This window comes from Beta vulgaris, chromosome 5, assembly GCF_026745355.1.
Source record: "Beta vulgaris subsp. vulgaris cultivar EL10 chromosome 5, EL10.2, whole genome shotgun sequence".
In the NCBI taxonomy this organism is placed as follows: Eukaryota; Viridiplantae; Streptophyta; class Magnoliopsida; order Caryophyllales; family Amaranthaceae; genus Beta; species Beta vulgaris.
In genome coordinates this window covers 57,756,017-57,828,105 of record NC_079206.1, presented here as the reverse complement: position 1 = coordinate 57,828,105, position 72,089 = coordinate 57,756,017, and the positions used below count along the sequence as shown (strand labels likewise).

Below are 72,089 nucleotides of genomic sequence, written 5' to 3'. Positions count from 1 at the left end.
GCACGAGCCCCTCTGCCATTTTCAGACAATGGAGACCGAAGACCAAGAAAAAGGGGCACTTGCATTTACTCTTCAACAACCAAAGAGGAAATGCTTTCTACTGGCAATAAGTTTAAAGAGGAGTTGGGAGAGTTAAGGCGGGAGAAGGAGAAACGACGGAGGATAAATGCTAGAGAAGTGCCCAACCACCTGCATGGAGAAATGAGCCTCATCCCTACAGGTAAGTTTTTCTCCCTAGCAGTATGCATTATGATTTTAGGAAATTACAATAATACCCACTACTCTCATGCAAAGGGTACTAGAGTAATTTCCTATAGTAAGTTTTCGAAAAATTGCCCAGAGTTTTACTTCCAGACTGCTCTTAGAGTTTTTCTCCTGGCATGCTGGGCTAGAAAGAGAAACTGGACTGCAAATTCCCTCGCGTCAGTGCACTTAAACTCTGCTCTCTCTTCCTATTTATACCTCATCTACCTCAAATATCTTGTACTTCAGAATCTCCTCTCAAACCTCCCAAGCGAGCACCCAAAAATGGCAAACAAATCACAAATATACCCTACTCCGCCTTCACCTACTACAAACAACCTTAACCCTTTCCACCCCCATGAAGAAGTTAATCTAGCAGAACTCTTCCTCAATGTCCAAATTTCGGATAATGACCGTCTGCAGTTTCCTACTATCCTTTCAATGACTTCTTCATACCTTTTGGCTCAATACCCTACTTCGAAACCCACAACCCCTCATCTTCTACTAATTTTCATGATGAACCTATGTTCGAGGAAGCTCTACGCTTCAAAAACCCCCCAAATTCTCCCTCTCTAAATGCTGCTCTACCAAGTTCCGACTCGTTTGATCCTCTTCTGCTAAACACTTTTACCTTTTCTTCTCCTAAGACCACACAAATTTCGAAAGATATGCTCAAGGAAAAAACTGCTGTTCACGAGACTCAAGGTCTGTCATCTCTCACCACTTCGAAATCTCCTTTACACACTCGTGCGGATTTTGATCCCACGAGTGCATCCTCGTCACAAAAAAGAAAGAGAAGGACCACTTCTCTCTCCTTTTCGGATTGGGATGAGAAGGGCAAGTTGGTCAAACTGGACCCCCATGTTCCTTTTGACCAAAGTCTCTCGACCCAACAAGCTGTGACACACCCAGGCCCATAACATCAACTATAAAAGCTTTGATACCACCAATCTGTCCACAAACTCTTCTTCTGATTCACACTCCTTATTAATACTCCTCCGAATACTCCAACTTCACAAGGTTCTTTTAATTCAGCCACTTCCGATTTCCCTGTGGAAGATTGGGATCTTTCCATAGAAACCATGGATCTTAATGCCTTGATGGAGTTGGAGGAAATAAAGGATTCTCACAAAGAAGTTGACCCACGCCCACCCCTTTCATCAAAAGAAGGAAAAGAAAGGTTTGGCAGCATAAAGGCCTTATAGCCCAATATCTGAAATCTTTCGAAGCTAAGGCCAAAAAATCTTCTGCTGCGCAACTCTTTGATCTCAACTCTCCACCTTCTGATGACCAAACTCCTTCTGAACCTCCAAGGGTTAAGCGCCTCAAAGTCCAGAAAAAAACGAAAGGAAAGGCTACTCTCAAATTTGGACTGAGTGACGAGGACTTTTCAGATGGGAAACCTACAGACGGAGAAGGCTCCTACACTCCGAAGCGCAAAAGTTTCAAGGCTATTAAGAAAACTATGCTGAAGAAGAAGACATCAGGTGCGGCTGACCAACAGTCTTGCTTCAAGATATGAGTCTTCTTAGTTGGAATTGCAGGGGGCTTAAAAATTTAGTTCCCAAAATTTAGGTTTTATTTCCAGCATAGCTAGTACTAATAGTATTGATTGTATTTTCTTGTCTGAAACCAAGTGTAAGGTTTCTGTTTTAGAGCCTATTTTCAGTAAGCTTGGCTTTCATGGTTGTAAGGGGTTTGATGCGGAGGGCACGAAAGGGGGGTTATTTCTTTGCTGGTGTAAGAGTGTGGTAGTTTCTTCAGTTAGTATCTCACAAAACTATGTATGCTGTAATATCCAGGATTTAACTGGTTTGAATTATTATGTTGCCTTTGTTTACGGTTCGCCTGTTTTTGATGATCGTTCGCAAATTTGGACAAATCTCACAACTATCATGGAAAATAACAAAGGAAAATGGTTATTGATAGGAGATTTCAACCAAGTGGAGAATAAAAGTCAAAAGTTTGGAGGGTCTACAAATATGGGGAGCAACACAATTCATAGATTGGAAGTTTACAAACCATCTGTTGGACATTCCTTATCATGGAGTAAACTTCACTTGGACAAACAATAGGTCTAAATCAGAAGTCATTTATGAAAGATTAGACAAAGCCTTTTGTAACTCAGAGTGGATGGATAAGTTTCTAGAGGCTGAGGTTTGGAACCTACCTATCCTGTTATCGGATCATAGCCCGCTTATTCTCCAAATGCACAAGCAAAGCACTGAAAAAAGAAAGAGACCTTATAGGCTTGATGCCTGGAGTTTACACCACCCAGAAGTTTGCGACCTTGTTAAGAAAGATTGGGAGAAAACTTATGAAGGATCGCCTGCCTTTGTGCTCCAAAGGAAGATTCAAAATTCACTAAGAAGCATCAGAGGGTGGTGTCTTAGTTTTAAGAAGGCACACAACATTAACTGGGTCGACATCAATAAAACTCACAGAACAACAAGAAGGTCTTGGATCTTTTGATCAAGCTCAAACAGAAAAGGAGTATAGATCAAATACTTTGAACACTGTTGAGTTAAAGGCTGATTATTGGAGACAAAGAGCTAAGTCCAGATGGGATGAATTGGAGATAGATCTACAGCTTTTTTCTACAAAAGTGTCAAGGGTAGAGCTGCGCGAAACGAAATCAAGGCGATTAAGGATGAAACTGGGAAATCGGATCTCGAATCAAGCACAAATAAAAGATCTTTTCTTGGAAAGTTTTAAACAAACCTATCAATGTGGTAGGAATTGTGGAGATTCTCTCCAGCTTAATGACCCTTTCTTCTTGCCGGTTGCTACATTGTCTCAAGCCCATATTAACTTGATTAGTAAGCCTTTCTCAAATGAGGAAATTAAAGCAGCGTGCTTCAGTCCTAAACCTCTCAAGTCTCCAGGCCCGGATGGTACTCCACCGGCTTTCTTCCAACAAAACTGGGAAACTGTGGGATCAGATGTCATAAAAAGTGTCAACTCTTTCCTTTCATCAGGTTTCTTGCTTAAGGAGCAAAATCGAACTTTCATCACTCTCATCCCAAAGAAAGACCGACCGCAAGATACGAAAGACTTCAGACCTATAAGTCTTTGTAATTCTTCGTACAAAATTATAGCCAAAACTCTTTCAAATAGGCTTAAGTTGATTATGGGAGATATTGTCGATGAATTCCAGAATGCCTTTGTCCCAGGCAGACAAATGGCGGATAACTGCTTCATCTCGCATGAGATCATTAATTGGGTTAGAAAAAAGAAGAAAGGTAAAAACTTCGCAGGGATCCTTAAAGTGGACCTGAGCAAGGCTTACGATAGGTTGGGAGTTTGTGGAAATTATGCTGCGAAGGATGAACTTTCCAGAGATTTGGGTAACATGGATCATGCAATGTATAACCACAGTGTCCTACTCAATATTGGTCAATGGAGAACCGTCAAAAGTTTTTCGACCATCAGTTGGCCTCAGACAAGGTGATCCTCTCTCTTCATATATATTCATCCTTTATATGGAAGTTCTTTCGCGAAATCTTTCCCAGATGCAGAGAAACAAGGAGCTCAATGGGTTACAAATAGCTAGAAATGGGCCTAAAATTTCACACTTATTCTTTGCTGATGACGCCTTGTTCTTCTTCAAAGCAAACCCCAAAAACTGTTGGGCAATAAAAAATGTTCTCAATACCTTTTGTGAAAAATCAGGGGAGAAGATTAACTTCGACAATCGCATGTCATCTTTAGCCCTAATACTCCTCCGAGATTCAGAAGGCTACTCAGGAAACCTCTAGGAGTTAAGGACAAGAAAGAGATAGGATCCTACTTAGGTTGCCCGATGGAGGTAGATGGAAGAACCACCTCAGTTTTCGATGATATTACTTCAAAAACGGCCAACAAAATCCTGACGTGGAAATTCAGCAATCTCTCCCCAGCGGGAAAGCTTATCCTTATCAATTCAATCCTCGCTGCTCTAGCCTCGAACATCATCTCTATCTATCTTCTTCCAGTTAAAACCACGAGAAATATTACCTCATTGCTACTAAAGTTCTGGTGGTCGTCTTCCATGGACAAGAAACCGATTTATTGGAGGAAACGAGAGCTTCTAGAAAAACACAAATTTCTAGGGGGTTTGAGTTTTAGGAATATAACCCATGTGAACAAAGCCTTACTCTTCAGCCAAGCTTGGCGAATTCACAAAAACAAAGATTCTCTCATCCACAAGCTGTACGCGGCAAAGTACAAAAAAGACCCAATCAAAATGGTCATGGACAATGAAGAGCCGAAGCAAGGGTCATATGCTTTTCGCAGCCTTTTCCATGCTAGCAAAGCTTTCAAAGATGGTCTGTACAAGAAGCTCGGGAATGGGAAGTCGATAAGAATAGACAGTGATAGGTGGCATGTGAACTTTACGCCAAAACCTAAGGTCCCGGAATCTCATGATTCACGTGACCAAGTTACCTGGGTCTCTGACCTTATTGATCAAAACAAAAAGTGGAAACCGTCGGTTATATGGGATCTCTTTAATGCTAGTGATGCAAGAGAAATCTTTGCTACCCACATTCCCATCAGGAGATAGAGGATGAGATAGGGTGGACGCAAACAAAATCAGGGAGATATACAGCTAAATCCGGGTATTGGTTTCTCAACAAGGGACAAGAAGAACTAGTGCCCCCATCGAACGCTTGGACAAGATTATGGAAATCAGATATTTTTCCAAAATGGAAGCTTTTTCTATGGAAAATTTTCCATAAACCTCTTCCAACTGCTGAAAATCTTGAGAAGAGGAATATAAAAGGTATCAGCAACCTTTGTTGTTTTGTAAAAAGCAACCTGAGTCTCTCGAACATCTGTTCAGGGACTGTCCTCTCTCACAAAGAATCTGGAGTTGCAATTTGGGAATTGTAGCAACGAATGGAAATCATCTAAAGCTACAAGAATGGATCAAAAACTTTTTGAATCTGTTCAAAAAGAGGAAGGTGGAGGAAGATGGATGTGCCGAAATTAATTTTATTGCAACCTTGTGGGGTATTTGGATACACCGGAATGAAGTGATCTTTAAGGGAGACAACGCAAATCCGATGAGAATAATGACTATAGTCAGGGATCATACGTTACGAGCCAGGATTTCGAAGAAAGGAAATAACTCAAATCACTTTGTAATTCAGAGGAATACAAGTAAAGGGGAGGAAGGCGCAAAAAATCTAGAATGGACGATAGGAGATAGAGAAAGATACAAAATGTTCAAACGTTAGTCGTAGATGGAGCTTGGAAGAAGAAAGCCGCCTCCAATGAATGGCAAGCAGCAATTGCCTGGAAGAATACAAATAATGATCCGGTAGAAGAATCAGCGCATAAGATTTTCGCTAACTCTCCAGCTCAAGCGGAAGCTTACGCTATTCTTCAGGCACTCTCGGATATGGCGTGGAGAACAGCGGGGTTAATTATACACTCGGATAGCCATGAAGTCATTCTTGCGTTAAGAAGCAAGGAAATTTCAAATCAAAACATAGATGCCATTATTAGCGATATTAGGAGAATAGCGGAAGGATACCTTTTTGTTTCATGTATAAAGGTTGCTAGATCAGAAGTTTCATTAGCTCATAAGCTTGCTACGCAAGCAAGAAAAAGCTAATTCTATTTTTGTTTTTTTTACCTTTTGTCAAAAAAAAAAAAAAAAAAAAAAAAAAAAAAAAAAGAGAATACTATTGTCCGTGTAAATTGTATCTCAGAGCAGCAAGTGATAGTTTAGTGGTGTTGATATTACCTCCTATTCCAAATTTCCTCCCTACTTACATGGGACTTCATCTTACCATATAAAAAAAATGTAAATTACATTTCGAAATGAAAAATGAGAAAGGCATATATAATTTTGTGATCATATTCTTTTACTTCAACATTGATTTATCGATATTGTATAAGTTATAGTAATCTGCAAGACTTATTATTGAGTAAATTATTTAAATAAAATATATAAATTATAATCATCAGTATTAATAAATTTAACAATCAACTCAAATAGGGTTTTTTTGGTTGGACAAATTTTCAACCAAAACAATAAAAGGAACATTATGGTATCTTTCTGGTAGCTAGTGACCATCCAATACATAAATGTTCATAAGTCATAATATACCCATCGATAGACATCTGTAACTTGGGAAGCTACATAATCATAGTTAAATTGTTCTTATTATGTAACCACATAATAATTAGTGCTATGTTATAAACATAGGTTCTCTTATACATTGCATGTACACTTGATTGATCATTTGTTTCTCCTAAATTAGGGAATTTGGTGAAGTAATAGCCTTTAACTCTTTAATAAAGAATTTCATTGAGTTTTCTAATAAGACCTGGCCCACAATTACTGTGGGACATGGAGTGTACAGTAGTGAAACACATGGTCCCACTTCCAAAACCTTGCTCCCGTGGACAAAATTTTGTGTCAATGTCATTATCTAATCACTAAGTTTCATAGCTTTATTTCTCCCTTTATAAACACTTTGGCTCCAAATTAGTCATCAAGATCTTACTTCGTAGCAAATAAGACTACAAGTGCATTCCTTAGCACCAACAAGCAGCAAGAAGCAAACACAAACAATAGTTAAGTGGTAGCAATAATGTCGTCGAGCAGCAGATTAATAGCATCAAGATATGCAAATGGAGGAGAGATTAGTGAAGAAATCTTCAAACTACAAGCATTGCTACCTGAGAGAAACCGTAGGCACCTAAGAAGGGTACGTAAAAAAACCTAAACTTCATTTCTAAATTTGTTGTCTTAAGTTACAACTTACAATGACAAGAAAATTTTGCTTACATTAATGCCAACAACAGATATCAACTTCCAAAAAAATCTTAGCAGCAAAAAATGCTTAAATCAAGATTAATCAGAGTCAATTAGGAATTCAAATACCAAACGGTTATAAAAAAAAAATCACTCTTTCTTTTATCATACCTTTGAATATTATTTCTTAGAAGTAGGACCAACTTTCATATTGATTATCTTCTTTGACAAAGATACAATCTATGTTTACCATACCATCTCAAGAGAATTATCCTACAATAGCACTAGAACTAGGTTTTTTTTTGGCTTGTATCTACCAAGAGACGATCATATATCCTCATGCAAGCAAGAGCATGGGAAAGAGGGACAACTATAACAATTACCATTAAAGTATTAAAGTACTAGTAATTTGAATAGACTCCATAGAATTAGTAAAACACGTGTAATAATTTGTGTATGAAGCCACACAGCAAAATAAACAAGTCCAACTTTTCTACTACTAATTATGCTCATTGAACATTTAGGTAAATAGTGTAGAGTAAAAGCTTACTATTTCTACGTATGCGATCCAAATGATTAATATGCTTCATTCTTGTAATTAATAATGAGGTATTCATAATATTGAAGTTTATTTATTAAGGTCTCAAGAAATGAAGATATTCTAAAAGAAGTATGCAGTTACATCAAGAAGCTTCACAAAGAAGTAAATGGCATGAGTGAAACACTTTCTCAGCTGTTGGCTTCTCTAGACCACAACAACGTTGTTGAAGCAGATGTTCTTACAGCCCTCTTGCAGCATTAGATTTGGTGGTCATATTCAAGATATAACTATGAACATTCTACTTTTTATGTAGTCTATATTTAAAAAGCACATAATTATGTTAAAGTCAACAAGGATGGACTTAAAATTTGTCTTGTTCTCAGTTAACATAATGTATTAATCTAAATGTTCAAAATATAGTTTGATTAGTAGGTTAAGTATTTAATTTTCCAATCTAGTGATTGTCTACAAAGGGCATGTTGAACTCTCTAAGAAAATAAGAAAATAGTAAATAAATTAATAAATAGTCAAAATAGTAACAAATTAATAAATAGTCACGAACTCACAATAGTAATAAATTAATACGTGAATTGATGAATAAAGTCTCATGTTACTGTGCATTTCCAATACCTCGTTTATTTCATAAATTCTAATTACCACTCTACATGTTGTATTCAGTGCTAATGAGAATTTATAGGGAAAAAAAAACATGTTTGAGCATGAAGTTCCATCATATCATGAGCATTCACATAGGACTTCTCTTTAAAAGAAATTACATACAAAATCCATTATCATCAATTATTGATTACCAAATAGGTCGTTAAAACTTAAAAGTAAATCGTTATTACTTATTTAAAACAATAACCCCTTAGCTTCCACAACTCTTATAATCGCCAAACAAGACGAGATCCCGCATCTAATCACAAAATTTTAATCAAGTGCTATTGGGATCATCCATTATGTCCTCAATCCTGATCACTGTATTTCATTAATTTGATTAATATATATATATATATATATATATAATATAATATATATATATATAATATTATATATATATATATATGCAAATAGCGGAATTTCAGGAAATAATTTCCTAACATCTGTCATAAGATCGCAAATATAATCAAACACATACATGAATCATTCAATGGGGATTAAATATCAAAACTTTATAGCGTGATTTCCCTATTGTATGCAAGCTTTGAAGATTCGAAAGCCCCAAGTGTTGCTCCTCTAATCAGTCCACGAGCACCAGTTTAACACCAACGTTTGCTAGAATGGAAGAGTACAAATTCTCTTGCTTTAGATGGTGTTGTAGGCGCCGGTTTAGAGGGAATAGTTTTTTTTTTTTTGATAAGTTGGTGTGAGAACTAATTGCCTTTTCTTGCTTTTGTAGCAAGATTGTGCGCTTTAGTTACTTCACTTCTACTTACATAGGTACAAGAAATAAAATCGAAGTTATTGCTAAATTTTTTATCTTGAAGACTAAGTTTTTGATGTCGATAAAAGTTCCTTCCTCTGAACGCAGTTTTTTGACCAGCTCTCTACAGTCCGTTTTGATCGATATGGCTCTCGTTTTCTGGGACCAGTGTTGTATACATTCGTATAGTGCTCTGGCTTCTGTTTGAATGGCTGAAGAAGCCAGGACCTTATAAGCTTCAAAATTGGAGTGGTTTCCTTCTTCTATCCATGCTATTGCGGCTTCCCAGGAATTCTTTGATTTTTGTTGTTTCCAAGCTCCGTCAACTTGTACACAACTGATTTCTTTGTCTTTGATGCGTCCTTTTGTCCATGAGATATTCTTGTTGCCAGTGGATTTTGTTTTTTCTAGTATGTTAGTGGACTGGAATACCTGCAATCTGCTCATTGACTCCTGGAAAATTTGCATTATTCTGTCAGGAGATGGATTGGAACCCCTAAACACAATTTCATTTCTGTGCAGCCAAATAGCCCATAGTGTGGAGATGAATGTGGTTGCTCTTGAATCATTATTATGTGGCTCTTCGTGACTGTCTCTATCTTTTAGTACCTTCATGAAATTTTTTATCCACTTGTCTAAAGGAATCATAGGCTGAGTTGAAGGTCGGATACCCATTGTTGTCATCCATATTTTGATGGAGAATTGACAATCTCTGAAGAGATGCTCCATCGTCTCGTATTGAGTTCCACAGAAGTGGCATTCTATAGGGACTAGAATTTTTCTCTTTGCTAGGTTTTCTGCTGTTGGAATTGCTTTGTTTGTTAACTTCCACATGAAGATTTGCCATTTTGGAAGGATGTTTAGGTGCCAAACGTGGTATGAGAAACTTATGCTTTCTGTTTTTGGGTGTTGAGGAGAAACTTCTTTGATGAGAGCCCAGTACCCTGATTTGGCCGTGTTAATACCATTGGAGTTTAGGCTCCAAGAGAATGAATCTTCATTCTGAGGGGAGGGAAGGTTGATGGCTAGAATATCCCTGGTTGTTTCCCTTTTGAAGTTTTTCCATATCATTGGGGCATTCCACTTACCATTTGAAATTAGATCTTGTACTTTTGATAATTGGGAAAGGCTTGAGTTTGGTTGAATTTGGTTAAAGACTTTCCCTCTTCCAACCCACCAGTCTTGAGTGATACTTGTGCTAGATCGGTCTCCTATATGGTGTTTGGAGTGCTCTTTTACCTTTATAGTTGCTTTACTCATACTTCTGAAGGCATAGGAAGCACCTATCGGAATCTTGTTTTTGATACCTGCTGTTAAGGGGTCCGTTTTGTATTTGGCTTGGTATAGACGATATATCACAGAGTTTTTTTATGAATGAATTCTCCAGGCCTGTTTGACTAACAGGGAGTCATTAGCGGCTTCCATGTTTCTAAGGCTAAGACCTCCCTCACACTTATGTTTCTCCAAGACTGATCTTTTCCTCCAATAAATTGGTTTTCTGTCTTTATCTGATTTCCACCAAAATCTCAAGAGGGTTGAGTTAATCTTGTTGGTAATTGTTTTTGGTATTTTGTAAATGGAAATGATATGTGTGGAGAGAGCAGACAATATAGCATTGATGAGGATAAGCTTGCCTGGGGCTGAAAGGTGAATGAACTTCCAAGTATCGATCCTGTTTTGGATTTTCGTTACTAAATTAGCAAATTTCCTAGTTTTTGCTCCATTAACATCCAGGTCACACCCTAGATAAGATCCCAGATTTTGAGTTGTTTTCATGCCTAGGGGTTTTCTCATTAACGAACTGAATCTTCTTGGGGTATTTGGGCTGAATAGGAGTGTTGATTTTTTATAATTGATGAGTTCGCCAGATTTTTCACAAAAATCCTCCAGAATAGATTTCAGATTCCAACAGACTCTTGGGATACCCTTGAAGAAGAAAAGAGTGTCATCTTGTCTTAGGCCTGCTTTGGGGTTAAAGAATTGGGTTGGTTCTCCATTAATAAGGATTGAGTAGGAGACCGTCGTTATGCACTACATGATCCACCTTATCCAACTTTCTGGGAACTTCATTTTTTGTTAAGACTGCCTCCACAAAATCTCATCTGATCCGGTCGTAGGCTTTGCTCAGGTCTATTTTCATGATACCTGTGCATATGGTTCCTTTTTTCTGCTTCTTAACCCAGTTGAGAATTTCATGTGCTATAAGACAATTGTCTGCTAGTTGTCTTCCGGGAACGAAAGCATTCTGAAAATTTCCCACTAGATCTCCTATTATCAGTTTTAGGCGGTTTACCAACGTTTTCAAAATGATTTTATAAGAAGAGTTGCACAGGCTGATTGGTCTGAAGTGTGAGGGGGAGGTTGGGTTTTTAATTTTTGGAACTAGGCAAATAAAGGTTTTGTTTGTTTCTTTTAGAAGGTGGTTTGAGGTGGTGAAGTTGTGCATCACTTCTATAAAAGTTTTTCTCGACTGAGCTCCATTCCTTTTGGAAGAAAGCTGGGGGGAAGCCATCTGGGCCTGGAGATTTGAAAGGTTTGGGGGAGAAAGCTGCCATTTTTATTTCATCCTTTGTGAAGGGAGCATTCAGAATGTTGCAGTGGGCTTCTGAAAGAATAGAGAGGTTAGCTAGGAGTCCATCAGAAGTATCAATAGGCTCTCTTTGATCCGAAGGAATGAAGATATCTTTGAAGTATCTTAGGAACTCCTGTTTCAGGTTGGATTGTTCCGTGATCCAATTACCCTCTTCATCTTGGATCATACGGATTTCGTTCTTAATGCTTCTGCTTTTGACGCTTTTGAAGAAAAAGATGTAGATGAGTCTCCTTGTGCGTCCCACTTGGATTTAGACCTCTGTCTCCAATACTCCCACTTGATGAGAAGTTGGTCCTTAATTAGAGAATTTGCTCTCATGGCTTGTGAACCTTGGGGGTAGTCTTGGATATTATTTTGAAGAGATTTAGAATGGTTTTGGATAGTTTGCCAGTCCAGCATATTCTTGTTTTTGTAGTCAAGACAGAAATGTTTTGCTTCATAAAGAAGTGGTTCCAGTTTTCTTTGCACGACAAATGCTGAAGAACCTTGAATTTGCATAGCCTATATGCGCTTAAAAATGTTTGATTTCTTCCATTTTGAGACACCAACCTTCTAATTTGTAGGGTCTCATTCTCTTGCAAGGATAATGATGGGCTTGAAGTAGTATAGGGCTGTGATCTGATAAAAGTATGGGGAGGTTGATGATCATTGAGTTGGGGAAATTTTCTTTCCAATTTGAGGTACAGAAGCCCCTATCAATTCTTTCCAGGATTAGATCCTCCCCTTGTCTGTTGTTGGTCCAAGTATAGTTAACTCCTTTGAATGGGATATCCATAAGGCTATTTCTGAGCTTCCAATTGTTAAAGTCCTTAACTTCTAGCATTTTATTGTTTCCCCCTAGTTTTTGGTGTTTGTTGTCAATTTGATTGAAGTCCCCTATCATGACCCAATCCTCTGGATGTGTGTTCATCGGAGTTTGGATTTCCTCCCACACTTGCTTGCGATTTTCCAGAACCGGGGACCCGTACACAAAGCCTACTCGGCATTCATAGCCATTAGGGAACGCGACATTACAAGCTATTACATTCTTGGAGATGTGAAGGACAAGGGTATTCAGATTGTCTAGCCAACAAAGGAATAGGCCACCCTTACTCCCTTCAGCATCACTACCAGTACAGTTTTGCATGCCTAGTCTATTGAAGAAAGGAACTAACTGAATTACATTACATTACTAGAGGGAATAGTTTAGGGTTTCACTTTCTCTCTCTTGTAAAAAAAACTGATTAATGAATTGATCACCTATATCATAATATTATATCCTATATATAATAAAAGAGTCATAGGCTAGTTAGGAGGACTAATTCTCTTCCTATTCCCCTTAGGACCGGCCCAATCCTAATCCTAAATGGATTTGGATTTCTTTGTCCAACTTGTGCTACAATGTGTGACCTAATAGGATTAATCTATTTTAGTTATAGGCCCAATCCATATTGTTCTATTAATCATATTTATTCTCTAGCAAGAAAATACGATTACTAAAATAATTCACTTTATTATCTTCATAATATAATTCCTATTAATATTTAGTAATTGTCAAAATGTCTAAGGACATATTCCTTCAATCTCCCACTTGTCCGAAGACAAGAACGCAATGTTAAATTCCTTAAATCACTTGCTTAATGTCAAATTTGATAACACAATGTTATTCTCAAATTTATTTATGTTCCTTGATCATTGAGTTCGCACTGCTCAAATAAGAATTAACTCTTTAATCCTATTCTGCATGGCCATGCAATTTTCCGAATCTCGCTCATCCAGAGGCTCAGACACCATTCATATTAAAATTAGGAGGACTTGTCCATTCTTATATGACCATAACTCCTACTTAATTCTTACCCCACCTGATCACTACCTTTATAACCTCTTTTTATGGCGCTACATTTAACAGTGTCAAAGTTAAACTAATTATATTGTGGTTATTAAGACATACTCATGTCTACGGAATCCACTAAATATAGTACTTTGATTCTATTTTTAGAATATAATTAGGTCAAGTCTCAATGTATCGAATATACATCCATATAATCAATTAGACATCTTTATGTCTCCATAGCCCATGAAACTGCGCTATCAATCAATTATATACTAGTCTTTTAAATAAATCACTTATGTCCAATTTAGAAATTTAGACTATGGACTTCAAAATAAATTGTGATTTATGTTCACTTTTTAGGGTTCCATTATCAAAACGTTTTCGATAATCCTTTGAAAACACAAATTATTTAGACATTTTATTTAATACTAAACCAAACAATTAAATAAGAAACGAATTTTTACTGATAAACATCCAAAGTATAATAAATGTCTTTACAATTGTAAACATGAAGTAAACAACCTAAAGCTATTTTCTCATATGCTTAAGCCCCATAGACCTAGTATTACACTCATGCTTAGGTTGAGCAAGCAATTTAGTGAGAGGATCTACTACATTATTCTCGGTATGAATCTTACTTACTTTCACATCCTCTCTTGTAGTTTTCCAACTTGAACCTTGCAAGAACCTTATCAACATAAGTCTCTTGACTAAGTCCAGTCAGTCTTTTCAACCTATCTTTATTGATCTTTATTCCCAATATGTACTTTGCCTCTCCTAGGTCTTCATAGAGAAACAACTTTTAAGTTATTCCTTGACTGACTCAAGCATGGTCTTATCATTTTCTATGAGAAGTATGTCATCCACATACAAGACCATAAAAGTAATACTACTCCCTCTTAACTTCTTGTATTCACAAGATTCCTCTTCATTTCTGAGAAAGCCAAATTTCTTGACTGCCTCATCGAATTTGAGGTTTCAACTCCTTGGTGCTTGCTTTAGTCCATAAATGGACTTCTTAAGCTTGCATACCCTCCTTGGATTTTCTAGATCTTCAAAACCTTAAGGTTGTCTCATGTATACATTCTCTTTCAAGAACACATTTAAAAAAGCGATTTTGACATCCATCTGCCATATTTTATAGTCATGAAAGGCAGCAATTGCAAGAATTATCCTAATGGACTTAAACATGGCTACTGGTGAGAAGGTTTCATCATAGTGAATACCATGAATTTGTTTAAAACCTTTCGTCACCAATATTGCTTTGATAACACTAATGTTTCCATCCTTATCTGTTTTCAGATTGAAAATCCATTTGCATCCAATGGGTTTTACCCAATCACACAAATCAACTAAGTCCCATGCTTGATTTTCAGACATGGAATCCATTTATTTCAGATTTCATGGCCTCAAGCCATCTTTCGGAGTCTTGACTATCCAAAGCTTCTTTGTAGCTAGTATGTTCTTCTGATTCTAAAATCGTTATTTCAGACCTCTTAGTCAAAAGGAAATCAGTATATCTCTTCAACTCAATGATGGTCCTACTAGACCTACATTGGGGAACAACAGAAGAAGTTTCTACCTCACTAGGTTAAGTGACTTCGCATGGAGTATCTCCAAGTGGGACAGTAGGAGGTACGTGAATTGAATGCATCGCCTCCTGAGCATTTTCATGTCGAGCCGCCTCTAATGAGGTGTTAACCTCATCCATTTGTTGCTCATCACTTCTTCGAGATATATATATTTCTCACACTTGTTTTTCTGGAAATAAACTCTTTTTTCAAGAAAGACACCATTACAAGCAACAAACACTATGTTTTCGCTTTGGTTGTAGAAGTAGTATCCCTTTAGTCTCTTCTGGGTAACCCATAAAAGGACATTTCAGTTTTGGGTGAAATCTTATCATAAAGTAAAAGTTTTACATAAGCTTCACAACCTCATATCCTTAGAAAAGACAATTTCCGGTTACGTTTCATATGGCATCGCTTTTCAACTGTTTTGGATGGTGCTTTGTTAAGTGTGAATGCTCGTTGTTTCAAGCGCAAATCCCCAAAATGAAATAGGAAGATCAGCAAGACTCATCATGGATTGAACCATATCAACTAGAGTTTGATTCCTTCTTTCAAAAACACCATTTAACTGTGGTGTTCCTGGTGGAGTCCATTGTGAAAGTATTCCACAATCCTTCAAATGATCAACAAATCTTTGAGATAAACATTCACCACCACGATCGGATCGCAATGCCTTAATTTTCTTCCCAAGTTGCTTTTGTACTTCATTATTGAATTCCTTCAAATTTCCAAAAGATTTTGACTTATGCCACATGAGGTAAACAGATCCAAATCTGCTTACATCATCGGTAAAAGTACTAAAGTAATTGTACCCTTCCCTAGCCAAATTACTTATATGTCCACACACATCCGTATGTATAAGGGCTGAAAGGTCATTGGCCCTTTCATTTTTCATGAAAGGAGACTTTCTCATTTTCCCCATCAAACAAGACTCGCAAGTCAAAGGATTTGAGAATTCCATCTTATGAAGCTTCTCAACGCGCTTTGAGCTTATGTGGCCTAATCGACAATGCCATAGGTATGTAAGGATGTAAATCATTTATTTTATGTTTCTTGATGTATATGTTATACATGTGGATTTCTAGGTCTAGCACATATAAACCATTTGATGACTTAGCTGAGACATAGAAGAAATCATTCAAATAAGCAGAACAACAATTATTCTTTAATTGAAATGAAAAACCTTCCGAATCCAAAATCGAAATCGAAACAATATAACAGTTGGAACATAATAACAGTTATGGAGTTTGAATACTAAAGGAGAAGGCAAAAGTAGACTACAATCTCCCACAGCCAAAGCAGCAACTCGTTCTCCATTGCCCACGCGGAGGTCCGGCCACTTCTTCTTTGCTCAACGTTCTACTTCTTTTTAGTGTTTGCACATTACAAATAATGTGAGATCCACATGCAATATCAAATACCCATGATGTAGGAATAGATAAGTTAATATCTATAACATAAATACCTAAAGTTGAAGCGTCAGTCTTCTTATCCTCCAGATACTTGGGGTAGTTCCTCTTCCGTGACCAATATTGTGGCAGTGGTAGCACTCATGTAGTGCTACCACTTTTGCCTTAGGAATGGTTTTGGCTTAGAAGTATCATCAGTAGCAACAGCCTTGCCCTTGTACTTCTTATTAGGTGCCCCTTTCTTCTTGAATTGTTTGCTCTTCATAACCATAAGAACATCCTTATGTGCAGGTTCAGCATGCAAGCTCTTCCAGCTTGAGTTAGCATACTATGTAGCTCTTGCAAGGTAACCTCTCCTCCTTGCATATAAAAATTCAACTGAAAGTTTTGAAAATTTTCTGACAAGGATTTGATCACAATATCAGTTGCCATATTGGAGGGTAAGAAAATTCCAATTATCCATTATCTGAAAATCTCACAATCATATTGAACACATGCGGACCAACGGGTTTTGCTTTTCCCAACTTGCACTCCAGCAACTTAAAATGAGCTTCAAACTTCTACAATCTAGCATTCTTATTCTTAAACATAGTTTTTAGCTGCTGGAGGATGGAGTAGGCATCCAGACCATTAAAACACTTTTGAAAGTGGTCCCATGGAAGCAAGCATCAGACTTGTTACTTGCACATAATCTGCCTCTAGGGTTTGCCTTGTTCTCTATTCAGCTATAGTAGCACTTTTTGGCAGGGGTTCAGGGAGAGGATTGTCAAGAACATTCCTTCGTCTTTGAGAATTATTCTCACAGCCATTTCCCATTCTAGGAAGTTATGTGCATTCAGTTTTTCCTTTTCGAATAAATATCACAAATTAAAAATCAGGGTTGTTGTTGTTGTTTGAAAGAAACATGATAGCTACAACAAAAGAATAATAAAGCAAGATTCAATCAATGTTTAGAAAGCAACAAATTAAATAAATTTTAATTAACTACTACCCTTTATTCAAAATGAAAGTCTCATATTGAATGAAGAAATAACGAAGATCTCCTCCCACTACAAGCAAACGAATTTTGGCCTTGCCTTCAACTTATAGTAGTTGAGGTAAGTAAACACTACTATAATTATAACTAAGTATAATTCTTGGTAGATAAGTTAACAACTCCTTGTTTACTCCTATCTCTTAGCTTCAAAACCCAAAACTTTGTCTTTTGATGATTTTGTTGATTTAAACCAAATATTAGCATGTAAGTTTCAAAAACTACCCTACTATCACTGAAAATATGAACAACCTGCTTTGGCAGAACCCATTATTCATGATCTAATGTTTTGTAGGTGTTGTTTGGAAAAGCAAATTAAACTCAATATTACTTTTGGTGACCTAAGTTTACTAATATGGCCAATCAATAGCAAACACATGAATCATTTTACCACAAACAAACTTAAAAGCAAGCATTTAAACAAAATAAATGCAAGAAAAGTATAAAAGCAATAATTAAATGATCTAGTATGGCTCATATACTTAGGAAAATAACTAATCTTCATGAATCTTCCCTTGAATCTCCATGGATCACCATCCTTGAAAGTCCTTGGATCCTCATGCTTAATTACATAATTTGAATTAAATAAATAATGAAAAATTTAAATTTACAAAAAATACAAACGTCGCAGATCATAATTAATCTATTCAGATATAACGATTCACAAATCGTATTTACTATCCTAATTTGGGCCATATTAATCATAACATGCAAAATATAATACCATACATATTACATTAAACATCCACGCATTTATAATATCAAAATAATAAACACAAACTATTTACTTATTAACAATTAATAAGCAAATAAAAGTTTCCATTAAAATTATAAAACTTAACAGATTTAAGCTAGAAATTATTTAGGCAACTTTATTATTTTAATTCAATTACTTATTTAAATATGACTAGAATAATCTTTATTAATCTTAATTTGCATTAACGAAAATCTTGGAATTCTTCTAAAAAAAGGTAAATCATATTTTTGTTTCAAAAATAGTTCTTTTAAATAGTATTGACTTGTTGACCAACAGCTCAAGGCTGCCAGTCAACAGCCAACCACTCATCCCCTCGCTAGAAACAAAACTAGCAACACACAGTCTAACGCCAACATGATAGCCAGCACGTCAGCCAGCAAGCCGCTAGCAGCCGCGTCACACATCCTCTCCATCGGACACTCCGGTCTGCCTGCCAGCAGAAAACGTCGACAACGAAACCGACCAGCACAGCCAGCAGCAAAAGAGGAAGGCTAGGCTCCGCATGTCGAGCGCGCACCGCCCTTCCTTGCCTCTTGCCCGGATCCTTACGCCAGCCACCGTGGCTCCATCGTCACTGGTGGTCCACCCAACCATGGTTGGTTTCCTCTTTAATTTGTGTAATAATTTACAATGAAAATTGAACTAATCTTTATGCAACAATTATTTAAAGATTGGATTTAATTAGGGTTTCATAATTCGAAAATTATGGCAGAAAATTTTTAATCAATCAATAAATCTTAAACAAATTTTTTTATTTGTTAAGATTAGATTTGAATGAATAATTTCTATTAAACATTAAATCTAACAAGAATTCAAAATTAGGGCACAAATCAAATTGAATCCAAAAATTCATAAAATTCATAATTAAAATCTGAAAAATCCGAAATTAATTTTTAGGGTGATCTAATGAATTATCAAAACAACTAAAATTAAATATTGTAATTTTTATCCTTAAAATTTATGAACAATCAAATTAAACATAAAATTTAACCCAAAGTCACAAATAATATGATAAAAATCCGAAAATTAGTGGGAAAAATAATCAAATTATTTTCAGCCATCGTATTACTCTAAATCTATGTGGGTGATGAATATTAGATTCATTTAACAAGTAACAATCAAATCTTTCAATTGTTTAACAAATTATTTTAATGATTAATCAAATTAAACATTAAATAATTTTAAATCTAACGGGAGTTTTGGAGTGAATTAAACAATTTATTTCGTGTATCATATAAAAAATTCGGACCTTTATAAAACTTATTTGAGCATATATCACAAATAAATAAACTATTTACAATTTCCAATTAATTAATATCAAATATTAATTATGCAAATTCAAGCCATAAATAACTCATCCCTTAATTGAGTAAAAATAATAACTTTGCATACAATTACATGATCATATAAATATTATGAATTAGGCAAAACTGATACCACTGTAGGAATATAGATGCAAATAACGAAATTTCAGGAAACAATTTCCTAACATCTATCACAGGATCACAAACAAATCAAACACATGAATCTTTCAATAGGTATTAAATATCAAACCTTTGTAGCGTAATTTCCTGTTATATGCAAGCTTTGAAGATCCGAAAGCCCCATGTTGTTCCTCTAATCAATCCACGAGCACTAGTTGAATACCAACGTTTGCTAGAAGAATATAAATTCTCTTGCTTTTGATGGTATAGGCGCCAATTTAGAGAGAATAGTTTAAAGTTTCACTTTCTCTCTCTTGTGAAAAGAAACTGATTAATGAATTTGATCATCTAAACCCTAATATTATATCTTACATACTCCCTCCGATTTTTATTAGTTTACCCATTTCTATGGGACACATTTGCTAATGTACTAATTTAAACCTTAATATCTCTAATTATCAATAACCAAGAATTACACAAAAGTTAATATTTGAATAATACACATTCAGACAAATCTAACAAGATCTTGTATGACTATATTTTTTTAGGTACAAATAACAAGAGAAAATCGAAGTCATGTACGTAAATAGTGTTAAAAGTCAAAACGGATAAACTAATAAAAACAAGAGAATATAATAGAATAGTCATAAACTAATAAGGAAAACTAATTCTCCTCCTGTTCCCCTTAAGATCAGCTCAATACTAATCCTCAATAAATTTGAATGATTCTGTCCAACTTGTGCTATAATGTATGACATCATAAAATTAATCTATTTTAGTTATAAACCCAATCCATAATGTTCTATTAATCATAATTATTCTCTAGCAAGAAAATACAATTAAATAATTAACTTTATTATTTTCATAATATAATTCCAATTAATATTTTGTAATTACCGAAATGTCTAAAGACATTCCTTCCAATGCTACCCATCTCTAGTACATTAAGATGGGTAATACGATGGTTCAGTGTATTAGCCATTGGTATATCTCCAAATAATGAATTACGAAGAAAATTATCAAAAACTCCAGGCATTTTATATCTATAATAGGAATAGAAATCAAAACGTACATTAACTCCTTCCATTTGGATAAATAACTGACAAGTAAAAGTACTATTGAGACTTATGCTTTATCTGTAGAGCTAAAACAGATATCTCTTGAAAACTTTTCCATCTCAAGTGTCAAGTAGCATTGCTGAGTGAACAGGGAATTGATGAGCAGTCAGCAGATTCAACACCCAATTATATCATGGCTGCTAAGTTGATATTCAATTAACAAATAATATTCAAACTTCTAAAAAGTAATAGAAGAAAATTGAAGAATGAACAACCTCACCATGCTTAGATTATTCACTAACCAGAAGGAGGACTCTCTTGAAGGCTTGAAGCTGAGTCTTAAGGTGGACAAAATTGAAAGATAACAAGATCGTGACAGACACGATAGCAAGCAAAGCTTGCTCAAGGACCCATCAGAATGTATTCAACTCCAATCAAGAAGCACAAGCTATGCTCAACAACGAATAGAACCAAGAACTACATTGTTAATATAATTTGTCCCATAAGTTGATCGGAAAAGCTACTAAACACTGGCTAGATTCTATCTCGTACACTGATCAGAAACGCTGATTAAACACTGGTTAGATTTCATCCAACCAGTGCATTTCATCTTCTAGTCCCTGACAAAACGATTTCTATCCAAAAGATATATAGGACTCTGGAGCTTCCATGATAACCAGAAGAGAATTTGTCCAGAAGACTTACATGGCAGTGACTTCAAACTGCAGATTGGATTTATATATCATAAATGAGGAAGTACTTCGTAAATTTGAGAGTTGCTGATAACAAATTCAAAAGCAGTAATGCAGTTCTCTAGAAGGGGTGTTGCCTTTCTGCAGGTTTAGACATTGAAACCCAAAGGTATGAGATATTACAGAATCCTGAAAACAAGGATTTAAGGAACTTGAAACATCAAAAGTTGTCACGCACAAGTCTTTCAAGAACTTGAAAAATGTTACAGCACAAACACATCCCATCAGCGACTTCTACTTCTCGCATATGACGGCAGGACATTAAGGAGACTATGGTGGCCAAAAGGAATCCCAAGTAGGCAAATCCTCATCTATATTGTGACTAAAATTACTTGACATATTACAGCATATTTTTTCTATTATTTGCAAAAGTGTGCATGCGGGTGTGACGATGTTTGTCTGAAGTAAAAGCCAATCCTATCCCTGATTCCACAAAGATATATGCATATGGCCCAAAAGAAGGCAACAACATCATGCGACAACTAGTCACCAAATTGTGACAGCAACAAGGAAAATTTGGCTGCTATACCCAAAGAATCAAGGTTGAGGGTCATTTCGCCAAAGTAACTACGAGATTTTGTTGCAAGGATGAGAGAAATACGTGAACCTTTCAAGGAAAACCACAGCAGATATCTACAGCTTTCTTTCACTAGGATGAAGTCATATTCTAAAGAGCATAACAGCAAATTTACAGAAATCATTCATGACCAAGGTTCAAAATGACCCTTCTTTATACTCAGTGCAGCCAAGGAATGCAAACATCATCTAGACGTTCTATGTCGCTTAATCATCCCATAAAAGAAAGCTAACATCTTAAGGATATATTACTCAAAGAGTCAAAGGTATATGTCCCACCTCGACACCAGCCTCAGTTCTATCATCTGCTCAAAAATTAAAATAATTGACATCCAAATTCGGAAAGAGAGAAAACGCTCAGCACAATATCTTGATTTTTTCCTAGAACATGCCCGGATACAGAACAATACTGAAAACCTACAATATGAAACTCTGACAAACAATAGAACTTCGACATGAATATTGCATACCCTCGCAAATTTGCTTCACATGTGGACATACTGTAAATTCTTCAAACAACAATCGAAATGCTGCAATTCTTGCAACCTTTTGTGACTCTGCAACTCCTCTACAACTGCAGAAAACTGAAAACCTACAATATCCTGATTTTTTCCTAGAACATGCCCGGATACAGAACAAAACTGAAACCTACAATATGAAACTCTGACAAACAATAGAATTTCGACATGAATATTGCATACCCAACTCACCAATTTGCTTCACATGTGGACATACTGTAAATTCTTCCACAACAATCGAAATGCCGCAATTCCTGCAACCTTTTGTGACTCTGCAACTCCCATACAACTGCAGAAAGTTCAATACGACAATGGTGACCCAAGTAGGCAACTTCCCATGTATTTGACTCAGAGGAGGCAACAGATCATAGGTGTTAGCAGTTTCCTTTGACAGAAACTCGCCAAATTTGATAGACACAAGGGGAATCTTTGCTGCTTTACCTCAAGGCCCAAGGCAGAGTAATTGCTCCAGGGTAATATGAAGTTTTATGTACATATAAAGGAAAACTATAACTCTTTCCAGGAAACTTTCTTCTTTAAGAGTCAATCATTCACGTGTAACAGGCGGTCAGGCATATCAACCTCTAACCTACTCCAAGAAAAAAAGGAACACCGTCTAGCCACTTTCTGAAGGTCTTATCCCAAACATTGTCATTTAACAAAGTGCTATTGCCACTTACTACATCAGTAAGAAATTTGGGCGAACTTTCTTTATCAAGTGCAGCTTTGCTTCCTATCTCTTCGCTTGCCATCAAATGGAATAATTCCCAACTTCACTAGCATAACCTAACTTCTATCTTCCAATTAAACAATATACCATTGAAATATAGGAAACTTAGGAAGCGTCCAATAAACTATTCATAACGTAAGATGATCTTGATCCTCTGTTAATGCATGCCCAAAATAAAAAAGGAACCGAAACCTAAGACTGAAATATACAAAGACTGCATACATATACTGCAACTCCACAAAGCAATCTACTATACAATTACTGCATACTCCATCACCAATCAGCAATACCAAGACCGCATCCTCCAATCACAGTCACATAAACATATTGCATTCTCTTAAAGAGCTTTCACAGAAACTCAAATGCCTCCGACATTGCAGACTTCCCAAAATAGATAGCTCAACCCCCAGTTCCCAGTCCCTGACAACACTTACCTCATAGAACTAAGTTTTCTATGATCAACAATACCACAGAGAGACCTACTACAACTATGCATCGTGTTCACTTTTAGCTCCTATATAAACAAGAAACTATTAAAAATCACCGTACTCATACAAAGTGCTCCCAGTCTAGATATGAATAGCAACACCCAAAACATTCCATATCACATATTTAAATCGTCACAAGTGCAATGCAAACCCACATCCGAAAACTTATCAATTGAATAACAAAGAATGAAATAACACATACTAAACAAATCCAATATAAACCCATGTCACTTGATTCCAAACACCTACCTTCAAAAGTGCAATGCAAATCTACATCCTAAAACTTATCAATTGATTAGCAAAATTCAGTGAAATAACACATGTGAAACTGAACAAATCCAATATAAACCCATGTCACTTTGATTCCGAACTCCTCCTACCTTCACAAGTGCAATGCAAACCTACATCCTAAAACGTATCAGTTGAATAACAAAACTCAATGAGATTATACATGGTAAACATAACATTTCCCAAATAAACTGATATCACTTTAATTCCAAACTCCGACACTATTCCCCGCACCTTTTCTTCCTATTCACCACTTCCTTCAAAATTCCAAAATTTCAACAATAGCATTGAGGGAAACTATACAACTAAAATCCACCACATCTTGGATAAACCAAATCCACATATAACCTCCATCAACTTACAAAAAAAAATTAAAACACAACCTCAAAATCAAACTTTATTTAATCCCTACGTAAAGATATAATTGTTCAAAGTTGCGCGTTGGCAAACGTGCAAAGAAATTTTGGTAGAGCTAAAAGAACGAAGTACTTATTTAAAAGAATAACCCCTTCCATGACTCTCATGAATGCAAAACAGGAAGAGATACCGCATGTAATCACAAAATTTAAATCAAGTGCTGAGTGATCACCCATCATCTCCTCAATTATGATGCCTAGATTTCATAATTCGGTTAATGCTACCCATCTCTTGTACATTAAGATGGGTTATCAGATGGTCCAACGTACTTATGAGTCATTGGTATATCTCCAAATAACGGATTATGAAGAAAATCATCAAAAAGCCCAAAAAATCTAAATCAAGACAAGGAATAGAAATCAAAAAGTATCCTAACTCCTACCATCGGATGATAACACACAAGTAAAAGTACCATCGAGACTTATGCTTTATTTGTAGAGCTGAAATAAACATCTCTTGAAAAAAAATTCTATCTCAAAGTGTCAAGTAGCATTGTTCGGTGAACAGGGAATTGACGAGCAGTCAGCAAATTCAACACCCGATTAAGTCATGGCTGCTAAGCTGATCTTCAATCAACAAATAATATTCAAACTTTTAAAAAATAGAAGAAAACTAAAGAATGAACAACCTCACCATGCTTAGATTAGTCACTAACCTGAAACGGGAATCTCTTGAGGCTTGAAGATAATCTTAAGGTGTAAAAAATTGAAAGATAGCAGGACCTTGACAGACACGATTAGCAAGCAAACCCTGCTCAAGGACCAACCAGAGTGTATTCTATACTAATCAAGAAGCATAGCTATATTTACAATAGCTATGTTCAACAACGACTAAAACCAAGAACTACATTGTCAATAAAATTTGTCTCACACATTGATCAGAAAAGCTGACTATTCTATCTCGTACATTGCTCAGAAAAGCTGATTCGACACTGGTTAGAGTTGATTCAACCAGTGCGTATCACCCTCTAGTCACTAATCAATCAATGTCCAAAAAAAGAGTCAATAGATTTCTGGAGCTTCCATGATATCCAGAGGAGAGGATGTCCACAAGACTTACATGGCAACAACTTCAAACTGCAGGTGGGATGTAAACCATAAATGAGCAAGTACGTCTTAAATTTGGGAATAACAGATTCAAAAGCAATAATGCAGTTGTCTAGAAAGGGTGGTGCCTTTCTGCAGGTTCAAAAAAAGTGACCGAAGGAATGAGATGTAATGCAGAATCCTAAATACAAGGCTTTATGGAACTTGAAACACGTTTGTAGTACATAACTTGTCACACACTAGTCTTTCAGGAACTTCAAAAATGTTACAGCAGAAAAATATCCTGTCAGCAACTTCTACTTCTCACATATAACAGCAGTAAGTTCATCAAAAGTATGGTGGCCAAAAGAATCGCCAAGTAGGGGAAATCCTCATATAATGTGAGTCTGTGACTAAAATCAGGACATTTTACAATATAATTTTTCTATTATTTAGGGGGGAAATTTAAAAGCGTGCATGCGGTTGTGTCTATGTTGTGTGAAGTGAGAGCCAATCCTATCCCTGATTCCGCATAAATATATCCATACGGCCCAAAAGAATCAAAGTCTAAAATCACTAATGAGCCACAGGCCCAAAATACCATTGGGGCCAAAAGAACAAAAGACCAATCAGAGAAAGTATCCATGACAAAATGGGTAAAATACATGAAGCCAATAATCTGAAGGTTTCTCATGAATTCCGCAACCCAACAAGAGTAATAGCAACTACAATACAAAAGGAGAAGGCCTGTTATTCAGTGGAGGCAACAACATCATTCGACAACTAGTCACCAAATTGTGTCAGCAACAAGGGAAATGTGGTAGCTATATCCCAAGAATCAAGGTAGAGGGTAATTTCTCCAAAGTAACTATGAGGTTTTGTTGCAAGCATGGGGAGATGCAGCCTTCTTTCACTAGTATAAACTCATATTATAAAGAGCAAGACAGAAAATTTACAGAAATCATTCATAACCAAGTGCTATGAACTGACCAAGAAAAGCTAGGAAGACCAGATAAGAAAGCAAATAAGATAGTATTGTATTCAGATTAGGATAATCCCAATGTTATTCTCACATGAGTTTTCTCCCAACGGTCACTTACTGACCTCAGCTCCCTATTTATTACAAGATCCTACCACTCACTACTATCCACCTGTCACACAGTAGATTTGACGGAGAGTATTCTAAGGAATAATCAGAGGTAACAGATATGCCAGGACGGCATATGAAAAAACTCTAATGCCCTTCCCCTTTTGCCAATTACTTCTTCCTTCTCTTGTAAGTTATCAGAATGGGAGTGTTAGGCTGATTCACTGCACCAAGGTGCAACAAATGACCATTCAATATACTCAGTGCAGCCAAAGAATACAAACATCATCTAGATATTCTCTATTGCTCAACCATCTCATATAAGAAAGCTACATTTTAATGATTATTTCTCAAAGGAATATCGCCCACCTCCATACCCACCTCAGTGCTATCATCTGCTCAAGCATTTAAGCAATTGACATAAAAAGGCATCCAATAATTCGGAAAGCTATAAAATTATCAGCACAATATCTTGAGCTCATGCCCAGAAACAAAGCAAAACCGAAAACCGACAATATGAAAACTCTAACTATCAATAGAACTTCGACACTAATATTGCATACCCAACTCACCAATTTGCTTCCCAAGTCAACATACTGTAAATTCTTCCACAACATTCAAATGCCACCATTATTGCAACCTTTTAGTGACTTCTGCTACTCCCATATAACTGCAGAAAGTTCAATACGACAATGAGGACCCAAGTAGGCAACTACCTAGGTGCCAACAGTCCTTTGACAGAAACTCGCAAAATTGACAGAGACAAGGGAAATCTTTGCTGCTTTACCTCAAGGTCCAAGGAAGAGTAATCGCTCCAGGGTAATATGAAGTTTTATTTTAGAATGAGGAAAACTATAACTCCGTTATACAGCATGAAGTGAAAACCAGAAAAGCTTTCTTCTTTAAGCGCCAATCATTCACATGTAACAGGCAGAACAACTTCTAATCTACTTCAAGAAATAGAAGCACTGTCAAGACGCTTTCTGAAGGTCTTATCCCCAAACGTCATATAAGAAAGTGATATTACCACTTACTACGTCATTAAGAAACTTCCCATCAAAAGGAATAGCTCCCAACTCCACCACTGCACCATCTAACTTCTAGTGATTGAAATCACTTGACACCTTGCAGCATAGTTTTTCTATCATTTGGAAAAAGAAAAATTAATTGTGCATGCGGGTGCGTGTGCGTCTACATTAGTCTGAAGAGAAAAGCCAGTCCTATCCCTGATTCCGCATAAATATATACACAAGGCCCAAAAGCATCGTAGTCTAACATCACCAATGAACCAATGAGCCGTAGGTCCAAGGCATTCCATTGGGGCCAAAAGAACAAAAGATTAATCAGAAAAAGTAACCATGATAAGATAGGTAAACCACAAAGCTGATAATCTAAAGGTTTCTATGAATTTCACAACCCAACAAGAGTTTAGCTAATAGTAAATAGCAGATAGTAACTACAATACAGAAGGGGAAAGGCTATTCAGCAGAGCCAATAACATCGTTCGACAACTAGTCACCAAAATGTGACAGCAACAAGAAAAATTTGGCTGCTATATCCCAAGAATCAAAAGGTAGAGAGAAATGTCGCCAAAGTAACTCTGAGGTTTTGTTGCAACTTGCAAGCATGAGGAATTGAGGAGATACTCAGAACCTTTTTCAAGGAAAACCACAACAGATAACTACAGCTTTCTTTCCCTAGTATGAAGTCATATTCTAAAGAGCATAACAGCAAATTTACAGGAATCATTCATGACCAAGGTGCAACATGACCATCCAATCTACTCACTGCAGCCAAGGAATGTAAACATCATCTAGATGATCTCTGTCGCTCAAGCATCTCATATAAGAAAGCTAAAATCTTGGTGATACATTCCTCAAAGGTATATCTCCCACCTCCACACCAACCTCAATTATATCTTTTGCTCAAGGCTCGAGCACTAAAACAATTAACATAAAAAAACATCCAATAATTCAGAACAGTGAATCCGGAAGATATAAAATGCTCAGCACAAAATCTTGGTTTCCTCCTAGAACATTCCCGGAAACAGAGCTAAACCGAAAACCTACAATATGAAACTCTGACTATCAGTAGAACTTCAATATGAATATCGCATACCCCCTCGCTAATTTGCTTCCCATGTGAACATACTGTAAATCCTTCCACAACATTCAAATGACGCAATTCTTGCAACCTTTTGTGACTTATGCTACTCCCATATAACTGCAGAAAGTTCAATACGACAATGATGCCCAAGTAGGCAACTCCCCATGTATTTGACTCGAGGAGGCAACAGGTCATAGGTGGTAACAGTTTCCTTTGACAGAAGCTCGACAAATTTTATAGACACAAAGGAATCCTTTGCTGCTTTACCTTAAGGCCCAAGGCAGAGTAATCGCTCCAGGGTAACATGAAGTTTTATAAACAAAAGAAGGAAGACAAATCCAGAAAACTTTCTTCTTGAAGTGTCAATCATTCACGTATAACAGGCTGAACAACCTCTAATCTACTCCAAGGAGATAAGAAGCACAGTGTCACGATCTAGACACTTTCTGAAGGTTTTATCCCCAAACATTGTCATTTAGGAAAGTGATATTGGCACTTACTACATCATTAAGAAATTTTCCACCAAAAGGAATAGCTCCTGAAACTTCTATCTTCAAATTGAACAATCTACCATTCAAATAAAGGAAGCATCCAATACGCTATTCAAAAAGGAAAATGCTCTTGATCCTCTGCTAATGCATGCCCAAAAGCAAAGAGAAGCCAAAAGCCTAAGACTGATATACTGAATACTCCAGCTAACCAATCTACTAACAATTACTACATATTCCATTCACCAATTTGCTATACAAACACTGCATCCACCATTCACCGATCACGTGAACCTATTGTGTTCTCTGTAGAACCTTTCCACAGAAACTCAAATACCTTCAATATTGCAACTTTCTCAAAATAGCCTCACTAATAGCAATTTGTGATAGCTCAGCCTCCCGGTCCTGACAACAATCACCTCATAAAACTCACTTCTGTATAATCAACAGTATCCAACAAAAAGACCTACTACAACTATGCATCGTGTTCATTTTTTGCTCCTATATGAACAAGCAACTATTAAGAATCACCATACTCATACAAAGCACTCCCATTCAAGACAGCAACCCCCAAAACATTCCATATCACATATTAAAAACTTCACAAGTGCAGCACAAACTTACATCCTAAAACTTATCAATTAAATAACGAAACTCAATGAAATAACACATGTTAAACTCAACAAATCCAATATAAAACCCATGTCACTTTAATTCAAAACTCCTCATACACTATTCCCCGCGTCTTTTCTTCCTATTCACCACTTCCTTCAAAATTCCAAATTTTCAACATTAGAATTGATGAAAACTATACAACTAAAAATCACCACAGCTTGAATAAACAAAATCCAAAAAAAAAAAAAAAAAACTTAAACATAACCTTAAGAATCAAACTTTATTCATATAATAGTAACAACAGCCACACATATATCAAAATTCACAAGCATGGGCGGATCCAGCGTGGGTTCAGTGGGTTCAACTGAACCCACGCGGATCCGGGTAAAAATCTGGGAAAACAGAGTTGGATATTATTATATTATAAACGCGCGTTTTATTTAACATAAATGTTACTGTGGCTTGTTGGTTAGCATTCGTGATGCATTATCCTCTGCATTGAGTTGACGCGGGTTCAAATCTACTCATATACAATTCTCCTTTTCACTGTTTTTTTATTCTTTTTCTTTGGCATGAATCCCTTTTTTTGTATAGAGTGTATATACGAATAGAGGCTACTAATTTATGTTTTAATCTTCTATCTCCTTTATTTTTTATTTTCACTCCCAATTTATTGTAATTAGAAACTTGATACCTATCTCTTACATAAATTTTATTAATGAGCTATAAGGGTCGTAAATATTGTAGATTAGGGAGAGGGGATTCAAAATCGGGACCTATACATGCCCTCAATCTTAACCACTAGGTCATACTTCATTGTGTTTTCTTTTATTCTTCATGTTTTCTGAAATGGAATTACTAAAAGTTCTCGTTTTGAGTTTTCTACTACCAATAAAAAAGGACCAAAACACTATTAATTAAGAGTCTTTTGTTGGTACAAGTATCTAAGTAGTTATTTTAAAAACAAAATAGTGTGTAAAATATAAATTGAAATAACAACAAATTTGAGTTTTAAGTTCGAAGAATTCCGAACCCACATGACTTAATTTCTGGATCCGCCACTGTTCACAAGCACATAACAACCTCCATAGCCTTAATCCCATTAAAACAGGGTCGACTACATAAGTCAAGATGTCATCTCCGAGAGCTGCCTCCATTACATGTAAAAATTAATCCCTAATTCATCCAATTAAACGAGAGAAACAAAAATTGAAAAAAAAAAAAAAACAAACAAACAAACCTGAAATCCTAAATAAGGCGATTCTTCTTCTTAGGGCAAGCAGTCTTATAGCCACCTTTAGTAGGTTTACCCCAAGGAGAAACAGATTGATGGCCTTTACTTTTCCCCTCACCACCACCATGTGGATGATCAATCGGATTCATCGCAACACCACGAACCACAGGTCTTCTCCCAAGCCATCGACTATTCCCAGCTTTCTTTAACTTCTTCGCACGGTGCGAGGGGTTGGATACGGACCCAATGGTGGCGCGACAACGTGTGTCGATGAGCTTATCGACGCCAGAGGGAAGGCGAACGAGTACACGACGAGAGGAAGAAGGTTCTTTGAGGATTTTGGCGGAGGTTCCGGCAGAACGTACGAGTTTACCGCCTTCTTTGGGGCGGAGTTCGATGTTGTGGATTAGGGTTCCGATACGCATCATGGAGATTGGCATTGAGGTGCCGATTTGAGAGGCGAGGTCGTTGGTTAGGAGGTAGTCTGACATTTTTGGGGGTTTGGTTTCGTGGAGAGGGGTTGAGGAGGTGGAGAATGAGCGGCGGAGGGTTGTTAGTAAGGTGGCGCGTGCGCGGAGGAACGCCATTTTGTTAAGAGGGTTTAGAGTTGGGAGAGGTTTTGGAAAAGACACAAGTTTGGCGTGGGAAATGGGAATGACTAGGGGGAAGGGGGTAAACGGTAAAGGGGAAAAATGAAAGTTGAATGAGTTGGTATTTGGGGAAGTAAGAAAGTGAATTCCTAGTAGTACTTGATCTAGTGGTTTAGTAAGAAAGTGAATTACCTAACTTTCGTTTTTATTTATTTGCTACCTTTTTTAAAAGGGGATGTTTTTTTTATTGGGTAATAAGGGCTACATATAAGCATTAAATACATTTCTTTAAATGGAAACAGTTTAAGAATTCAAGACACATTTTCACATCAACTGAGGTAATAAATGCTTGATTCAATATTTTATAATCATTTTAAGCACCTTATACATAGCCCTAAGCGCTATGTATATCATTTTCCTTTTTTATTTGCTACATTATTTTAACTTTTCTTATTAGGAGACTTGGCCCACCAAAAAGTAATAATATTATATTTGTTTCCTCTCTTCTTCCACCAAAAAGTACTACTTTTCCCCCTTTTCCCTACCTTATTTAATGTTAAAGGGGTTAAAAAGTATACCAAAAAAAGAATGAAAACGACATCTCCTAAATTCTTGTGTAAACAAGAATGTAGCAAATAAATAAAAGCGGCAGGAGTAAGAAATTGCCATTCATCAACAATTGACAACAATCACCTAGAGGTGATCATTTTGGCCCGGCCCGGCCCGTTTTTGGGCCGGGTTTTGGGCAAATTTTTTCGGCCCGCCCATATCTTTTTTTGCTTTCGGCGGGCTTTGGGAAGCCAAAAACGACTTTTTAGTCTATTTTTGGCCCGGCCCGTTTTGGCCCGCAAAAGCCCGCTAATTTAGGCCCGAAATAGCGGGCTTTGGACACAAAAATCCGGCCCGCAATTTAGGCCCGGCCCGGCCCGACCAATGGGCAAATTTTTTTGGCCGCGGCTCGGCCCATGATCACCTCTACAATCACCTAGTTGGTATCTCACAACCTTACCATATTAGAGCAAATGTCAATGGTGCCACAATTGTTGATGAAATTGCAATTTTTTTTGAGTGAACAAAAAAAAAACCTCTCCCATTGGTGATAATAATTTGTTCATTGTTCACCATGTGAACAAATTGTTCATCCTAAACTACACAAAACAAGCTAATACTCCCTCCGTTTCCTAAAGATCTTCCCTCTTTCCGTTTAAGGATGTTTCCAAAAGATCTTCCCTCTTTTGCTTTATTCCTTATTTGGCAAAACAAATTTCCCTATTTACCCTCTCATGTCACTATCATATGGTCCACCATTACATTATTAATTCAATTTTACTTCATTTCTCTCTCCTACTTTAACCCCTTTTATTTGTTTATTTATCTTAACCCTTTTCTCTCTCCTACTTTACTCACACCATGCCCCCACACAACTTGAATTTCCTTGGTATCTGTAGGAACAGTAAGTGGGAAGATCTTTAGGAAACGGAGGGAGTAACAAGTTGCCACATGTCATGGGTAACTTTGGGAAATTTTGTGGAAATGATACCCAAAATTCATAATTTATTTCCCTATATAAAATGATACCCATATTAACATATTTCGGTTTTTTTTTTAAAAATGAAATGAGGTATAGTGATGATTTTTTTTTTTCATGAGTGGAATGCAGGTGATATTTTTGTTCATGAGTGGAATGCAGGTGATATTTTTGTTCATGAAATGAACAAAACATGAGTAAGGAGGAAATTTGGTAAACTTTTTGTTCACCATTAACAATGCTCTTAGAGTTACTTTGAGGTGGGGATTTCTTCTTACCATTCTCCCTACTCTCAGAGTAGCAGGTGATAGCCCCGTGGTATTGGCAATTTGGCATCACTAGGTGAAGGGATCGAGTCTCACCCCATGCAAGGAGGGATCCCCAATCCCCCCCTCCTTTGCAATGGACTTCATCTTACCTTTTAAAAAAAATTTATCCCTACTCTCATAGGGCCTTGCCTGTAAAATTGGGTAGGATTAACCTGTACGAGATTCCGGTTCGATTAAGATGCTTTCTTCTTACCTTAAATAAAAGGTACTCCCTCCGTCCCAAATTATTTGCTACATTTGCTTTATCACAAAGACCAAGGAGGGAGTGGGGACCATTGCCATAACAAGAATTAACAAAAAAGCAAATAGGTAAATTGTGGGACCTATGTACTATATATGGAAATATTTACAAAAACCAAGGAGGGAGTGATGGCAAATTTGTAAATAAAGTGTGGGACCTATGTACTATATATGGAAATAGTTGCAAATGTAGCAAATAAATTGGGACACACCTAAATGGCAAAATGTAGCAAATAAATTGGGACGGAGGGAGTAAGAAAGTGGATTTTGTTTTATAGATGTTCATTTTTTTTATTATTGATTTTATTACTTGTATAGTTGTATAGATGTCCATTTAAGAAGAAAATTATTTGGAACATTCTGATTTTTGGAGCAACAAAGTGTTTAAGAATGTTTGGAATGTTGTGTTGAATAGGTGGGGATTTTTTTGAAGTTGTTAGATTAAAAAAAATGGAAATTATAATTAACGTTTTTTCACCAAATGCTCCGAGTTTTCATGAAATTCATGAGGTACCCTCGCACTTTTGAAAATACACAAGGTACCCCCCAGTTTCAACATAATACACCCAAATGTCCTTAGTGACTAACGGTGTTAACCGTCGTCAGTCATTAACTCTAATTTTCTATTTTAAATTCTAATTAACCTCTAATCCTAAACCTAATCCTAACCCCTAACCCCTAACCCCTAACCTTAAATTCTAACCCTAATCCCTAACCCCTAACCCTCCCCCACCCTCCCACCACCCCTTCCCCACCCTCCAAGCAGTCTCCTAATGTATTGAATATATTAACTAAAAAACAATGAAAGGCTACATAAAGATTACCAATTTTAAACTATTGTGCTAAAAAACTTAACTAATTCGCCAAAATATCATCGTGAGAATTTGTGAGATGCGGTCCGTTTTCTAAAAATATATATCTCTTGGGCTGGTCAGGTCTCACGTTAAGACTAAAATGAGACCGTCTTTTTTTAAGACGGTGATAACTGAATGGTTGTAGTACTTTTTGGACGTTGTGGGAATCGTTAGTTTATTTGTTGGAATCCCTGCTTAATCAATTAAACGAGTAATCTTATGTAACCTCATTTAAACTTATGAGTAACCCCTATTTAAAAATAAAGTAATTTCATTTATTAATACTAGTAACCCCATTTAATCATATAAATAACCCCATATTGTTTGTTTAAGTAACCCCATGCTATTTATAAGAGTAACCACTTCTATTGTAATGTTTAACCCTAAAATATTATATATATATGAGTAACACCATTTATTTTTTTGCAGCAACCTCGTTTTGTTTTTGGAGTAACCTTGTTTAATCATATGATTAAGCTACTTTAATCTTATAAGTAATCTCATTTATTCATAGCAATAACCTCATTTATTCATACCAATAACCTCATTTATCAATATCAGTAACCTCAATTGTTCACACAAGTGACCCCCGATTTATTGATATCGGTAACCCCAATTGTTTACAAAACTAACCTCCATTTATCAATATGAATAACGTTATCAATTCAAACGAGTAACTTCAATTGTTCACAAAAACAACCTTCATTATGAATGAGTAACCTTATACAGTCATATTATTAACCTCATTTGTTAATAAGAGTAACCTCACTTACTCATACAGTGATGCTATTTAATCATACAAGCAGGGCCGGCTAATAGCCAGTGCATCCTGTGCGACCGCACAGGGCCTCCGATTTTGGGGGCCCAAATACAGCAAACCATTAGTCATATATTAAATTAAGAATATTGTAAATGAGATTCTGCTGTAGCCCCGTGGTCAGAGGCGTGATATGGTAAGTGTTCCTTTAATGAGTGAGGACACGAGTTCGACTCCTGTTAGCTGCACCTTTTATTTTTGATTCTTTTTTTTTTTAACTTGCTTATGTTTTCCTTCTAAAGTTTCTATGTAAACTGTTTTTTTTTTCTTTGATTTGCAATGACTTTGTTGATTTTTTTTCTTCTCCCCATCTTGGTCCAATATATATAACTTATTGATTATTATGGTCTTTTTTATATCCTTTATTAATCACTTTGTTTCTATTATGAAATTTTCTAAGATAGATTGACATAAACCAATTTCTCTTAGTAATAAAGAATATTATTCTTATAAAAGACACTAAAATCGTACTCCCTCTACCTCAACAAGTTCTCCCCATTCTATTAAAATAAAATACTATATACTAATTTGAATAAAAATGGAGAGATCAGAACATGTTGAGACAAAGTACGAGTAACATATTCTATATTTTTCTCAACAAGCGTAGGTATCCACTCTTTCATACAATTCTTTATAACTTCTCACTTCGAAAACAAAGTCTTCTATTTTGAAATATTTTGGCATATTAGAATTGTCAAAAAAAAAACCTTATGACCATAAAAATATATATGAATATTGTTTTCACCATTTATTTTTTTTTTAAAAAAAACCAAAGGCTCATCTAGAATTGTGCACAGGGCCTCAAAAAATGTGCGAGACGGCCCTGCATACAAGTAGCCCTAATTGTTCACCAAAGTAGCTCCATACAAGTAACCTTATTAATCATATGACAATCCTATTTAACGAAAGACGGTTTCGTCCCAAATTTTGTTAATAGGGCGTGGTTCCATGAGAAATTTTTTAATGAGGTGGTTTTATACAAACACCGACACTCAAAAATTGGTCTTAACAGACTTCTGAGCATCTTTGTCCTTGATGGTGGATTTATGCATAAGCAACTCAGTGCCTACTCCAGAAAATTTAAGTTATATCTAATCGTGTCCTTAATAGGGGTGTAGTTGGATTAAACTGGATTGGATTTTGTCAAATCTAAATCCAATCCAAAGTTTTCTGGACTCGAGAAATTGAGTCGAAGTCCGATTTAAATATTTTTATAGTCCAATCCAGTCTAGTCCAGTCCAATAATTTTTTTTTTGAGTCTGAATCCAGTCCAGCCCAGTCTAGTCCGATTATTATAGTTTTTTTCCATTTAGATCCAATGATTCACAACGTGTTCTCATAATTGAATTTGAAAAATTAAACTCATTATATCCATTTCATAAAATAAGTAACATACATATAGATATTAAATATAGATATACACTATATATATAAATATTAAATATTAAATATATATTAAATATAAAATATTTTTGGACTGAACTGGACTTGTTTGACTCAAAAGAGGTGAGTCCGAATCCAGTTCGAAAAAATTTAGACTCGAAAATTTGAATCCGGTCCAATCCAAAAAAAGTTTACTCCAGTTCAATCCGACAAGTTTGGATTTGACTGGATTGGACTCTGGACTTTTCGCAGTCCGCTTACACCCCTACTCTTTAAAGCACTTTTAGGCTTTAGCTATACATTGAAATAAAAATCTCACCAAGATTGATTGTTAAAACCAATTTTTAGGCTCGAGTATTTTATTAATATTTTACTTTTAAAAAATAACATTAAGTATTACTTAGTTTAGGGGTTAATACTTTAGTACATATCCTTATGATCACGGGATTAAATCTGACACAATACATTTTTTTTATTGTATATAGATTACATAGAGTAAAATACTCTAAGGGAAAGTGTCACATGTCATTGTTCCTTGTCGAAGAACACATTTTAATATACTAACTAGTTATTAGGCCAGGGCTATGCTTCGGGTAAGAAAAATTTCATTTATTAATATAATACTTTATGATAATAATACTAAATACAGCTTAGTCTAGTGGTTAATATTTTAATATATGTACTTGAGGTCTCGAGGTCAAACCCTTATACTACGCAATTTCTAAATTTTTTTATTGTACATGAATTGCATGAACTAAAACTCCCTAGGGAGAGCGCCACGTGGCACAGTTTCTTGTTTATGCACGCCTTTTAGTATATTTGTATAGACTAGTTATTAGACCCGGGCTATGTATCGGGTAAGAAAAAAATTTATTTATTAACATTGTACTTTAAAATGATAAGCAAAGTTTTCAAAAAACCACATTTTAAAAATTTTCTTTCAAAAAACTACTTTATATAACATATTCCTTTCAATATACTACCATGTTACATTTATATTTAATACTAATCAATCAATGTCAATCGCCCTAGGTTTTGTTGCCGATGGAGTAGCAAGAAAGAAGAGAGAAACAATAGGGGGGGGGAAAGAATAGCAATTTACAGTGACTCAATAATTAGTTATTAAACTCCATTTATGGTAAAATAGTAGTGTATTGAAATAAATTTGTTATATAAGATAATTTTATGAAATAATTTTTTTAAAAGGAAGCGTTTTGAAAAAAATTGATTATAAAAGGTAGTTTTATAAAATTATTTCAAATGATAACCCTAATTACAACTTGGTCTAGTGGTTAAAATTTTAATATATGAATTTGAAGTCACATAACCAGACCTATACTATGCAATTTCTAATTTTTTTATTGTAGATGGATTACATAAACTAAAACTTCCTAAGAAAAGCGACACGTGACTAGTTTCTGATTTAAAAACACCTTTTAATATATTTATATATAGATATGAATTATTTTAAAAACGATCCCAAAGTCTAAACTTTCACTTTTTTTGTGAAAAAAATGCTTAGGCACAATTACAAACGGTACAATACTACAGTTTTCATGGAAGTAGAAAATTCTACGAAGTTCAAACTAGAATTAAATTTCATAATCATATTCAGAAATTTCACAAAATTATTTGTTTAACAAAGGGGGATTCAACTTTTTTCTAGGAATTTCCACGGAAATATTCCTACTTCACCGGTTCTACTATTTCACCATTTTTTGTCCAATTAGAATACTATCCTGCCGTAGTACCTTGCAAATCTTCAGAAGTCTCACTCCCATATTTCTTACATGAACCAAATAGACAGTTAGTCTACTTGTGCTTTTACCAAACCATAGGTAAGTCCAATCAGTGATCTGTAAAACTTTGGAAATAAATTCATTTACAAAAACATCACAACTTCTATAGATGCAATATGCATATTGCCTTTTACGCAACTAACTCACAAGAATAGCATCCGTGACACACTAGCCAAAACTGAACATGGCCTAAATAAACAGATTTCTGAACATAAGGCTCTGTAACTTTGCAAGATTTAACAGAAATGCGACAGATGATGAAGTTAAGACATGTTTGTCAAAGTCTAATCACAGCAAACAAGATGCACATGTACGCAAAAAGGCAACTATATTGTGGCTAGACCAAGAACTACAATGTAACTTGAAATAAAAGGAACTGGTTGAAGCTCTGCGGTTCTAATTACTCATAATCCACGGTCATGCGATTCCATATAAAACCAGCAATGACAAAAACTTTCAGCAAAATCTAACTTGAAAGTTCAAAACAAAAGGATAATAATGGTCACCATGCAACTGAATTTGCATTAACAACAAAAAAAGGGGTTTTGATTGTGCACTACTACAAGTTACTAGATTCTGAACGCTCACTCCTCATCTTCCTCGTCTCCGTCGCCGCCAGCAGCCTTCTTAGCAGCTGCTTTCTGGTTCTTTCGCTTCACTCTTCCAGGACGACCACCACCGAATGGACTTGAGAGAGAGAAGTCAATGTGTTTTTGTGAGTCAACTCTAACCATGAATGATGGGATGTTCACAACTTGTCTTCCAACCCTACACAGCCACAAGCACATAGGTGATGAGTGCAAATTAAATGATCACAGAACTCGACTGCACTACATTTACACAAGAATGCAGCATCGTCAACTGGAGCCTAGAAGATGGTGAGTGACACACACACTCTTTCTCAATAGAAAAGAATCAGAGAACCAACCCAGCTGTAGTGAATGAGAACATTGGATGGCACATATAAGACAACTGCATACCCACATAATATTAACATGATTTACAGACAAATGAAGCTACCAAGTTTAATTCAAATGACGATTAGGATGCCTCCTTACCTATTAAGTAAGAGTTAATCAATCAAAGATTTTCATATTTACCAGAGCTATAGGCCATAACAAGCTATTTATCCAATGGACAGATGCATTATCTAGAGTATTCAAAAAGATGCAGGTAATAATTAGATAAGATGCTCAGTAAACCAACAAATCCAATGCAAACAATGGCTAGTAACAGCAAAAGAAAACGACTATCTACCCCTTCGACCAACAAGTAATGATGTCTCCAAATTCAGAACATGTATATCATAAGAATACTGCACAATACTATACATAACAAAATAGAAAACAATAATATGCAATACCTGATGTGCCTTTGCTTGATAAGAACACGGGCATGGTGGATAGACTTGGCCATACCGGACTTGAATACAAGTGTTTGAAGACGACGCTCAAGGAAGTTCTCAACAGTAAGAGCCAAGACATAATCAAGCTTGTTCTGACCCTCATCTAATAGCCCATGACGATGCATCCTACGAAGCAAAGCCTCACCCTCAAAGATACGACGAGGGTTCTTCTCATCAAGTGTGAGAAGATGACGAGCCGCATTACGAATACGACTCAAAACATATTGAACCCTCCACAACTCCCTCTTGTTACGAAGCCCATACTCTCCAACAAGCTTCAACTCAGCATCCAAACGTTCCTTCTCATAAGGACGACGGGGTTTCTTAAATGTCTTACCGTCTACAACAACCACAAAATCATACTCATACTCATATATAATCAATCAATCTATCTATAACATTTGATGTTATTCTAATGTCATAACTAAGATACAAAGATACAAACTTTCATCTCAAAATCTGAATAAATTGGACACCCAACATACAAAATCAACCTCATATAATAATTTATCTCTAACCCTAAAAATCAAAAGATCCATCACATCTATAAGAGTTCAATAAAGACTAATCGTTGATTTTCCCAATACAAATCCTCGGACCCAGATGGTAATTATCATGAAATTACAATAAATATGTACATATACAATCAAAAACTGGTATTTTTTTTTGTTAGAACAAAAGTTACAAAAGAAAAGCGAAGGCAAATTATGAAAGAACTTACAGTTGCGATAGAAGCAAACGTGCACCATGGTTGTCCTCTGCTGTACTACGGCGGAGCTCCCTCTCTCTCTTCCTCTCTTTTCTCTCTCACACACACACAGATCAAACAAAGAGAAAACAGGCAACAGAAGAGGTATAAATGTTAACCCTAAATTCGTTTTTGGTTAATGGGCCAAAACCCTACTCTGAGATAAAAGATTGAGGGCCTGCCTAATTTGCTTGTAGATATGAAGGGGTCGTTTTTGGGCCTTAACTATTATAAATTTCAGCCCATTACTGAGTTTGGCAATATTTCGCTTTGTTGAAATTTCAGCCCAGAGGCCCCAGCCACCTTATGACAATCATGACAATCCTTCGTCAAATGAACTTCATCAGTTTCAATTTAGTTGTGACACTTTTAGAATTACGAATTTTTAGGTAATTTTTAGAGAGGAGAGAGATAGAGAAAGAAAATTAGGGCTCGTTTGGTTGAAGTTGGGAAGTATAACTACCCATGAATTTGCATTGCCCATGAAATTTTACTTACTAAAAGTTACATTATTTTGTTTGGTTGAACATGGGAACTTCCACTTACCTAGGGGGACCTAGGTAAGTTATTTCCTCCATTTTGTAGGAAATAGAACTTCCTATGAAGTTTTACTTCCCATGTTTTTGCCAACCAAACAACAACAACACATTTACTTATTTCCTAAGAATTCTAATTTCCCATGCATTTGAAGGTTAACCAAACAAGCTCTAAAAGGATCACATGTGATAGGAGAGAGATAGAGAGAAGTTTTTACCAAAGATAAAAATTTCACAACTAAATTGAAATGGAAGAAGTAGTACAATTTTCTACTCGGTATTTTGCAACACAATCCTTCTTCTTTGACTTTTGTTTTCTTTCTTTTAAGAAAAGAGCTTTTTTTTTTTCCATTTTCCAACATTTTCTTATGAGAATTTATTTTTCTATTATATAAATAAAAATAAATACTTCAAGAGATAAATATTAAAAAACTTAGAAAATAAAATCTAGTTGAGGGGTTTGACAGCACGAACTGACAAGAAGAGGCTTGAGAGTGGAGGAAAGGAATTGAGTTTTTAATTAAATTGCAAAAGACAAGTAGATATTACATTATAATGTTGATTCGAATAAAAGACCAACATATAAAAGCCTACCCACAATAACAAGATCAGATATGTGGTAGGATAAATACCAACATTGACTACCATCACACCACAATTTAAGGTTTCTCTAAAATCATAATTCCTCCGTAACAAAAAAAATGCAACAATTGAATATTTTATACTTCATAAATAATACTCAATTGTTGCATTATTTCTGTTACGAAGGAAGTAGTTAATAAATTACATTTCTCATTGTCATCCATCAAATCACGAAAAATCACAATTTCATCTTCTGTCATCTTGACACACAAGGTGAGTGCATTACTCCTTGAAATACCGGGAACATTGCCTAATTCCTCACGCATGCCAACTTTCAACTTTTAGGCCCTTCAAGAATGCTCACCAACTTGTCAAAAGTTGAGCATTGCTATTCTCAATCATTTGACTCATCATACTTTCAAGGCTTTTTTGAACGGTTTGAATGTCTTTGTTTGATTTTGACTTATTCATGGCTACCCTTTGGGATGAGCCTTCATCAACAACCCTCTTAGCGGTTTCAGAAACTTTAGTAGGCACTTGTTCAGTAGGCATGCTATCAACTTGATTTGAAGATGATACTTCAGTTGGCTTCTTTCCTAGATTATGAGTTGCATCTTGAGTTACTTCTTGATCATCTTGAATTACCTTCCTCAAGTCAAAGGTCATACAATCTACTCTTGAGTAGAATTCGATTGGTGACACTCTTTGCCATGTAAAAAGACTCCAACTTCAACCATAGACCCGCCGCCAAGTCCTCCTTGGCAACTTAGCTCAATATTTCATTCGAGAGGCAAAGTTGTATATATAGCCGATAAGGCCTTCATATCCACTTCTTTCAGTTTCTCTTCAGTTATAGTAGTAGGCTTTTTCACCTTGCCATCAAGAGCCTTGTGAACACCCTTTTGAATCAAGATTGCCTTCATCTTCACTTGCCATAGTCCAAAGTCGATGGACCTATCAAACTTCTTAATATCAAGCTTCATTGTTGACATATTCTTCAAAAAAATGAACTAGAAGCCTCCTAAACCTTAAGCTTTGATACCAATTGTTAGCAATAAAATGCAATTTCTAGGACCTAGGGTTTTCTAGTTACTTTAAGTTCAACAATGAATGTATGCAAAGTTGTAAACTTTAAATTAGAAAAGGAAGCAATAAAGAGAGACAAGGATTTAACGTGGTTCGGTCAACATTGACTAAATTCACAAGCAAGAACCTTGGAGTTTTCTTTAGCCTCTCTAATGGAGGAATTACAATGGAGAAGAAGAAGAGAGTAAAGAGAGAGAGAGAATTATATTTTGTAGCTAAATAATTTGAATCTTAGGGTTCCAAATGACTTTAAGATATCTTATATATGACCTCCTATAGTTTACAAAATGAACCAAAACCCAAAACATTAAATCCCGAAAAATCTGGATTAAAACACGAAATCCGCAAAAACAAGGCCAAATGCCCGCCCGGGACAGACAACCCTTCCAGGCACCAAGATCCCCCGCTCGGTGCAGGGTTTTTCAAGAGAATCTACCTGCGAGGCAAAATGTGAAGGCTGATGCACCCCCGCCCGAGCCGCATTGCCCACCCGGGCCAACCATTCTCCCGCCTAGGCTGCTCCCTTGGTCGAGCTCGATCCTACAACGCCCGCTCGGGCTAATGATTCGAATAATCTTTGAGACTCTCTCCTTTTCTTCTTCGCCAGGAAAATCAAGGCACAAGTAACAAACAATTAATAATAAAAATAAATTAAGTACTCTGATTCTGTTCGGTTGCTTGAGAGTGACATTTGTTAATGTTGACGTGGAGTTAAGTGTTGAGCGAGTTTTTGTCAACATCAACCTGAATTTGAGGGTGGGATGACGTTTTGTCAACGTCAACCTGAGTTTGGGTTTTGTTTTGAGCGTATTCGAATGAGAACTGACAAAAGTTTGAATCTCAGTCGAATTTGTTTGAGTGTATTAGAATAGTCAGCACATATTTGATGTGCTTGTTGACTATTTGCAAAGATAATTCCAAGAGAATTTCATGAGCTCTTGAGAATAATGATTTTTCGTCTGTTCAACTGAAGGATGTGAGGTCTATTTATAGGGAATAAAGATCTCTTCATAGACTTAGTAATTTATGGGCTTGGGCTCGTTTATGACTTGAAAGTTTTTTTCACCTTTGCCATTTAACCATCTTATTTGGACTAAGATATGTGCTAGCCAAAATATTTTAGAACTCAAATTATATTTGTTTAATTTAATTTGGATATCTTATTTGAATGGGCTAAATTAATTATAGTGGACTAGTTATAATTATTTTAGCTCAATAATAATCAACTTATTTTAATATAGAACACTGATAAATGTTTAATGTCTACAATCATATTTCACTCATTCATTCGGAGTTCTCTTCATTATGCTTATTTTGTTCACTTGTAGTCTTTTGAAGGAGCAACAAACAAGATAACAAATAGGTGTATCATACTCATGATACATTCGGCTGCATAATAAAAGTTGTATCCTAACCATATTCAAAATTATAATATAAGTACTTCTATATTACTATACTTGATTTTTTGATATAAATTACGGTAAAGATTATAATTAGGAGGTCCTCCTCTCAAGTGGAACATCTAATTTATCACTTGACCATAAGACATATATATAGTTTATGCCTCTACTTTGTGAGATCTAGTTAAAGAAAGTGATGAAGACTTTCCCTACCAGCCTAAATGATTGTTATCTTCCCCAAAAGGAAACCTTTTTAGAGTCCCATAGTGCCGGATCTGAAGCAACATTCTTCTTTTTTTTTTTTTTTCCTTCCCCTCGTTCATGGCCATGAATTCGCAATGAAAACTTTGGTTTAAAATAATTTATGTTAGTTGTGACAAGACTTGCCAGACACATGTGAGAGTGAACCTTTAAAAAATTGGACTTTAATTTGAAGAAACAAATGATTTTTATCTCTTTGCTTTGCTCAACGCTTGTGTTGCTGCCATGAGTGGTAATGATGCACGCAACTATGCAACATTGTCACATTGATGCAGCTTCACTTGTGAGTTCTTTATGCAGTGAACCCAAAATATCAAACACCAAAGCAAAAGGGGAAAATATCTATTTTTTTCCATATGATAAGAAAATTGTGAAATGGTTAAGCTCGTTAATGTCTATGAGTATATTGTCATCTTTCTTTTGAGGAGAACGAAATGGTTAAGTTATTGATCAATAACTATTCCCTTATGTTATGACATCAAATACTGTTTATAATTATTTAAATACTATTCTATGAAAGTCGAAGAAAGTTGAATCCTTTTTACATGATTGATAGCACAAAGAAAACAAAGCAAATTAAGAGCTTGAACCTTCATAGAGATCACACACGCAAGGTCAATTATGCTCCTAATGTTAACCAATGCAACCTTTTTCTTTTGTTAGAGAGGGGGAAGTTTCTTCGAGTGTATTCATTATACACCCGGGTGTACTATGTGAATGGTATATCTAAAGCTTTTTTTGGTCATTTGTTCATTTGGAGCTTACCTATTATGTGATTATGCTCATTTGGAGGTTTCAAATGACCAATGAGCAAAAAAATAGCCTATACCATGAGCATGGTACACCCGGATATATGATAAAAATTCACAATCTCCTCTTCACCATGAATAACTTTATTTTTTTTGTACAAACCACAAAGTGCAATAAATTACTGGATTATACGAAATTAATTTGGTGATACAAAACGAAAAGTTTATTATCGACTGTCAGCCATCAATATTCAAAATTGAGAATGGTTTGAAGTGTGAGCAATTCAATTTCCTCTCTTCCAAATATTAAAGGATAACAAAAAAATTCTTAAATTCAATACCAAACCCGTCCTAAAAAAAGATTTGGAACTATAAACTCTATCATATCTGCGAAGGATGTCTTGACCTAGTGGTTAGATTGAGGTACTGTGAACGATAGGTCACAAGTTCAAATCCCCCTCCCATTCTTTTTACTGCCTTTGTGGCTCATATGGATAGAAAAAACTCTATCATATCTTCAGTGATAACGAAGTTTGGAAACAAACCTCCCTTCATTACATTAACAACCACTTGACCAATTGCTGTCATCAATGAAGTAGATAGGTTAATAATAAAAGTTTTTATATAATAGTAAGGAGAAAGACTATGTGCATACCTCAACTCTTACCGTTTCTTGGTCTGACATTTGCAGGTAAGGTGCTTGGAAGTAGACGAAACTAAGAGGATTTTTTTTTTGATGCAACAGAGGGCCAAGCCCAACAAACCGAAACTAAGAGGATTATTACTCCCAAACACCACACTTGACAAGATTTGAATCCAAGACCTTAACCATCTTATGTAAGACTCTTGCGAAATGCTTAGTGACCAAGTATTTTTGTTCATAGATTTACCACTCATAGTGACCAAATATACTACTTGCTGAATACCAGAATTGATCGCGTACACATAAATAAATTACAAAATAAATCGATGTATATCAACATTCCAAACATGCAACTACTTCATTAGGGAGAGAACTAACATTACACAATCCTAAATCAATAAAGTGTTGCAACTATATATATATATATATATTTTGGGGCAAAGTGATGATTAGGCCCCTTAGTTTTGCTCAAAAGTGAGATTAGGCCCCTTAAGTTTCACTTGTGGTGATTAACCCCCACAACTTTAATTTACCCAAATGTGAGATTACACACTTATTAGTATATATAACCATTTTTTTCTTTACAAATGTTTTTTTTCAGGAAAAATACTTGGGAAAAGATTCAAAAATCATTTATGATGATATGAAATACTATCTTAGTATACATAAATTATACATATTAAGTACAAACATACATAAATAAAAAAAAACAACTTCTTCACTGGACGTGCATCTATCTTTCCTCATAGCCTTGCCAGATTAGGCCCTATCACTATGCAATCATTCTCATCTTCTTCATAGCCTTGCCATGAAGAATAAGTTGTATAAAAATACCTATAATCTAATATCTTAGTATTAAAAAAAAAAATTACTAAAGAGAAAATGGCTGAAAATTATAATAAGTGTGTAATCCCACATTTGGGTAAAGTTATGGGAGTTAATCACCACAAGTGAAACTTGAGGGGCTAATTTCACTTTTGAGCAAACTTAAGGGGCTTAATCACCACTTTTGCGATTTTTTTTGTTGATAAACGCACCCAACTTAAATACCAATATCAAATATAGTTACAATTCGAAATTAAAACATCCTTACAATAACTGGGGGGAGTTAACACATACCAAATATCTCTTAAATTTTTACTACTATGCAAGCTTAATTTTAGAGAATTGCACAACACTCTATGTCTCTATCACAATAGTGTATAAAATCTCCTTTTGAGGAAAATGAAAATTTGATATTATTCTCCCCTGGTTTAAAACACCTTCCTCGTCTTTAATCTTTTAACATAAGTTTTTGTTTTTCATGTAATTTTCCATCTCAAATTTCCATAATAATGGCGTAACCCTAAAAATTAAAACATAACGTTCGCCCCTAATTTTTTTAACGTTCCTTCCAATAAAGGCGCGAGCTTTTCTCTATTTAATTCCAACCCACATTTCCTCTTTCGTATTAATTTTAATTTTTTATTCACAATTTGGGTTTGTACTACTATATAATTCTTTGTAAAGATTGTACATTTTGGGAAGAGAGAGAGAAAAAAATAAAAATGGCGTCGAATATAGGGATGATGGACAGTGCATATTTTGTGGGCAGAAATGAGATTTTGCAATGGATCAATAATCGTCTTCAACTCAATCTTTCTAAAATTGAAGAGGTATAATTTTTTAGTTTTTTGATTCATATTTCTTTTGAATGTGCATAGTTATATGTCCATTTATATAATTCTATAGTATGTAGTATATACTGTATTAGTTACCCAGTTCTGTGAGTGAGCAAAAATGACTCTTAGTTTACTGTTGAAATTAGCCTATCTATTTTTTTTCTTGAAATTTGAGTGCAATTTAATAATTTTTCTTACCTGGGTTATGTGGAACATTAAAATGATTTTTTGTACTAATTTATACATTTGATAATCATGAATCATAGGTTGTTTTCCATGATTATGACCCTTTTGTTAGACATTATTACATCTTTGTGCATTGTAAAAGAAAAGGTTTAAATAGTTAACTCGGAGCATTATTGTATCATGTAAAGTAAGTACTTCTCCCATTCCATAATTCTTACAACTTTTGCAATTTTACAGTCTCCAATGAAGTACTCTGACTATCAATATCTTTAATTATGTACTAATATATATTTTGATACTTAGAAACTACACATTAAGGTGACTCAAACGAGATCTCACATGACTATATTTTTTACTATATGATGGTGAGAATTCATGGTCAAAGTTATTAAATTTGACATTGAAATTGCAAGAGTTTGGCAATCGTCATTACTCTTAGTAAACTAATGTCAATGATTAGTTGAACAAATTTTATGTGATATATATATATATATATAGCGAAATGATGTTTTCACTTCAGTTGGGAGAAATAGAGAATTTAGTGAATGGAATGATTATATAACTAAGGCTACAAAAACTTATCATTATAGAAAATTTCATTATGTTTTTCCTCTTGTTTTGTCAGTTTATTGTGAGAAGATGTTACAGTCGATTGGCATAGATGTGTTTCCTATGGCCGTATAAGGTTCCAATTACGAGTTGTTACCCCTTTCCATTGACCTTATCTTTATTGTTGACAGCATTCTTTGATACTATGATATGAACGTATTTGCATGCTTTTCTTATTCTCTATATGTAATATATCTAGTTTTTCAATTAATGTTATGGTGAATAGGCTGCATCTGGTGCAGTGCAATGTCAAATGATGGATATGACTTTTCCAGGAGTTGTTCCCATGCACAAGGTGTGGATTTTCTTCGTTGTGTGAGTTTTATATCCATAGCTTGTTTGTATTCTTTCATTGGAATTGGTTTTGGTTGTAGGTAAACTTTGATGCCAAGACAGAATATGATTTCATTCAGAACTATAAGGTCTTGCAAGATGTTTTCAGTAAGCTGAAAATTGATAAGGTAATAATAGAACTTCCTCGTTTATCTTCTTCTCAATCTTCCTAATGGCTCTTGATCTCTCATTTCTCTCTTCTTATTGCTACTGGTGGGGGTGAGGTGGTGGGTTTGTTTATTTATCACAGAGGTACTTGTTCTGTGATATAGCCATTGGAAATTTGGAATCTTGTGTACTTTCACGGGTAATTTGTTCCTTTTTTTTTTCCCCTTGCTCGTCTGTGTTGTTAGTAGTGGCTTAGAATGTTAGGACCTAACTCAGATACTGGCCAATACAGAATCTGATGGAGCGATGAGTCCAAGTATACCCTCTAACTTTAAGTGTCGTCTGCTTAATTGTTGTTATCTTGAAAGTAAAGGAGGGTTTCAATACAAATGATGATGTGCAATTAACAAGGACAATATCTGAATTTAATCTTAAAATTTAAACCTATATATCTTCTTGTGCCCAGTTTTCAAATTTGCAGCACATACTTGATGCACTTGGGTTTAGGATTTTCATGTGTGGACTTAGTGTTTAGATATAACCTTTTTGAGGACTTCATGACCCTCTTGTTTCTGAGGAAGCGAAACTAACGAGGAATTACATGTTCTAGTGGATTGTTTTGTACTCTCATAGGTCGGTATTGAGTAAATTTGCCAAGTAGTTGGTATAATAGGGGTCCAGGACTTCCCATTTTTCCATTGTGTAGTCGTTTGCTATATGTAGCTAAATTGTAGATTAGTTTGCATATCAAGTTTTGAATCATCTTCTAAAGTTATGTAATATCTGATCTGTTGCTTGATGCCAGCATATTGAAGTTAACAAGCTAGTGAAAGCTCGACCTTTAGACAACCTGGAGCTTTTGCAGTGGTTGAAACGCTATTGTGATTCAATCAATGGTGGAATTATGAACGAGTACGCAATTTTAATTTTGTTATGTCCTTGTGTCTCCCTTACTTGAGCACTTTAGCTTCTAGTTTTATCAAGCTGTTTCATTGTGTATAAATATATCTTCTGTTGTACTTGCTGCAGGAACTATGACCCTGTGGAACGAAGATGTAAGGGTGGTAAAGATCGATCTTCTCGGACCACGCAGAAGAATTCGAAGTCCATGCAGGCAAATATTATGCAAAATTGTGGTTCCGATGATAGAGTTGGTCCTAGGAAAACACCTGGTTAGTGGTTATTATCTTTCCACATACCACAATAAAGGTCTTCTTTCTGGTCTGATAACTAAGCATGCTTTTGTTTTGTTTTACCAATGTCTTATCCTATAGACCTCAAACAAGAAAAAGTACATTCCCCTAATGGTGGGGTTGACTGTACAGAGGAAATTCAGGTTTTGTCCCAGGAGGTAATAGGCTAATAGCATTGGTTTTAACTGCAATCACATTATGGAAATTTTCAAATGCATTTTCTGTCTTAGTTTAATAGATTCATGCAAGCTGCATTCTGGCTTCATTTTCTAAAATTGATTTCTTGCTGCAGATTACTGATCTAAAGCTTTCTGTAGACTTACTGGGAAAAGAAAGAGACTTCTACTTCGGGAAATTGAGGGATGTTGAAATCCTTTGTCAGGCTTCTAGTGTGCCGGTGAGAATCTGCAAAAGAGAACATAATCTTTCTTCATGGTCACACAAACTGATTGATTGCTTTTCGATTTCATGCATCGTATTTCATGTTATTAAACTTCTACCCACTATGTTGAAATACATTTGATGAGGATTTGAGGAAGAAACTTCTAGAAACTAGCATACAAGGTCCCCTCTTCCCCCATGGGTCTTGCTCTTTATGCATCTTATGATTGACAACATTCCAGGAGAACTTTAGCACGGATTCAGATTTGAAACTTGAAAGTGATGGCTTCTATGGCAATCTTACTGTTGAGTCAACTGGAATGAAGTGTTGTGTCTAACTTTTGTTAGTAATTGGGAGCACGCAATTCATTGTGATTTCTCCGACTGAGTCGAATGGCCTTGCGTTTATTGCTGATGAAAATTGTTTTTTCGAAAAGTCTGTTTCTATTCAATACTCCTTATGCAGGATAGGTAACATAATACAACCCGTCTACCATTGTGATGTGTCGCACGCTCAAATGATGGTACGGTATTATGAGTAAAGCCTATATGCATTATTAGTTCAACTCCATGTTACCTGTCTCTATAGTCTATGTATACAGTACGCCTCATTAGTAACCTATATATGCATTCTCAGTAACCTTGTTTATCTTAATTAGTGACTCATGTTGCACTAACTAATGGTGTGGTGCATTGTATATAAGAATTTCTATGTGCAAGGTTCACAAGATTGGGGATCTATGTAAAAAATTTGTGCTTTTGGATTGACAAACTGTAACATGACTGCTGTTGTTACCCACTACAGATGGCTGTTGCGATCAAGAAGATACTATATGCTGCTGACGAGAAGGAATCTGCGCTCTCCGAAGCTCAGCAAGTTCTGTCAGAATCCCTTGATTCTGATGTAGTTGATCCTGAGGAGGAGAAGAGTGTAGATTGATGTGTTACAGACTCTGGATCATAAACACAGGTCAGTTTCTCCAGTGAAACAAGAGAACTGAAGACCAAGCCATGTTTTATGGTTTCCTTATCACAAGTCATAACCATGTACGCATCAGTGATAAACGTACATAGCAATGGAACATTAGTTTTCTCATAAGGAAGTTCTGTTGTTTAGTTGTATTTGATAAGTTTATTCTCCTGGCTTCTTCGCTTGCTGGAAATGCATGCCTGCTCGATTAATGGGTTAGAAATCACCTTAAAATACGGCGTTTTTCAACAAAACGTGAAATTATTTTTGACAACCGACCTTTAGCTATCAAGTACTTTATAAATTATAAGCACCATATAGAATTTAGATGAAGCTGACAGAAAAAAGAATATTAATTGGATGACTTCTACCTGAAAGTACTTTTGGGATGGTAGAACATTCCTAGTTTATAGTGGATTTCAGACATATTTGATCCGTTTGTGTAACAAAATGACCTATAGCAAACTTTGGTTTGCATAAAGAACTGATTAGAGATTAGGAGCATGTTTTACAATATATTAGTTGTGGTTGTTAGTTGTTGTACACTTAGAGGTTATAGATTAGCACCCAACTACTGACAAAATAAGGGGCATTTGGTTAGAAGAGGGGAAAGGGAAAGGAATCAAGTATGGGTTAGGAGGGGAAAGGAATCAAAAACCCCCCAAGGCCCCAATCAAAACACATGTTTGGTAATAAAAACAAGGGACATATTTTTTTTTTTAAAAAACTCTCCTTCCTCTTCTTCTTTTGGCAGCTAACTCTCCTTTGGTGACTTCATCTTCTCCGATACTCATTCCTTTTCTCGCTCTACTCTCTGCTTCGCCTCCATCTTGCTCTGTGGTAATGAAACAGATCTATTGTGTGGTCAAGGGTTCTTTTTCGTGGGTTTGGGGTTGGTCGTCGATGGGATGGGGTAGGTCGTCGATTGGCTGGGGTGGGTTTCTGGTGGGATGGGGTTGGTTTTGGGGGGTTTTCTTTGGGTTGCGGGTGGTTTTTGGGAAGGGGCTAGGTGGTTTTCGAGCACTTGGGGTGCTCTGGTTTAGGGGGTAGGTGGGCTTTAGGCGAGTTTGGGCTTTGGTGCTGGTGGTTTTATGGGTGTTGAAGGTGGTTTGGTGGTGGTTGTGGTAGTGGTTGTGGTGGGTGCAGTGGTGTAGGGTTGGGTTGACATAGGTGGGGTGGGGTGATAGAAGTGGGGTAGTGGAGGTGGTTGTTGATAGGGTTGGGTGGTCAAGGGTGATGGTCAAGGGTTTTCCATTCTCCCATTTTTAAGGATTTAGAGGTAACGGAGGGGAAAAAAAGGAAAAATAAAACCTCCAATCCAAACAAGTTTTAAGGGAATGGAATAAACTAATACCCTTTACCTTTCTGTTAACCCCCTAACCAAGGAAAATTTTCTTTTATTAATATTGTATTTTAAAATGTTAACACTAAATACAACTTGATCTAGTGGTTACAACTTTAGTATATAAACTTGAGGTCACGGGATCAAATCCTATACTATGCAATTTTTTAATTTCTAATATTTTATTGTACACTTTTTACATAAAGTAAATTGCCCTTAGAGAGAGCGACACTATAGAAATAAGTTTTAACTAGCAGCATAAGCTTTTAAATTTGATAAGTGAGATGTAACTACATATGACAAACATTATCCAATGTGCAAAAAAAAAAAAAATTCACATTAAGAACCAATTTTAATCAATGAAAATTAGTTTTCTTTTTGTTGAGGGGAAACAAAACTTAGTTTGATTCCTAGGAATCAATATGTATCACTAATCGAGAATTTCTATATGTGAAAGTTCAATATTAATAAGCAATAGTCAGTTCATCTTGGGAGAAATTAGGGGTATTAAACGATAAATCAAATATCAGCAAATATTAATGTGAATCTTCACCGTTGAACATATGTTCTAAGATGGATCTTCATCTACTCTTTTGGATTCCTTTGCAAGTCAGCATAATTACTGATGATGACCAATAAAGTATTTATTTCTTGAGTTGTGATGCTGAACATCATTGTGGGATTAAAAAGGTCTAGTTATCACCTAAATGTTACTCCTATGACTTGTGACTTACTATATGACTTATGATTGAAGCTTAGAAACTTTTCAAAGAAGCTTAATAGTCGCTTAAGGAAACTTGTAAAAGAATAAAAAAACAACTGAACCCGTCTATATATCAAAAAGTAGATGAAAAAATATCATATACCAAGTTAAGCTTTCGCCTACTTGTAAAAATTGTGTCCTGCAATCTCGAGATTGGGTGTTCAATCCCCACCAGGAGCACTTTTGGGGGAGAGGATTACTCTCATTGTTCTAATGAACTCACTAACTGACAACCAACATTAGTGCCATGCAAGTGAGCTTCCAATCGCAAGATGGCCGTCAAGGGTCGACACGTGACCGCTAGCCCATCACTTTGGCGACCTCGACTCGGCATCATCATTTGGCAAATCATACTAAGCAATAAAGCATATCCGACTATACTCAAGGACGCCAAGACATGTCATCTCTACAATGGATTGATCCCATGACATCTTTGTTTCCACACCCAAAACATTAAAGTATTAAAAGTATATATATTAGATGAATAATATGCATAAATGATCTATTATGTCCTTTTTTTATCCCAAAATGATACCACATACAAATTCATCATAACAATTGTTCATTACTTTCTAAATGGAAGACACATAATGCCAAGGGATGTCACCCTTGCCAATAACTAGTGAATTTTGAAACAAAAGGTGAGCCAACATGTTTGGTTGGTTCCTCTGAGAGAAAGTAACGTTTATTGGTTATTGCTCAAGTTCTCGAAATTGCTAAAAGGCCTATTTGGCCATTCTGACTGGATCAGAGATGTGCAATTCCAGGCTAGTTTTAACGGGTAAAAAGCAAATTAGGCTAAATACTTCCTTTGTTTTTTTAGTTGCAATAAATTTTATTTATAGGTATTCTTATTTAGATGCAACATTTCCTTTCTTGGTAAAATTTTCAAAACAATTTGACCATTTTATCCTCACTTTACCTACCCCATGTGTAAAAGTATAGCCAATTAAATTAAATCTTAAATCTTACTCACTCTCAACCAAGGATGTCTTGGCCTAGTAGTTAAAATTGAGATGATATGTACGATATGTCACAGGTTTGAATCTCCCATCCCCTTCTTTGTACTTTGTACCGCCTTTGTTGCTCCAATGGATAAAAAAAAAATATATATGTACTTAACATTTGTAAAAAATGGTAGTAGTACGTTTTCACATGCTACGCTGTCTTCTTTCAAACTATTCCTAATTTGACAAAAGATGTTTTTGTAATTATACAACTTGACGTGTAATTGAGAAACAATTAATTTCCAAAAAAGTTGGTGATTTGAGCTTAAATAGTGCTTGTATTATAGGAGTACTATCATAGTTATGATTGATATACTATCACTGTTCAATTAGAGATGACCTCACTTTGCGAAGATAAATACAAAAAAAATATCAGAATTGCTTCTCAAAGCTTCTGTGTTATTGGTCATAATCACAAGTTTAAAGAAACAGCAGCAAAAAACTAAGAATCTGTAAACGTCCAAGACCTGAAGCAAGGATAAATAAGACTATAAAGTAAATGTCAACTTAAGAAAGCAAAAATCAAATAGAGAGAAAAGAACATTAGATAGCAACACTAATAGTGACTAAAATAAAAAGACAAGGAAGAAGCTCTAAAAGACATGGGAGTATCAGGAGGTTGTGCAACCGGGTGGGCCAGGCCAGAATGGAAAACCAGACACAGGACCGTCCACTCAGTTACATAGGGCTCGGCCGGGAACCCGAGTTGGTCTTAGTGGGTCAAGTAAAAGGCATTTTTAAGAAATTTAATTAAAATAACCGGGTTAATCGGGGAGAGTCAAGGCGGGCCTGGCTGAAATGGGCTGGGGTCTGAAGCTCAAGCCCAATCCGGCACTAGGTTGATTGGCCCTGGCACAGGTGGTCCGGTTTCCAGCCTAGGAAAGGTGGTTTCCAAGTTACCCCAGCCCATTGGCCAACCTCTTGCAGAGTATAGATTGAGAGAGAAAATTAGAGTAGATAACGAAGCAACAAAAGTACTTCTAGAGAGAGATGGTAGAAACGATCAAGGATAACATTACCCGATAACAGTACCTGATAACATATCAGCTACATAAGTGTTAAGACAGGCAAGACAGCAGAAGCAAAAAAGATAACACTAGTAATAGGAGGAAACACCCCCTTCCCCCTTCTTTTCTCTGTTAGGCTGCTCCAAGTAGTTCCAGACAGATCTAGACACATAGGGATGTGCCGTGCAGTAAACTTAACTAGCTAAAAACTAAGATGTGAGGCCATGATAATTACATCAGAAACATGACATACAAACTACAAAGGCGACAAAGAGCCGATGATCTACCAAAAGTGGATAACCACGGCTGAAATCAAACTATGGTCATAGAAGAAATTACATGACTGAGCGATCACCAGATTGCAGTTCTCAGTAGTGGTACTCATTCTCAAAAATGCCGTGCTTCGTCCCTCTCTGATCAGCCTATGAAAATATAAGAAATGCAGTCACATTAAAAAATTTCCTCAAGAGTCAAGACATGTACATTACCACATAGTAAACCTCCCAGGAAAAGTCAACTAATGCATTGATTGTGCTTGATCTTCAAGGTTAGTGTGGGTCAATCTACACAACTAGGAGTCTAAGAGCAGATATTATCTATTGTGGTGTATTTACCTTGTCAATTAGACCTCGAAAAGCATCTGTTCCATTCTCCTGGATGTATTTCTCGGCTGCTGTTATAATGTCATCTTTCTTACTAAAAACATCCTTCTTCCTCGGGACATACCAGACATTAAGCGTACGATTCTGGGCACTAACAAATGTAGGTCTCACAAAATGCTCATAAACATATGCAGCCCCATTAAAGTAAGGTATGACTAGCCAGCAAGTCGCAATCAGCTTAGCATACGACCAGATAGGAATCCTGCAGATACATATGCAATAACTTCAGCAAGTACAGTGTAAGTCATTTCAGCTCATCTTCAGACATAATCATCAGGATATCATGGTATGATCCACTTTACAGCATCTCATGTATCCTGTAATTTCTTAACCTGCATTGAAGTCAGGGTAAGGTGCAAGACCTAGCCATTGCATGAGACTCATTGATCTTTGGTCTACCTTTGAGTGTACAAGCCATTATAGTTCAAGAGCAACATATCTGTCATATGCTAAGTAGGAAGTAGGAACTCCACGCTAGAAATATAGTTCAACAACAAAATGAGTGAAAATGGTTTGCACTGATGAAGAATATTTTTGAATAGGTTCCAAAAACGGGTATATCATAGCAAACCAAATATTTTTGAATAGTTACTAGGAAATGTTCCTTTACGATAAGTATAATTTCCCTAACCAAACTATATTTTAGCTCATGATATATGTAATTTGTTCCCTAAACATGGACCGCTATGTGTAAATTTATGTGGTAAGACTTGGGCTTCTGTTGATGACTTGTGGATTTTGTTGCTTGAGAAAGATCTCCATTTAGCCAAAATACCAAGAGTAACTATTAAAAAAGGACGGAAGGAGTAGATTATACTTTTTAATGATCTTATACCCCTACCTTCAGAAAGTGAAGAAAAATTGACAAAGATGATCATTACAAAGAAGACAAAATTGTACTCATAGTGTATACGAAAAAATATTCGCAACTATCAACGGAAACCAACTATTTCCAGTTTCCATGGGCAGGACCAGAATCCAAAGAACAAAAGCAAAGTAGATTAATGGTTTGGCTAAGAACGGTTAATCTCACCAACATATCTTCTTATAGTATGGCATCAAAAGCAATACCCTAAAACAAATTAAGCATAAACACATAGAGACCAAGGTTAGGGAATCTTACCATTCAATAGCTTTTGCAAATGTGAGCTCAAAAAGAGTGATCATGGAATATAGAATCCAATAAGTGAGCCATTGCTGGTCATCAATAGGGGACTTGCTCTCAATAGCTTTGATTGATGCATACCTGCCAGATATTGCAAACAACGATCTGTTATACATATAAACTAACTTCTACATTGTCAATAGAAACATAAAGTACACAAAAATTTGTCGAGTTTTCTACTTTCCTACTAGTTTGATTTGTTGAATCAACTTGGACTCAGTAACCCATGTCAGATACATCATATATGTAGTCGTAAGACGTATATATGTGCAATTAAACTCAGGTTATCAGAAATTTTAGGCCTGAATTGAAATCGCACGGTTGTGATTATGATGTCTGAAATCTGAATACTCAAAACCAGGAAAAGTATATAGTGTTTCTCATCTTTATGATCTCATATAGCTAATCATAAATTTAATAATGAACAGAAAGCAGTAAATACATATTTCAATTCTATTTAATTAACATTCACAATTGATATAAGCACTTAAAAGTTAAATCTAAGACACATGTACATGAAAAATAAAAAGGGTAATGTTAGGGCTACATATAAGCATTAAATACATTTCTTTAAATAGAAACAGTTTAAGAATTCAAGACAAATTTTCACATCAACTGAGGTAATAAATGCTTGATTCAATATTTTATTTCCATTTTAAACACCTTATACATAGCCCTAAGGGTTATGTATATCATTTTCCAAATAAAAAAGGCATGAACAGTTAGGAACAGAAAGAGAGAGTTTCTGGAATTTACTTACAGGGGATAAACAAGACTAACCACCGGCCTGCAACAAACATAAATACCCTTATTTAGATACCAAACAAAGCCAAAAAAAAAGAGCAAAAAAACAAAAATAAATCAACAACCCTAATGAAAAACCCAACTTAATCTGCTAAGCACATGACAATTAAACAGAAAATACATAAATCTGAGCAAAACAATGAGGTATTGATGATGTTCATCAAAAAGTTGCCAAATTTTAATAAATTAAGTCAATAATTTGCCACACATTCCATATTCACACAATTGAGAAGAAACCCATGAATTAAAGCAAGAAAATGATAAAAAAAATAATGGGTCGCCAGAATTAGTAAAAGATCATAGTAAATAGTAGAAACTTATGGTAAAATACAAGATAAAAAAAAAAAAATTGAGGAGAGAGACAGGGACAAACCCAGCAAGAACATCAAAGTTCTGAAGCAGCACCTTGATAAAAGTAGCTCCACCACTTCCTCCCATTTTTCAGCTCAAAATTTTTCTGGGTAAATGCAAATCTACAAGTTTTTAGTTGAGAATATGGAAAGAGTAAAGGCTTGGGATTTTAGCTCAGAGAGGAAAACGCAAATTTTGAGGATGATAAAGATTGAAAAAGCAAGGCCAAATATGTCATGTGAAAGTGACGTTATTATCATAAATATAAAAAGGTACATAGTGGGACCAGCCGACTAAGAGCATGAGCAATGGGGTTGATTTTGGTTGGTCTAGCAAAAAGCAAAACTAGCTTTACTTAGCTTTACTATTGGAGCAATTGGCCCTTAGAGTTGGTTGGTCTGGAATTCTAGACCAACCATGCCTTGGATGGTGTGCATAACAACAAATAGGATGTTGCCATATGTATCAATATTGCTTTATTGTTGCTGTTTTTTTTTTACAAGATTGTTTTTTTTTTGTTTTAAAGTAAATAAAATTAGCTTATACTTTTTAAAAAAAAATTACATTACAACTATAAAAAAAATTATCTATAAATTGAGCCTAAATTTGATATATTTTTTCATATTTGTTCACAACCTACTTTTTTTTCTAATAACTTTCTCCTACCTAAAATTATTCAAAATGTATATTAATTAATTAATATATCACTAATTAAAACATGAATAAAAATTATCTACTCTATATAAGAATAAGAACATTTTCAATAGGAAAGAGAGTATATGATGGAGTATACCAAAGGTAAGAGAGAGAATTAGAAAAGTCAAGTAGAACTAGTCTAGCCATTGTGAGAAAAAAAAGATGAGTTGGTGGGAAGTTAGTGGGATGTGAGGTGTAAGAAGGAGGAAAGGAGATAGAATGGAAAAACTACAAAGACCAATAAAAACCCACCCACCCATTGTAGATGTTCTAAGGCCCTATTTCGTACTAGTGTTTTAGGTAGGGTGTAGCGGTTGGACAAGTTTAAAAGGTAAGTCTAAAAATTTATGAGTATTAGGCTATGTTTAGTTGAGCTGAAATTTTCTAATCTGAACTTATTTGATCTGATTTATGAGATCTTATCTTTTATAAAATATATTATTACTATTGTATTATTACTTTGTAATTTATTATTATGCAATACATTATAAGATCTTATTTATAATATTACTATTATTATCATTTTATTTCTATCACAATTTTTACACAACTTTTATTAATAATAATAACTATTATTATTATCATTATTATAATAACAACAACAATAATTATAATAATAATAATTATTATTATTACTAAAAATAATGGGGGTTGCTAAATGCAACTTTCATTTACCATGTACTCCCTCCGTTTCATATTAATCTACACACTTTGACATTTTACACTATTCACAAATTACACTTTGACTCTCGTTTGTGATTTATACGTGAATAAAAACATATTCATGTGGGATCTTGTTGGATTCGTCTTAGTATGTATTTTATTGATATGTACTTTTTATAATTTTTACAAATACAAAACTAAAGATATATGTCTTCAAAGTTTTACATTGGCATGTGTGAAAAGTGTAAGTGTGTAGATTAAAATGAAACGGAGGGAGTACAACCCATCTAAATTCCAAAATTACCCTTATTCACTCACAACTCATTTCTCCCTCTTCCTCTCCTCTCTCATCACCCTCTTCCTCTTCGAAGATTTCTGGTTCACGAAATTTCACAAATTCGTCCACCATTATACCCCAAATTCGTTTCCAAGCTCTTCAATCTTTTCGAAAATGTTGGAAAATTGATAAATTACTAGATCTTATACACATTTCGGGTTCAACATCAAGCTTCTAAGTTTTTTGAATTTCGTCCAACTTTCTTTCAGAATTTCGAAGGGAATACTGGTATTTCGTGCAAAGTGCACGAAACGGATCCAATTGTTTCGTGCAGATTGCACGAAACAGAATCATCTGTTTCGTGTAGTCCACACGAAACAGAATCAATTGTTTCGTGTAATCTACACGAAACGGAATCATTTGTTTCGTGTAGACTACACGAAACAGACATTTTGAAAAAAAAATTTACAACTTGAATCTGCGAAAAAAAATTCACAACCCGCATCATAATTACGAAAAAAAATTCACAACTTACATCAAATTGAAATTCGATTGGGTCAAAATTATGGTCCATTGAATATCAAATTAAAATTTGTAGATCTTCGATGAAGTTTTTTATATCTAACAGTTAGAGAGAAGGAGAGAATATTTTTAGAGAGAGAAAGGGGTTTTTAGAAAGAATATGATAATAAGGGTTTTTTGGGTTTTTTTTAAAGCTGCGTTAGTAAAGTGAGGCTGCGTTTAGCAACCATGAAAATAATTATATAACCCAAGTCATTAATTTATAAGAACACTTATAAAATATTTCACACTTTCCCTTAAAAAAATGTTTCACACTTGAGAAGTCGGAAGACTCAATTCTTTTTTTTTCATATAAAATAAGATATACAAACAACTATAACTTGCGCGAGAAAGAAATGGATAGCGTGCAACTTCAAATAGCTAGAGAGATTCGGAATTCGGTAGGAAGAGGTATACCGGATCTAAATTTATAATTTGTATCTCGCACTTAGCTTATATTGAAATGTAATCCGAACTTAGTAGTTTCGTTGTCATGAATTTGAGCTATCATATTATATATATTTCTTATTTTGCGCCAATCTTATGTTCTAAACACGTGGCTTTTAATTTTCTATTATTTAATAACAACAAAATAACTTAAAATAAACAAATTTTTGAAGCCTCATCTCCATTTGCAGTTCATGTGGTTGCTGGCTTCTGTAAGCTGGTGGAGGACACGCGGGAATGTTCGAAGCATGCACAAATCAAAGCAACGCCACACCCTCTTGTTCCATCTGTTGTGGCGTGGAAGAAACCCGAGTCTGGCTGGGTTAAAGTGAATGTAGATGCGCATGTCGGGGATAACAGAGTGGTGGGTCTTGGGGTTGTTATTTGTGACTTGCAAGGAGGATTGTTGGTCACAGCTGCAACGCGCATGAATGCTGCCTGGGATGCTCGTATGGCATAAGCAGCTGCAACTCGTTATGGAGTCATGGTTGCTCGAAGATTTGGGTTCACAAAGGTGTGTTTGGAAGGGGATGAGCTGTCCGTCATCTCTATTCTCTGTAGCAAACATATGGGTTTTGCTCCTATCTATTCTCTATTCTCTATTCTCGGATGTATTCACTCTTAGTGAAGCTTTGCTTTTTCGTGTTGTCAATAGGGAGAGCGGGAAACACCGTCGCACATCTAATGGCTCGGTGGAATGTGCGTGTTAATGATGAGGTTGTTTCTACTAACTTCTTTCCCCAAAGTATCACAACTTTGGCGGAAATGGATTTGATTTAATAAAACGGTTTCTCGCGTTTCCTCTCAAAAAAAAACTTAAAATAATGATAACAATGACATTTATAATGATAACAACGAGATTAATAATAATTAATATGAATAATTACGGTTATTTCACCAAATACCCCCGACAAATCGCGAAATTCACAATATACCCTCAATGTTTCAGAAATGCACCATATACCCCTGACTATTCGAAAACGTGCACCAAATACCCTTTTTCTAACTGCCGTTAACTCACCGTTAGCATTATTTACAATTTTGCCATCATTAAACCCTAACCATAAAATCTAACCCTAATCCTTAACCCTAACCCTAACCCACCTCCTACCATCCACCCCAGCCCCCACCTCCTCCCCCACCCCAACCCCTCCCCCCTCCCCTCTAACCCAGCTCCCCACCCCCTCCCCTGCCACCGTAGCCCCTCTCTCATCCTCATCTTTATTTCGAATTCGGAGGGGAATCGAATTTCCGGCAGCGGTTGGGGGGGGGGGGGAATCGAATTTCAGGCACCAGTTGGAGAGGGGGGGGGGACTCGCGAATTTCCGGCACCAGTTGGAGGGGGGGACTCGAATTCCGGCAGCAGCCGGAGGGGGAGAGGGACACGCGAATTTCCGGCACCAGTTGGGGGGGGGACTCGAATTCCGGCACCAGTTGGAGGGGGAGGGGGACACGCGAATTTACGGCACCAGTTGGGGGGGCTCGAATTCCGGAGCAGTTGGACGGGGAGGGGGACACGCGAATTTACGGCACCAGTTGGGGGGGACTCGAATTCTGGCAGCAGTTGGAGGGGAAGGGGAACACGCGAATTTCCGGCAGCAGTTGGAGCGGAGAGGGACTGGTGAAGGGGGGCCGGTGGACGAGAGGGGGAGCGGCGCTGCGGCGGTGGGGAAGGGGGAGCGGTGCTGTGGCAGTGGGGCCGGGGAGGGGGAGGGGTGGGGGCTAGGGTGGGGTGGAGGGGAGGGGGTGGGGGCTGCCAAGGGGTTAAGGTTAGGGTAAGGAGAAGAGTTTAGGGTTAGGGTTAGATTAGAATTAGGATTAGGGTTAGATTAGAATTATGGTTAGGGTTTAATGATGGCAAAATTGTAAATAATGCTAACGGTGAGTTAACGGCAGTTAGAAAAAGGGTATCTGGTGCACGTTTTCGAATAGTCTGGGGTATATGGTGCATTTCTGAAACATTGAGGGTATATTGTGAATTTCGCGATTTGTCGGGGGTATTTGGTGAAAAAACCGTAATAATTAATAAGTACAACAACAACAACAATAATCCTTTTGAACAAATGTACTAGTAAATAATAGTATTAATAGTAATAACGAGTTTTTAAATATAAGCATCATCTGATCTGAACTGATCTGATCTGATTTGAACTGATCTGATCTGAAATAAACAAAAATAAGGTAAACTGAACATAACCTTAGTAAGGTAGCAGTTATAATAGCAGTTAGCAGTTGTAATATATATCGGTTAGCAGTTGTTATAGATTATGCGTAGCGTTTATAAAGTAATGTTTGAGATTTATAAGTAGCAATCTAGTAATTAAACACTACTTAATAGCATAAGGTGGAATAGTTAATTAATGTTTTTAAATTTTTTTTCGTTTATAAATTGGTAATTTATTGTTTTTCCACTATAATAGTGGGATGTGATTTAAATATTTATTTTTAAGTGAAGAATAATTCATAATATTTTATGCTTCAAATTCCACAAGTGTTTTAGTTAAAATAGGTAATATAAATTTTTTTGAGGATTGGATAGTATTTTAAATTTATACAATTCTTTGAGTAGTTAAAGAAATCGAATACTCCTTATGTGTAAGTTCTTTAAAAAATAAATCTTGAATTTTAACAATTGAACTAACCATTAAAATTGTTGTAGTTCTTTTCATAATCGAATAAACGTCATTTATTGTCTTACTTTTGCCAAACACGCTTATTCTAAACAATTACTTTAAACACTAATTGTTAACAACTACTAGCAGACAACTAATAGCTCCCAAATAGTTACAGCTACTATAACAACAAACAACTACTAAAAACGCTAATTTTTCCAAACATACTCTAAGTAAACATACACAAGAGTATCTCCTTGCACATTTAAATGAGAAATAAATGAAACAATAACCTTAAATATACATTATATTTGAGTGTATGATATAAACTTTAAACTTATAAGTGGTCGTTACTTTAGTTTATAAAATTAATTTAGTTCCGTAATTTTTTATACTTATAATTATTTATAACTATCATAAACTTTTTGGGTCAAAATAACAAATGTCCTCACCCCTCAGTAGTGTATTTCTCCATATTAAACAAAAAAAATTGGGTCAATACTTGATATTCGAGTTCATGAAACTACTCCATACCAAATAGGAAAAAAAAAAAAATGAGGTCGGTAGGTGGGGAATGGTTGAGTACCGAAAGAGATGGGTGAGGTCAGAGGTAAGAGTAAGACCTCACTGAAACACAAATGACATGAAGTCGACCTGCCAGCATCGTCATAGCATCACCGCTGTAGTCTGTACCAGTTCGTATAATAAATAAAGGGAATAAGTGGGCACAAAATGGGTTTCCAAAATACTTGGTTGATAGTACTTGATAGTTGCAAATCTTGCAATGTTTTAAGTTTTGTGGTAGGGAGAACATCCTTCCAACGTCAACGTTGAGGGTTCAATCCTCACTAGAGGCACTTTTAGGGTAGGGATTTTCTTTACCCTCCCCCTACTCTCAAGTGCATGGCCCATTAAGATTCGAGAGGGATCTAGATCACTTTTTCTTACCCAAAAAAAAAAGTTTTAACATTTGCATTATTTATATATTTCTTATTTTAAAAAAATGCGATTAATATATAATACAAGTTTTAGCATATAAGAAGTTGTTGGATATATCTCGAATCTCGATATATGTCTGCAAGATTTCAACTTATTATAATTTTCTCATAACTCCCTCACTTCCATTTTAGTTGCCAAATTTTTCTACTAGATGTCCCAAAATAGTTGTCAAGTTTCCAATAATAAACAACAAAAACATTTTGATGTTGAGTGTGTCTTGGGTATAACATTAACTTATTGTGTAATATGCGTAATGACATACTCCCTCCGTCTTTTATTAGTTTACCCCTTTTGACTTTTGACACTATTCACATACATGACTTTGACTATCTCTTGTAATTTGTATTTAAGGAAAAATATAGTCATGTGAGATCTTGTTGGATTCGTCTCAATGTGTATTATCCAAATATCAACTTTTTGTAATTTTTGCTTATCGAAAATTAGAGATATTAAGGTTCAAATTAGTATCTCGGCAAATGTGCCCCAAAGAAAGGGGTAAACTAATACGAGACGGAGGGGGTACATTTCAACAAGAATGACATGAGCTATCCAAATAATGACATGAACCTCATATCATTTGTCATTTATATCATGTCATTTGAGTAGTTTTACAAAAGAAGCGGCGGTTGTAGGTTGTTACACCCAATAATTTGTATTAAATGTTCTACTAAAACTCAATTTCTATCGATTAAAAGTAATATAATATCTGGAAAAAAACATAATTAGACTTTGTTATGTTCAACTAATTTTAACATATTTTTTTTAAAAAAAGATAAGATAAGATAAGTTCAGATAAGTTCAGATAATATAAGATAAGATAAGACAAAATAAGTTGAATCAAACGAACCTTTAATGATGTTCCCTTATTTATTTTCATTCTCCAAACGTGACAACTATTATGGGACGTAAGAAGTATTCAATTAGAGATATTTATGTACTGACAAGTGTAAAAGTCAAAACGTTGCAACTATTGAAACGGAGAAATATCCTTGAACCCTGATACATTTTTTTAACCGAAGTTGGCATATTTGGAAAGATGTGTAGAGTAGAGTGAATGTCATCATGAGCAACCCCGATGCTGGGTCGAGATTCTTGAAGAGAAGTTGGTATCAAATAATTGACTCCACCTCCCACATGGGTTATTTAGCGGCCGTTGAAAGCATGAGAGATGTTTACAGACAGTGGCCTAGAATCATCGAATATGTTGAAACCACTTGGCTTGTGTACAAAGAGAAGTTCGTTCGGGCATGAACAAATCATCTTGGGAATATGTGCATTAGCCGAGTTGAAAGTGCACACTTAAATCTGAAATCTTGGGTTTTTAGTAGTACAGCTGCATTATTGGACACCATATTTTCTATTGCTCATAGCGAGATAGAAAATTAGCTCAAAAAAGTGGAGAATGACCTGGAGGAGACTCAGCGTCAGCATGGGATCTTGTACAAGAATGCGGCTTTGCATATGTTAAATGGTCGAGTTTCGCATTACTATTTAGAGCTTTTACGACTTGAGGAAGCACGTATGTGGGAGTTGGGCGATGAGGTCTATCAGTGTTGTGGTTGCTCGTTGAGAACCACACATGGCATTCCTTGTGCATGCATCATACATAGATGCTTGGAGGCGAAGCAGGGTCTGTACCTGACAGACTTACATCCTTATTGGACTACTTTGATCCTTGGTGATAGGGTGAACAACCCCGATTTTGTATCTGAGGTAGTACAGGATTCTCAGTACTTCCTAGAGTTAGTTGACCAGGTTCAAAATAGTGATCCTGCCATCTTGGGGAGTGCTACACAGGTTTCAGTGGATCATCTGCATAATCTCGGTTGTTCAGCTTTTGATCCTGATGTCGTTGAGAACCCCAAAGGAAGACCACGAAAGAACTATCCAAGTATGAAGCGCAACAAGAGTGGTTTTGAGTACACATCTCATGGGTCGTCAACGAGAGGTAGCAGATCTGTAGGTTCAGTTTTGAGCATGTCAACTTCTACATATAATATGTTTGTTTATTATATTGTATTTATTATTATAATATTGATCTTTATGTAATTATAATATTAACAATATAGTTTGATTGTTGTAGGTCAGCAAAGCGTGCATAATGATGACGGGTCTAGTGGATTTCCATTTCACAAGTCTGTTCCGGAGATTATTAGTCACTACATCGTTAGATGGACGAATGTCAAGGCAGACGATAACTGTGGATTTAGATCTGTACCAAATCAAGGTCATCCAACTCAATAATGTTCTGCGGAGCGAGCCTGGTACCACTCTTATCAGTGAACAACGTACATCCAAGTGTGATGAGCAAAAAAGCGCGGATCTTCACATCAGCGGGACGATCAACACTCCTGCATCTGTCAAAGATCTCGCTAACATTAATGCCACCGTTCTTCCAAATAGGTGCTGGGTCCTGAAGTAGCTCATCACGAGTAACCTAGAGTAGCTCCTCAAAGCGAACATACAACTCATTAGATGAAAAGGCACCCCTCACCGTGCGACCATCAACAGGAACTCGTATAATCTGTCAAACATCATGCAACATGATCGTCATCTCCCTGAAAGGCAAGAGGAACGTGTTCGTGTCGGGCTGCCAACGTTCTATAAGCACTGAAATCAATGGGAAGTTAAGGTGCGAATACATAATGTACGGGAGATGGCTAATACTAGACGCATGTACACGCAGCTGCGACTGGGGATCGAAGTCCCAATTCCTCAAGGTGTCAACCACACTATCACGATTATGACACATCATCACTGTAAAAGTAAACGGATCATCGTAGATACGTACGCTGATGTGATCCGGAAAACTAGGAATCACGCTGCCGTCAATAGGTCCGCCAAACATAGTCTCCCTAACTAACTAGGAAGTATCACTAGCAACTCTGGCCCTGCTCGAAGTCCGACTATGTGTGGAACCTGACGATTCCGAAACAAACCTCCCTCCTCTACCCTTCCTCACAGTCACACGGGAAGTGGCTTCCTCTCCACCACCACTCAAAGCGTTAACTCCTCCTCATCCTGGGTATCCCAACCCAAACTATGAGGCGCATCCTCTGGAATACGTTCTGGCCTAACCCGCTCTTCTGCCATCGCCCTCCTACTCGATGCATTGACACCACGAGATCGAGTGTGTCGTGGCCTAGATCCCTCAAGACCCACACTCTTGCCGCCTAAAGCCCTCGACCGAACATAATTTTCAATTGTTAATAATATTAGTCACTATGTAATCAATTTACACTATTTAACAATGATCATAGCACCTTCGTCGTCAATTTAATTATTAATATTAATATAGCTAAATTGTCGCATAACATGCTAATTTCACAAAATTATTAACATACTAAATCTAATTAATATAATTATCCATTATTAACATACTATTTTAAATAATATAATTATAAATTATTAACATACTACATCTAATTATTATGTTACAAATTATTATATAAAAATTCTAACATACTAATTAACATGTTAATATTACTAAACATTCGAAATTAAAAAAAAAACATGTAACAAAATTTGAAAATAACGAAAAACACGCGTAACAACAACATAACAAAATTCGAAATTCAAAAATTTGAAGCCCTGGAACATAATTTTTTTTTCGGTTCCTCCACCAAGGAAACGAAAAAAAATTCGTTTACTCGGCAGCCAAGGAAACGAAATGGACGGCGGTGGTGGTAGGTTTTTCCGGCAAATATATAAAAAAGAATCATTATCTGGGTTGATGCTTCTCTGACTTCTTTCACCTTCTTTCTTGGACCCATGCTCCTCGCTAGTAGCGTCCCGCCGGTGGTGGTGGTGGAGTCCGGTGTTTCTGGTTGAGCTGGTGTAGCGAATCTGGTTACAATGATGGTGGTGGTCTGGCGATTATGTTGGTGGTGGTGGCTGTGGTGCGGTGGTTGTGATGGTGGATTGGTGGTGGTGGTCATGGTTGTGGTTGTGGTGGTCATGGTTGTGGTTGTAGTGGTGTTGGTGTGGAAGTTGGAGTGAGGTGAGAGAAGAGTGAGTGTGAGTGAGAGTGAGAGTGGGGGGGGGGGAGTATTTGTAAGGATAGTTTAAGAATGAAATGAGTAAAATACAGGTGATTTTAAGTAATATATGTAAATAGTAAGAGCAACTCCAATGGTGCAAGAAAAGGACTTGCTAGCAATTTTGCAAATTACTTAAGTAGTTGCTTAACCATTGGAGTACAAATTGGAGTTTTGCTTTACTAAGCAAATTGGCTCTATAGAGCAAATTGGCTTAGCCAAAATGTTGGGTCCCACCCCACAAATAGCTTCTCAATAAGTGATATTTTATATATTAAAAAAAAAGAAAAAGTGATTGTGGGACCTACCTAAGCAACAAAATAGTTTGAGTTAACTATATAACTAGGACCCAAACTTTTGAGTTTTTCACCGATAAGGACCAGCAACTTTTTTTTCACCTTTAAGGACCTATGATTAAAAATCCGACCAATTAACCTTACTCTAAGAGCAACCACAATGGCAAGCTACAAGTAGTTGTAGCTTTGTATGCCACATCATATTTCAAAACTACAACATTCCTAAGCTACAACCTCTCCCAATGGAAAACTACAACTACTTGTAGTTTTTGTAGGTCCCACATGTCATAACTCCAATTATATATAGAGAAAGTGTATTGGAAAGTAAAATATGAAAGAGAAAAGTGAAAGTGGGGCCCACAAAAAATTGACAAAGCTAGTAGCTTTGTGGAGCTACTTGGCTTCACAAAGCAACAAGCTAAATTTGTCTCCAATAATAAAGCTAGTAGCTCTATCTTTTAGAAAATTGCAAGCAAGGACTTCCAAACAACCATTGGAGTTGCTCTAACTCACCTGAAGTAAAGCATTTCCTTTTTCCTTTTATTTTGCATTTTTATTACCTACTTTTAGTTACTTGCAATTTTCTCTTTCTCCTCTAATTTTGACCTCTTCGTCTCTCCACTGACTACTCTCATCAAAAAAAAAAAAAAAATCCCTCAATGTAGCAGTCACCACCACAAGATCATTCCTACTATTACAAACACAACCGCCATTGCTAGCTAATATATCCGAAAATTTTTTACAAACACAAAACATCATTTCTAGCTAATTCCTACAATCACAAACACAAAACAAAAGAAGTTAGAGAAACGCAGATAAAAACAAAAATATATAAACCTTTTACTCTCTCTACTATAGCTGAAAAAGCTGATTATTTATGAAAATCTGAAAATCAAATTTTCTGAATTTGAAATTTTCGCATACGATTTATTTTGGGATTTTTAGTCGAACTTTATTGAAATTTGTGTATTTTTGGGTGAGATATTTGCAATGGAGTGTGTTTTCATCTATTGTACATGATATCAAATTGTTGAGAAATTAATTGAATTGTATTCATTGGTGATAGATTGCGTTTAAATTATGATATTTCATAGTCTCAAATTTGATATATTTGACTACCTCAATGGTGGCCAACTGGCCATTATGATGGGCAATCTAAAAAAGCGATGAACTCAGTTTCTTTGATATATAGTTATGAATTATGATGTTTTTACCCTTTTCGACTTGAAAATAGATAGGTTGATATTTTGTGATATACAAGATCCGTTTGTCTAGGGATTGTGGTTTATAATATAAGGTAGTTTTGGGTTAGGTGTGATAGCTTTGTGGTAATTTGACTTGCTATGAGTGGTGATGGAGTCATGGAGGTGGTGCCCTGATGGAGTAGTTTTGATGCTCCAGGAAATGAAGTAATTAGGAGGAAGAAGAAGAGTAATCTGACAAACAAGTTAAAAATGAAGAATTTATTCATTTATGAATTTGTGGATATAAACTAATCTGTTTATTTATTGTTTAACTCAAGGACCCAACTTCTTAACTCACACTAATTAAATTTTGGCCGGAAAAGGTAGATGAGGTCCCAAATGGTGAAAAAAAAAGTTACAGGTCCTTACCGGTGAAAAACTCAAAAGTTTAGGTCCTTGTTATTAGCTTAACTCAAAATAGTTTAGCTAAACCACTAAAGGGGAAGTTGGCTAAAGATAGAATTAGCTAAGAAAAATGATGTGGCATCTTTAACCAAGTATTGTTTTAGCTAACCATTGAAGTTGCTCTAAGATCCTTTACAAATTCGTACTGTAATTACATACACGATACACCTACTGTAATGCATGGAGTAATTACATATTCCAACTGTAATGCATGAAGTAGTTCTTACAAATTGCTATAATACGGACTCCTATACCTACTGCAATGCAGGGAGTAATTCTTACAAATTTTTACCCTTCTTACCAATTTTTACCCTTCTTACCAATTTTTACCCTTCTTACAAAAACTATTGTTATCTACTATCTAATACACCGGTATAATACTGATTCCTATACCTACTGTAATGAATAAAAGTACGTTGTCATTAATCTTAAAAAGTATTTCTATATGGCATTAAAACTATAATAGAAAATCTGCAACAACTTTCAAGCATTTTGAAGGTGAGGAATAGCATAGTGGTTAGAGCTTTTCTCTTGATTTCAAAAGGTCTTGAAATCAATTCTCACTATAAACAAGTTGGAATACTTCCTCTAACTTGTCAAAGTTTCTCCTTACATTATTTTAAAAAAACAACTAGTTTTTTTACCCGAGCGATGCCTCGGACAGTTACAATTATCAAATATATATTATTCACAAGTTTTAATTGATTTTAATAGCTTTTCGTAATTTCTTTCTAGTGCGAAGTTGGAAAATGGAAGTTATGGCATGATAAATTCTTTTTAAAAAAATACTTCCAGGCAATAGGGGATTAAAACTAGTTATTAGGCCCGGGCTATGCCCCGGGTAAGAAAAAATTTCATTTATTAATACAATACTTTATGATAATAACAAAAAACACAACTTAGCCTAGTGGTTAAGACATTAGTATATGTACTTGAGGTCTCGTGATCAAACCCTATACTACACAATTTCTAAATTTTTTTATTGTACATAGATTACATGAACTAAAACTCCCTAGGGGTAGTACTATAGTGGTCAACAATGCTCTTCAAATGGTATCATGCATACATAATTAATTTTAATGAACATGCAAATTTATTTATTTTTAAGGATGTAAGGGATATGTTTGATAACATTAACTGTGGAAACATGGATCACCAAGAGAAGTTAGATGAGATGGTGATTCTTTGAAAACCCTTACATAAGGTCAGGGGTTCGAGCCCAAGCTTCAGCATATTTATTTTTAAAATAATGACCACTTGACTTTGTTGGTTGACAGACACGTGGCGAAATTCTGGTGGCAGGAGGAGGGTGCCACGTGGCGCATCAACGTTGTTACGCACGCCTTTTAATATATTAGTATTGATTTGCAATACATACACTTTCTAATTTCATCTATCCAAGGATACTATTATACGTACTACA

At 35.8% G+C, this 72,089-nt stretch overlaps 4 protein-coding genes across 13 annotated transcripts; 1 reads left to right on the top strand and 3 right to left on the bottom strand.

The window, feature by feature from the left end:
• Positions 1-20,787: 20,787 nt before the first annotated feature.
• On the bottom strand, positions 20,788-31,640 carry LOC104908322 (60S ribosomal protein L2, mitochondrial). Of its 8 annotated transcripts, none has more exons than XM_019252816.3 (2): positions 30,944-31,640; positions 20,788-21,494 (listed from the first exon to the last, which is right to left on the bottom strand). In XM_019252816.3, the coding sequence occupies exon 1, from the start codon at positions 31,522-31,524 to the stop codon at positions 30,952-30,954; it is 573 nt and encodes a 190-aa protein (XP_019108361.2). In that variant the 5' UTR covers positions 31,525-31,640; the 3' UTR covers positions 20,788-21,494; positions 30,944-30,951. The 8 variants fall into 8 exon arrangements, with proteins under 8 accessions (XP_019108361.2, XP_010695718.2, XP_019108362.2 ...); XM_010697416.4 differs by having other exon boundaries at positions 20,788-21,446; XM_019252817.3 differs by having other exon boundaries at positions 20,788-21,335.
• A 7,148-nt stretch (positions 31,641-38,788) lies between these two features.
• LOC104908321 (40S ribosomal protein S9-2) lies at positions 38,789-40,762 on the bottom strand. Its single transcript, XM_010697415.4, has 3 exons — positions 40,604-40,762; positions 39,841-40,222; positions 38,789-39,245 (listed from the first exon to the last, which is right to left on the bottom strand). Exons 1-3 carry the CDS (start codon positions 40,629-40,631, stop codon positions 39,062-39,064), a joined length of 594 nt encoding a protein of 197 aa, XP_010695717.1. The 5' UTR covers positions 40,632-40,762; the 3' UTR covers positions 38,789-39,061.
• A 6,319-nt stretch (positions 40,763-47,081) lies between these two features.
• LOC104908320 (microtubule-associated protein RP/EB family member 1B) lies at positions 47,082-51,521 on the top strand. Of its 2 annotated transcripts, none has more exons than XM_010697412.4 (8): positions 47,082-47,542; positions 48,570-48,638; positions 48,718-48,804; positions 49,590-49,696; positions 49,814-49,956; positions 50,059-50,135; positions 50,270-50,374; positions 51,164-51,521. In XM_010697412.4, the coding sequence occupies exons 1-8, from the start codon at positions 47,435-47,437 to the stop codon at positions 51,296-51,298; spliced, it is 831 nt and encodes a 276-aa protein (XP_010695714.1). In that variant the 5' UTR covers positions 47,082-47,434; the 3' UTR covers positions 51,299-51,521. The 2 variants fall into 2 exon arrangements, with proteins under 2 accessions (XP_010695714.1, XP_010695715.1); XM_010697413.4 differs by having other exon boundaries at positions 47,420-47,542; positions 48,586-48,638.
• Positions 51,522-55,431: 3,910 nt separating this feature from the next.
• Positions 55,432-58,659, bottom strand: LOC104908319 (HVA22-like protein a). 2 transcript variants are annotated; one of them, XM_010697411.3, is made up of 5 exons: positions 58,452-58,657; positions 58,035-58,061; positions 57,233-57,355; positions 56,062-56,311; positions 55,432-55,869 (listed from the first exon to the last, which is right to left on the bottom strand). In XM_010697411.3, exons 1-5 carry the CDS (start codon positions 58,514-58,516, stop codon positions 55,816-55,818), a joined length of 519 nt encoding a protein of 172 aa, XP_010695713.1. In that variant the 5' UTR covers positions 58,517-58,657; the 3' UTR covers positions 55,432-55,815. The 2 variants fall into 2 exon arrangements, with proteins under 2 accessions (XP_010695713.1, XP_057251188.1); XM_057395205.1 differs by lacking the exon at positions 58,035-58,061 and having other exon boundaries at positions 58,452-58,659.
• Between the last annotated feature and the right edge of the window lie 13,430 nt (positions 58,660-72,089).

Bases quoted from the DNA above. Each gene is read 5' to 3' on its own strand.
- LOC104908322 (XM_019252816.3), bottom strand. From the start codon at position 31,524: ATGGCGTTCCTCCGCGCACGCGCCACCTTACTAACAACCCTCCGCCGC.
- LOC104908321 (XM_010697415.4), bottom strand. From the start codon at position 40,631: ATGGTGCACGTTTGCTTCTATCGCAACT. The intron at 40,223-40,603 runs GTAAGTTCTTTC...TGGTTGTTGTAG, and splicing joins CGTTTGCTTCTATCGCAACT to ACGGTAAGACATTTAAGAAA. The intron at 39,246-39,840 runs GTATTGCATATT...GTGGCTGTGTAG, and splicing joins ATCAAGCAAAGGCACATCAG to GGTTGGAAGACAAGTTGTGA.
- LOC104908320 (XM_010697412.4), top strand. From the start codon at position 47,435: ATGGCGTCGAATATAGGGATGATGGACAGTGCATATTTTGTGGGCAGA. The intron at 50,136-50,269 runs GTAATAGGCTAA...TTCTTGCTGCAG, and splicing joins TTCAGGTTTTGTCCCAGGAG to ATTACTGATCTAAAGCTTTC. The intron at 50,375-51,163 runs GTGAGAATCTGC...TACCCACTACAG, and splicing joins GTCAGGCTTCTAGTGTGCCG to ATGGCTGTTGCGATCAAGAA.
- LOC104908319 (XM_010697411.3), bottom strand. From the start codon at position 58,516: ATGGGAGGAAGTGGTGGAGCTACTTTTATCAAGGTGCTGCTTCAGAAC. The intron at 58,062-58,451 runs GTTTGTCCCTGT...TGTTTGTTGCAG, and splicing joins AACTTTGATGTTCTTGCTGG to GCCGGTGGTTAGTCTTGTTT. The intron at 56,312-57,232 runs GTAAGATTCCCT...ATGTATCTGCAG, and splicing joins TTTGCAAAAGCTATTGAATG to GATTCCTATCTGGTCGTATG.